A 72089-nucleotide genomic window follows, 5' to 3' on the forward strand; every position below is an offset into this window, starting at 1 on the left:
TAACAGATGTTTGTTCTTTCTAAATTTGTTTATAACTTCAGTGCACCCTAATAAAAATCTTGTGGATTGTGTGTGTGTGTGTGTGTGTGTGTGTGTAAATTGATCAGCTGAATCTAAAATTCATTTAGAAATGTAAACGGCTAACAATAGCCAAGGTGATTTTTTTTTATTCTTAAGGACTTTATTTATTTACTTGAGAGAGAGAGAGAGGGAGAGAGAGAGAGAGAGAGAGAGAGAGAGAGAGAGAGAGAGAGAACAAGCAAGGGGAGAGAGAGGGAGAAGCAGACTCTGCACTGAATGTGGAGCCCAACAAGGGGCTCTGTTTCACCACCCTGAGATCACAACCTGAGCTGAAATAAAGAGTCAGATGCTTAACTGATTGAGCCACTCGGGTGCCCCAATAGCCAAGGTGATCTTAAAAGAAAGGAACCAAGCTAGAGACCTACACTAATAAATAAAAGGACTAGTATAAAATTGTGGTAATTAAGATAGTATGTCATTGGTACAAGGATATGCATCATCTCATTTCTAACAAAGTGAATGTACAAGGCAGCATGGAAATAGTCTTTTCAATACATTGTTCTGAGTCATTTAAAGATTTATGTTAAAAATAAAAAACACTGATTCTACTTAATACCACACACACGCGTGCATGCACACACACACACAGTCAAGCAGACTGCAGGAATAAGTGACAAAGATAAAGAATAAACCTCTTTTATTTGAAAACATCTTTACACTTTAGGAGTGGACAAGTAATTCTCAGTAGGGCAATAAATGTGCTAATCATAATTGAAAATGAGAACTTAAATTCTTTTAAGATTAAGAACTTTTATTCATCACATACAGCATTAGGAATGTGAAACTATAAACCACAAAAAAGGCAAAGAACTGCTGCAACTTACTAATAGTAGACAAACAACCAAAAAATATTTACAAAAGACTCAAAGAAGGGCTTAACAAAAAGTAGGTACCCAAATGGTTGATACACATATAAAAGGTACATAAAACATTATGAGTTATCAGGGAAATTAAAATTAAAACCACAATGGCCTACACAGACATCCAAATGACTAAGATGAAAAAGGGAGAGAATATCAAATGTTGGAGATGATGTAGAACATCCAGAACTCTTTTAAAATGCCAAATGGGAAGGTAAATTGTAAGATCACTTTGGGAAACTATTTATTGATACATACTGAAGAATTCCATTCCAGGTAGCACTCATCAGAACTACTTACATAATAATCACCAAAATGCACATAAGAATGTAGATAAGAGCTTTATTCATAATAGTCCCAAACTGATAACAACACAAGTGTACAAATATTAGGGTGGATAACTAATATTTGTATATTCACATATTGGAATGCTATGCAGAAATAAGAATGACAAACTATAATTACATCCAACGACACAAATGAAACTCAGAAACACAATGCTGAATCATAAAAACCAGAAACAAAAGAGTACATACTGCGATTGCACTTAGAGATCAATAAAAGGCACAATTAGAGTATGCTGCTAAAAGTCAAAATAGTGGTTATCTTTGGGAGGACTGTGATGTGAGGAGGCTGTCTGCAGTGATGGTAATGCTCTGCTCACTGACATGGGCTAGAGTTCTAGAGGAGAAAGAGAAAGAAAAAAGCCAATAATATTTAATCATACAGGGAATGTTTCGCAACAGGTGATAAAATAGTATAGACTGAAAATATGATGCGGTTCCTTTTTCATAGTTTCCTACACTGATAAAACTTTACATTATCACTGCATGCTCTAAATTATCTGCTTATTTTAGCTTTTGTTGTTCACTAGTCATTCAATAACATCATATACTCATCTGGTCTTTAATCTTAGTTTATTATCCAAGTTGTGTCTGTGCTGGGTTTGGCATTATCATTTTGTGTAATTCTTTCAAAATAAACCTCATTAGATGATATAAAGCCCTAATTCCCAACTGGGGAAATTTCATTTTTTAATAATAAATTTATTTCACGATTTAATAGTAAAGTTTTGAATATTCTTCCCCTTGGGAAAATATGCAGATGGATTTGTGTCAAAAATCATCTTTTGTACCGGAACACAAAGACTCAAGTCCTTAAATGAAACCTCAGAGCACTTGGCTCAAGGACACTATCTTTCCCAGATTATCAAACAAGCAGTACATTTATAGGAGTTGGGATGGTAGCTGCAGAAGTGATTGATGGCATTGTGTTTTATGGCTCCTTTGATAAAAAAATGACCCCATAATTTGGAGACCGGTTAGTTGCATCAAACATTGAAATAATTATTATTTTATTTTCCTTGTAAATTTATCATTAAGGAATAAAAAGCTATCTGAATTGAAGCAGGGCTGATTTTGAGGCACTGGGCAGAAGAAAGTGCACTTGCAACTTTATAAGCAAAGCATATATGAATAAATATGAATATGTATAACATTCATAACATAAATATACATATGAATAAATCCATCCATCCATCCATCCATCCATCCATCCATCTGAATCTCCCATCTGTCTATGACAAAGAATGACCCGTCTGTATTAGAGAATTACTACTCCTGGTATTGTGAGATTTTGGATAAATGACACATGCTCCTAGTTATGAATTTGTTCACCCATTGATTAGAATAGCACATAGTAGGTGCTCAATAAAAGTTGGTGAGCAAATAAATTGTTTATACTTCAGTCCCTTCCATGAAACAGTTCTAGCTCTCAGACAGTTCCCAAATTATGGGAACTGTTCCCAGATTATGAATTCCAAAGCTGCACTGACAGTAGCTTCCTTTCATCAGCTCCACTTCTTACTATCACTGGGGAGACAAGATTTGGAAGTTCTCTTTGTATGGTCAGTCAGGTTAATTTTATATATTGAGCATTTAAACACCAAATGTACTACCTGAATGCTAAACATCACTGTGGCTTCTTTTGTCTTTTTCATGGGGATCAAGAATAATAACAGTATTTGTCATGAAATCTCCAATGCACATACTTATCCCTGCTTTACTTTTCCTGACTCTATCAGTGCACTGAATATGCCTTTTGAAGGTCTTTGTACTAGTGCAGGTAATCTAGTGGTTGTAATTTATGATGCCCAAATCTCAGTAGTTTAACAGAAATTAATTTTGTTCTCATAAAGTCTAATTGGAGGCTTGGGGGGAAAGAGAGAATATTGAAGGGGAATTAAACTCTGCAAAAGTGATTTAAGGACATGGACTCCTTACATCTCATTCTTCCTTCTTTCTCTAGGATCTTAGAGTTCTCTGCTAGATCTATTGAATGTCACTGGCAGGCAAGGGGAGTAAGGGTTATACATAATACTTTTTATAGGTCAGACAGGACATGGCATTTATCGTATTTGCCCATCCTCTTGGCCAGAGTTCATTCAGATAACAACACCTAATGGCAAATGATGCAGAAAACTATCTGCTAGTGTGTCCAAGAGAAGGAAGGAGGTTCCTGAGCAGCTAACCAGTTCCTGTTACTGGAATTGTTGGTCTCTAAAGTACCAAAGAAATGGAATTTTTATTTTATTATAACACCAAACACTCCAATGCACATTTCTTATTAACCACTTCTTGAAACTGTCTCCTCTTTGATTTTCACAATCTAAATTTTCATTTTTCCCTCTTCTATTCTTTTTTTTAAAGTTTTAATTTAAATTCCAGTTAGTTAACATTCAGTATAATATTGTTTCAGTTGTACAACTTAGTGATTCAAGACTTACATACAACACCCAGTGTGTATCACAACAACTATGCTCCTTAATCCCCATCACCTGTTTAACCCATCTTCCCACCTATCTCTCCTCCAGTAATCATCAGTTTGTCCTCTATAGTTAAGAGTCTGTTTCTTGGTTTGCCTTTTTTTTCTCCTATGATTGTTTTGTTTCTTAACTTCCACAAATGAGTGAAATCATATGGTGTTCGTCTTTCTCTGACTGATTTCATTTAGCATAATACTCTCTAGTACCATCCATGTTGTTGCAAATGGCAAGATTTCATTGTTTTTTTATGACTGAGTAATATTCCATTATATATATTGGAATATATATAATATATATATATTGAATACATATATAATATATTGGAATATATAATATATATTAGAATATATATTGGAATATATAATATGTATATTTTATATATAATGGAATATTGGAATATATATAATATGTATATTATATTTAATGGAATATATATATAAAGAAAATGTGGTGTATATATATATATATACATATATATACATACCATATATATCCTCCTCCTTGGAGCTGTTGGCCTCCCTAACTCCCGAGGCCTTCTCTCTGGACAGCTCCTTGCAAGGGAAGCTGTGCATGAGTAAGCAGAACTTTCTGCAGGCCCATAATGGGCAGGGCCTACGGGCTGCAGCCTCTCAGCCTTCTAGATCCACTCTGGACACTCAACAAGACCTGAAGAGGCTTTGCCTGCCCGGTCCTTACACTACATCATCTCCCTCGCCAGTCTGCCCACCCTAGCAGGGCCTCTCCAGCGGGCCTGGTCTCTTACTCCCATTCCTGCTGCCTTCAGCCCTGCCTGGCCCAGCCTGCACCCCTGTGGGGTGGAGATGCCTTGCGGGCCTTGGGTCAGGTTCTCCTTTGTGGGACCTGACATTTTTCAGCTCTTTGCTATTAAACTAATAAACCAACCTGTTCTGTGAAAAAAAAATGTATATATATGTGGTATATGTCATATATACATATGTGGTGTATATATATATGTATATATATATACCACATCTTCTTTATCCATTTATCAGCCAGTGGATATTTGGGCTCTTTCCATAATGTGGCTGTTTAGATAATGCTGCTAAGGGAAACAAAAACAAAACAACAACAACAAACTACTGGGACTTCATTAAAATAAAAAGCTTCTGCACAGCAAAGGAAACAATCAAGAAAACTAAAAGACAACCTACAAAATGGGAGAAGATATTTGCAAATGACTTACCTGATAGAGGGTTAGTACCCAAAATATATAAAGAACTTATAAAATTCAACACCCAAAATACAAGTAGTGTCTTCTACTTTTTTTAGCCACTATCTTCAGTCCTTTTTGAGGACTTATTTCTCTGATCAGTCTTTAAAAGTCAGTCATAATTACAAAAGACTCTCTTGTCTCTCTGAACTTTCACTTCAAATATAATTTCTATAATAACTTTTAAAAAGTTTTCATTATTTTTTTAGTGTAGTTGACACAAAACATTATATTAGTTTCAGTTGCAAAATGTAGTGATTTAACAAGTTTTTACTTTATGCTATGCTTACTCAAGTGCAGCTACCATCTGTCAACATGCAATGCTTTTAGAGTATTGTTGACTATATTCTTTGTATGATTTCTATAATATCTTACAAAAAGCTTATCCGAATGTTTCCTTTACATTTGGGTGATTCTTAAATGTAATCAAGAATTCTTCTAAATTCCAGACCCATATTTCCAACAGCCTAATAAATATTTCAATTTGGAAGCCCACAGGCACCATGAATCAATCACATTGAAAAATTAATCATTAGTTTCTGCCAAACTCCTTCTGTATCATCTATCTTGGTGAATGGTAATACCCTTTGCCTTGTAATTTCATATTCTTTATTCTCACATACACACTCAGTGAATATCATCAATCCAGTCACCAAATTCTACACTTTCTAGCTTTTAATCTTGTTTGTATCTATCCTCTATTTTTCACTGCCTGAATTCAGGCTGTCATCAGATTTTTGCCTAGCTTTTATTTATTTTATTTTTATTTTAGAAATTTATTTTATTTTTATTTATTTATGATAGAGAGAGAGAGAGAGAGAGAGAGAGAGAGAGAGGCAGAGACACAGGCAGAGGGAGAAGCAGGCTCCATGTACCGGGAGCCTGATGTGAGATTCAATACCAGGTCTCCAGGATCGCGCCCTGGGCCAAAGGCAGGCGCCAAACCGCTACGCCACCCAAGGATCCCTATTTTTTTATTTTTATAAATTTATTTTTTATTGGTGTTCAATTTGCCAACATATAGAATAACACCCAGTGCTCATCCCGTCAAGTGTCCACCTCAGTGCCCGTCACCCAGTCACCCCCACCCTCTGCCCACCTCCCCTTCCACCACCCCTAGTTCATTTCCCAGTGTTAGGAGTCTTTCATGTTCTGTCTCCCTTTCTGATATTTCCTACTCATTTTTCTCCTTTCCCCTTTATTCCCTTTCACTATTTTTTATATTCTCCAAATGAATGAGACCATATAATGTTTGTCCTTCTCCTATTGACTTATTTCGCTCAGCATAATACCCTCCAGTTCCATCCTTTTAAACCTTTGCTTACTAACTGCTCTTCCAGAATTGGATAGTCTTCCTTCAACTCATTATCCACATTGAGAGTCAGAAGGAAGTAAGGGAGAGCTTTCATGATGGAGTAGTTAGGAAGAAATAATTGGAATGCACAATTGGCAGGGTGGATTAGAGGACTCTGGAGAGAGGCTAGGAGTTGGGCAGGGCAGAGCCTAGGAAGAGAAGATGGATATCAGAGTCAAGTATTAAACCCCTGCACAGGGTTTATTATCTAAACAGAGATATGGTCAAGTTGATGGACTGGCCGACCAAACTTGCTAGACAGAGACCTGTGGTCTAGCAAAGCAAAGTCAGGAACATGGCCAAGAATAGCAATTTTTGGGCCAGATGGATGCTGATCAGAGTCACGAACAAATCGGTATAATTCAAAGTGCAAGAATCAGAGTGGGCTGGGGTGTAAACTATGAAGCCGATTTCTCAGATAAGCTCTCAGCCAGTTCTGTTAAATGGCCAGAAGGAGAACTAGCAGGTGGAAGTTTTGGAGAGACAGATTTCTGCTCATTCCAAGAAAAATCTTTTAGTCATCACAAGGTTGATTGTTAAGAAGACAGACTATCTTGTGGGTTAGTGAGCTCCCAGTGACTGAGATGATTCAGAGAGACTTCAGGAAGGCCTGTGAAGCTATTGTTGAGGCTATTTCTGAACACTTTGATGAGGGCATAAGATAGTTGCTGAGCTCATTTATCATTCTCAAATATTATAAATTTTTATCTTAACTCTCAATTTGAAAGCTATGATTTGGTTCCAACTGGGCTTTGTGGCAATCTTTCACATTCCCCTCCTCTATAGCAGATAATCAAGTTACAGAAAATCTCCTGTGTTACTCTGCTTATGTTTCACTTCCTGTCCTTAGAAAAGTGGTTTTCACCTTAGTCCCATCAATAGTCAACAAATATACTGTTTAGTTTGCTCTCCCCCAACTCCTCCTGGTTGAATTGAGGTACCAGTGAACCAGTTAATACTTTGAGATTTGGGGTTTGGCTGACTTTTTTTTGAACAGGAAAGATGAAGGCAATCCTGAGCACAGCGTCTAAATCATGGGATCCAGCTTTGGCAAACAGATGCCTAAAAGTGATGGGCCCTTCATGTAGAGACCAAAGCCAAGTAGTGGTGACACAAGATCTAACTTGGGAAGCTTCTCACTGAGAAGGCTGAGTTTCTTAGATTTGTTGTCAAACGTAACATTTGGAAGTGGTAAATCATTGCAGGAGCCAGTGTGCTTGGCAACCATGTTCCTGCCTGGGTTGCTGGCAGTAGAAGCTGTGTATGGCTCCATAGTCTCATATAGTTCTGATGGGGACATGTGAGCCATCAGTGACTGATCATTTTGGGAAAACCTGACAGAGAACAGAAATTTTCCTTACTTTCTCTTGCCATAATGAAGTGAGCATAAGCTGAATGAAATAAAGTTGTCTCATTTATTATACAGATGACTCACATGCTTTCTGACTCATGCCAGTAAAATCACTCTGCCACTAGCAGAAATATGCCAGGGCCTAAGAAAAATTGTGCTCTGTATGCCCCCCTCACCCCTTCCTGAGGACTTGGGTATCATGATGCTGTTGAGATCTGCCCTCTGCTTGGACCTGGGGCAATAAGTCATTTGGTTGCAGGATGACTTTTCTGGCTATAGATATACCCTTCAGGATAGGAGCTGTTAACACTGTCTATGACATCATTAAATTAACAGCTCCTGCAAATAAGTAACATATTACAGCTTTGTCATTCTCACAATTTAAAGTGCTTCTGTTCTTTCATCTGCCAGGTAAAACAAAAATGCAGTGGAAACCTGTGCTTTCAGAACAGATGCTTTAATAATCGTGCTGTTCAAAAGAATGTACTGTCATGCTCTGTACTATGTCTCCTTTCCATCTGCTTTTTGTCTGGTTGTGTTTGAGCAGAAGACATTTTTCCCCCATCAACTTACTTTCAAAACTTGATGTGATAGAGATATTGCCAAGAGTCTGAATAAAAGCAGAATGTAGTTGTATGATGTCATTGTAATACTTTGGCCAGTTAAACATTCTGAGAATTTTCTATACTAGTCAAGAATAAAATGCATTTGGATTATCTTTCCAGAATATACATTATGTGAGCTCTATGTCACACTAAAATCCTAAACTAATTTTGCAGTTTAATGATAAAAGTTAACTTTCTGGAAAAATGATATTTGATTTGAATCTATTGTGATTTCTTGAAGGGCAAAATTTTCCACTTATCTAGGAGCAGGTCATCTCTTTTACAGTTGGTTTTTAGTAAAAATGTTATGGAAATAATAAAACCTAGGGCTTCAAACACTTCTACTTTGTCTTACCCATCCATCTTCTATGTGAGAAGGTCTATGCTTTTCTCTAGTGCAGAGATCTAGGCACAGGAAAATGAAGTGACCTATCTGAGATTCTAGGGAAAAAAAAAACAAAAACCTGACACTGAAACTCCTGGGCCTTAGGGCCTCTATTCTTGTATTCTTTAAGCAGTGAATTCTGTGTCACTTTATTTTCACATATGACATTCATATATTTATTCTTATAAAATGGTTGTTCATTGAGAAGAATATTATAGCTCCTTACTGTGGGTTTTATAAGAAATTGAAATTGAAATAATTTCTGTATAAATATTTGACAAAGCATTCCCCTTTCTTCATTCACTGACCTTTTATCTACACATAACATTTTATCCTCACTGGTAAAGGGCCTTGGACAGGAATTCTGAAAGGGAGAGAAGAGTAGGAAGACATTTATGTAAACTGATATATATTTTTAAAATTTAAACTGATATTGATTCTCTTATAAGCTCCAATTGTGTGTGAAGGGTCACTTTTAAATATAAATTGAGCTAAAAATTTCTAGGGAAAATTCTAAGACAGACTGAAAAATGTGGATTGGTCAATAGGGTAATTTAAATATGACTATTTCTTGACCCATTCTGAACTAATTAAATTGTATCTTATCTAGAATTTTAAAAATATGTTCTATTAGACTTGATTTTTGTATTTTACTCATGAAATAAAATTTTACTGTAAAATAAACTCAGGAAATGCCAGATGATATATTTTCCTGAGAAATTTAGAATGCATATTTGCATGATAGAACCCCCAGGATGTCACATAATCAGTAAGCTCTCTTGAATATGTTTAATTTTGTTAAATACAGCATTTTTCAACCCCTTGCCATACCTGTTGGTATGATGAAAAGTTGGTGTTTTATAAACTTTTTTTTAAAGATTTTACTTATGTATTCATGGGAAACACACACATAGAAAGAGAGAGAGAGAGAGAGAGAGAGAGAGAGAGAGAGAGAAAGAGAGGCTCCACACAGGGAGCCCAATGTGGGACTCGATCCCGGGACTCCAGGATCATGCCTGAGCCAAAGGCAGGCGCTAAATCACTGAGCTCACCCAGGAATCCCCAAAAGTTGGTGTTTTATAGGATATTTACTAGGAATCTTTGAACTAAAATTTTCTTCTGGTAGATAATATAGAATCATTTTTTAAAATACTTACTACCATTCAAAGTATGGAAGTTTTGGTGAAACAAATTATATTTTCTGTTAGATGACATTATTTGAACAATTAATTGCCACCTTCAAGAAGAAACTGCGAGCTTAATAATAGTAGATACTATTCATTTATTTTTATTCTTGTTACCTAGAACAATGCCATTAGTCAAAGCTCAATCTTTGTTGAGTTAGTAACGGTAAATAAAAAGACCTCTGGGGTGGGGGGGGGGGAAAGACATCTGAAGATTTTAGATTCCTTGCACACAAAAATGCACATTTGAATGTTAGAAAATTAAAATCTGTTTGAAGCATCCAAAATTGTACATTTTCCTAAAACAGCCTATGTTTTCCTTTATAAAACAGTTTTAGTCTCCAGTGGCTTTTCACTGAGAATGGATACATTCTATTTATATTTTTAAGCTAAATAAGAAATGCAGAACCAATGGGTAGATGTTATAGCTACCCATAAGAGACTAGTCAGTTTTTAAAAAAAATTTTTTAAACATGACTGTTTTTTAAAAGATAATAAGAAACAATATTCATTAAACCTGTATCATTTTTTCTTTTCTTTCTTTCTCTTTCTTTCTTTCTTTCTTTCTTTCTTTCTTTCTTTCTTTCTTTCTCCTTCTTTCTTTCTTTCTTTCTCTTTCTTTCTTTCTTCTTTTTCTTACTTTCTCTCTTTTTCTTTCTATCTCTTTTTAAAGATTATTTATTTTAAAGAAAGAAAAAGGGACAGAAGGAGAAAGAGAATCCCAAGCAGACTCCCCACTGAGCGTGGAGCCTGACACAGGGCCTGATCTGAGGACCCTGAGATTATGACCCAAGCTGAAATCAAGACTTAGATGCTTAACTGACTAAGCCACCCAGGCACTCTACTTTTCTGGTACTTTCAATACAAGTCATAGGTTTATTGGAAGTTCGATTACTCAAATGGCAAGTATAAAATATTTTTCCATGGAGTTTTTGTTGTTTTATTTTTGTTTTTGTTTGAAGGCACTGGAAACACTGTGTAATTATTTTCATGGTGTTGGATATCTGGTCTAGCAAGACAGCAACACGAAGTGACAAGAGTCCAATGTAATAGTAGTTTGACATTAGTAATAATTTAGTGTTTTTAGTAATCCCAATCTAATTATCCCAATTCTTTCTGTGGTTTTCTTTCTTAAGACTTTTTGCTTATTTTTTTATGTTTTAACTTTAGGTAAATAAAATCACATCAAAAGAAGCATGGAGAAGGATTATGAACAGACTAGTGAGCACAGATATTGAAACGATATAGAAGTATGGTCTGACAACACTCTCACTAGATTTGTAGGTCTTATATATATGTGTGTGTATATATCTATATATACCTATATATCTATATCTATCTCCTGGCATTATTCTGGTGGATTGGAGCCATGGTCCTGACATAAGGAATATCACTATGTCTCAATATCAGGGAGAGAGAGCTCCAGGATGATGCAAACTATTAAATGTACTATATAGATTATTGTGCCATGTAAATCAGAGAAGGATTTTTGACCCTTTGGACCTATGCTCTTTACTTGGCCTCACTGAATTATTTACTCTTCAGTGTTGACCTACTTATTATTTTTTTTTTGGTAGTCTATAATGTCTAATCGTCCCTCTGCTGAAGCCTTCTGGATTGTTTCATTCTATTCCTACAATGTTTTATTCTTCTCACTAAAACTTACCTCTTTCATTATCATCTAGTATCTAGAAATTATCTTTCTTAAAAAGATTAGGAAAATTAACACTCTAATGGTTTCCTCATTCACTATTTCATTAAATATTTTAAATATCTTGGTTCTATTATTTGTTTTATATTCTGAATACACACACATACACACACACACACAATTTTATTTTAAACTCCTCAGAAGACAGACTCTTTATTTAGCCTGTATTTTGGAGAGTTTAATATGATGTCAGGTATACCAGATGATGCATAATTTTATGAAAAACACCTAAGTACTATCTTTATATTGTAACTGTTTTTAATGATTGTTCATTCATTGTTAATTATCTATATGATATTAAGCCAGTTTATCTTGTTATCTTATTTTCCAAAAGCCACAGGGAAGTTAAATGTAGGGACCCATGATGATGTTGTATCTGTTTATCGTATGATTAAGTCACATTATCTAGTGAAGCTAAACTGATATGCTTTCCAGCATATGGCATATTAAATCAATAGTGTGAGAAGGAAAAAAGAATAATGGAAAGAGTGCATTCAACTTAGTATAAAATCTTAATGCTTTATGCTACATGATTTTAATTATTAAAGAATTAAGTGAGCATTGATTGTCTATGCTGTGCCAGGTATTAAAGACCTACTGTGAATATATCATGAGCACAAGATAGACATGATTACTTCCCTTATGGGACTTACTGTACATTTGCAATTTGTAAAGGATATGTGGTGAAATAACTAGAATATATATCCTATAGAACAGTGGAGGATTGAGCATTCCAGGCAAAAATAGTATCAGCAGCAAAAGCCATGAGTTAGGAAAAATCATATTCTAGAAATCAGGAAAGAAGGCCAATACAGTTAGAAGATAACAAGTGGGGGGAAAATGACATGGGATGAGGCAGGCGCTCAACCATGCAAAATCTCAGTCAGTGATAAGGAGTTGGAATTTTATCCTAGGTGTATGGAAAACAAAAGTTTACACAGGAATGACATGATCAGATTTATGATTTTAAGGTTTATATTTCTGTGCAGAAAAAAATAAGTTGAAGTGGGTAACTCAAGCTTCATTCATTTGTTTTTCCTCTAAGTTCAAGCCTGACACATTGATCATTTAGTTAGGGTGGTAACAATGGAAAAAGAAGTGCATGAAGTAGAGAGTTATCTTTGGAGATAATATGATAGGATTCATTGTTGACAAGATAAAAAAATAAAGGAAAGGAAATAAATAAAAATGACAGTTTTCTGGATTAAATGACTATATGATCAGCAGTGCTATTGAGAGAGAAACAGGTTTGGAGATTTGGATGGTGTGAGCAAATTCCATTTTGGACTTGCTACTTTGGACTTTCTAGATTTGATATGTCTGTTAGATATCTAAGTGGACATATGAATTTGTCTGTCTCTATTATCTATCTATCTATCTATCATCTGTCTATCATTTACCTACTTATATATCTATGTATGAGTCAGAGACTCCAGGATAAATGTAGGGTGGAGATATAATCTGGAGTCAGTGTATAGATGGTTCTGGAAGCAACCTGAATAGGCTTGTGAAAGACTGCCTAGACACTCCTCTCTATGGAATCGTGGTAAAGGATGAGAAGCCAACTAAGGAACCTGGGAAAGAGTGGCCAGAGGGATAGGATGAAAGCCAGGAAGTGTGATAGCACTGCCTCCAAGAGCAGAGAATGTTCCAAGGAGGAATAAAGGTCCATCTTTGCCAAATGTTGCTAATGTCAAATAGTGTGAGGGCAGATGTATTCTCCAATTTAGCAAATGGGTCATCAGTAATCTTGGGAAAAACTGTTTCAGTGTAGTTGTGGGGATGCAGACAGGAAAGTATGTGCTGAAAAGTGAGAGCAAGATGAAGAGGAGACATAGTGTGTGGACATTTTTTTTTTGTAGAGTGAAGCAGAGATATAAGATGGATATAAGATGGATATAAGATGTTTCATTACATGAAGCAATTCATATATTTTTAAATACTTCATAAGAACAAAGAATTTCAAGAAATAGCTAGACTTTAACTATTAGTTGAATAGTAGTCAAATACCTTTACTGTTATAGGCCATCACCTATCTTCCTTTATCACTTCCATACCTGATTATAAAAGTATGTGACTGACAATAATGTTTCAGTGAACAACTAGTTTGAAATAGCTTTCTTATTTTATATAACTACAATGTCTGGAACAGTCCTGGAAAACAGAAACACATCCTTTTCCCTGAAGGTGACATTGTTGAATAGCAAATTTTTAAAAAAGACTGTAATGGCAGTTCAAGGGCTCTAGCTGCAGCAGAAATGGAGTATTTTTGCCATCTAAATTTCAACTTGTTTTTTCTTTTGCTAGTATTTATAGGGATGCTTCTGGAACCTTAATATCACTATTGCCTTTTCAAGTCATTCCAAGATTGCCTTGTTAAAGCAAGAGGCAAACTCAAATCTAAAATCAGTTTCTATCTTGGTGACAAACAGAGGTCTATAGTTTTCAAACATTTCAACATCAGGACAAAAGTGGTAAGAAGGACCTTTTTTCAGAGGCTCTCTTTTCTGTCCAAGCCAAGGGCACCACCAACCACCACACACGCATTCTGTGACTGTCTCAGAGCAGAGTTGCCGCTGGTGTGGTTGGACTCTTCTGAAGAGGAGAAGTCATCTAGGGCATCTGTTGTTCTAGTATTCAGCATATTATATTGCCTTTACCAGTGGACATGTCTACACAGAGTTTTGGGGTAGAACCTTTAAAAACATTTCTTGTCTTTTCAAGTTCTCTGAACTCAGAGCTAAAAGAATAAATTTGTCTTTTTTTCTCTTAATAATTATTGTTTTGAGAGCTTCCACTTGGGAATAGTAGTTAAAGTAAGGTCAAAACTTGTGTATCAGGGTGCAGAACTCAAAGAACTGTTAAACACAGAGTGTCCTCTTGTGGATTGCGTTTTATCTAATGCTCAGGATATTTGGCTGGAAGAATTTTCAGGTGACACATAATTTGATATGCTTTGATAGATGAGGATGTAGTTCTTGGCCAGGACACCAGGTGCAGGAACCAACTCAGCCATGCCCAGTGGAGTTTCTTCTGTTGATGTTCTGAAGCACTGTCTCTTCAGCCAGAGAATTCCTGAGTGGCAATAATATAAAAATTGCTACTTGAGCTTTGCTGGGAAGTGTCTACCCATTCCCCTTTGGCCCATTCAAATATGTTTGTCTATCTATAGGGAAGCCCAAGAGAAGCAGGCATAACATGCTACATAGAGAATTGCTTCCTCCAGGTGGTTGCTGTAAAACCTTTAATGTAAAATTGTAGCATGTGCGTATTTGTCTCTGAACTCCAAGAAACTGTCAAATGGGGCATTTGGGAATGACAGACATCTAATCAACATGTTTGGTGCTGTTTTAGGAATCGCTGATTGTTAATACAACGGTGCCTCTGCTGTTTCATAAAGGTCATGCTGTCACATAAATCTTGTTTGCAGAGACTCATTCACCTAAAGGTGAGTGCTTGAGAATAACAGGGTAATATGACAGTTTCTGGGAGATACATTTATATGTATGCATTTAATGGGGAGTTGGAATGAAACTTGTAAAGCATCAATTCCATTGCTTTCCTTTTTCTTTCATACAGCTCTGTTTTATGAGCTGAACTTACAGAAATAGGAAACAAATAAATATAATTAAGTGATGTAATTAAAAATTATGGATTTTACGTTGATTCTTGCATTTACCCTGATGCAAAAATTCTAAACTTTTGGAATGTTAGCCATCATTCATTCTGTGTGTGTGTGTGTGTGTCTCTGTGTGTGTGTGTGTCTGAACTGATTAAAAACAAAAAGACAACACAATTTTAAAATGAAAGGTTTTTTTTTTGTTCTTTGATAGCCCTACATGTACATGCTTTAAAAGTGAAAAAAATATTGTTATTTTTAATTGTAAGTGGCAAAATGATTTGGTCGAAGTAGGAAGTACTCATTGAATCAGGGCTCTTTGTTTTGTTTGTTTTTTGTTGTTTTTTTTTTGTTGTTGTTGTTTTTATAAATTAATTTTTATTGGTGTTCAATTTACCAACATACAGAATAACACCCAGTGCTCATCCCGTCAAGTGTCCCCCTCCGTGCCCGTCACCCATTCACCCCCACCCCCCCGCCCTCCTCCCCTTCCATCACCCCTAGTTCATTTCCCAGAGTTAGAAGTCTTTATGTTCTGTGTTGTTTAAGAGCAAAATGAGAGCTTAGCATTCACCTAAGGCAGTCACTCACTATGGACATCATGAAACAAACCTTGCCCTTTAAACCATGCATAGACCCATTAGCTAATAAAAGTCATCCAAGGATGCACTATAGTTATTTGTAGCCATCACTCTGGATCCTCCTCATTTTTCCTAGACCTACCTTTGCTGACCTTATTTCTGAATAAATTAAGCCCTTGCTTTCTGTTGTCAGGTCTAATGGTTACCTGAAGATCACCTCTTAGACTTGAAGAGACGAGGCGCTTCAAGTCTGCCTCCATAGCATCTGGTTCTCAATCTTTTTGGTCAATTGGCAATTTGCTCTTGCTATCCCTGACTTCATTGATAGGATTCGGCATGAACACATCTCCTTTGGGGGCCTCTGAATCCAACCCGCTTCAAATATAAACCTGGTGTTTACAGAGGACATGCTGCGAGAGATCAGTATTGATTCCATTTCACCTCACTATTTCAATATGATCAATTAAACCCTTTTGTTAATAGTCACTTGAGTACAGCTACAGGTGTCAGTGCACTCACTGTGGTTTGATGGTAAACTAATATACTTCATTCCGAACTAGCCACTATGGTCAGGCATTTGTATCTTGAAAGAATGACCAAAAGATATCAGAAGATCAACTTCAACCCCTCACCCACATAATAATCTTGTAGAATATCTTCCTTTTTTTGATCAGTAAGTTAAAAGCATTTATCAAGGCAAATAGCCAGGATAAGAACCATGCCTTTTTGATTAGCCATTCTCACATTGTCCTTTCAGAGGATTTAGGAGATCAAAATCTTTTCAGAATAATCCTAAAATGTTACTTTCCCTTGTTACTCTCATTCTCTCACAAGTACATGATGGAGTTTTCCAGTGGCTGCCTAATGTGATGATGTCATTGCTCTGCCGCTAATGGAATATATGCTTGTGTATTCTTGAGTTTTAAACTTCTCTCAGTTCTGATTTCTGATATGCTAAATAATATGGCTTGTGTAAATAAATGTCCTTTGGAATCTTCAATGATTTTTAAGAATGTAAAGGAATACTGAGACCAGAAATTTTGAGAACTTCAGATCTGGGTTATAGAAATTCATGCTTTGTAACTTTCATTGTTAACATCTACAAGATGAATTATTTCTCAGTGTCTCTGCCCTCAAGGTTATGCTATTTGAATCAATTAAAAGCTGCTTTGTTGTTTAGGAATTTATCAAGGAAACAGTAAGAATTCTCAAGGAGGCAAAATTGGATGAATTCTCTGATTTTTTATAAATATATAACTTAAAATAATTTGGTTGTAGCTTCAAAAGTCAGACTGCTCAAAAATAACCAATTGTGTAAACCACTAGTATCTGACTTAATCTCTCTGTGCCTCAATATCCTCATCTGTAAGTGGAGATGATAACTACAGCTATATCACATGGCTGTTAAGGCTCTAAGACACTGGTTAGCATATGGCAGCACTCCACAAATATTAGCAACTAGCTATGTCTATTATTTCATCCTGCTTGACTGAAATTGAATGAGAACTTAAATTTAGAATTCGGGTCAACATTTCTTCTGAGGCTAATTATTTTAGAAATAACAATGGAAAATCAAGAAGTTTAATTTCATTTTTGTGTATTTCCTTTACACACCAATTTAGGGAATATTTTTTGTTTACTACATGGTTAGAATGAAACTCTGGTCCTCATCATTGTTCTCTAGTTATTTAGTTGGTGATAGTAGAGCATAGAAGGGGACAATATTCAAAAGAGAAGGGGCAGCAATAATAAAGACTTGATAGTCTTATTAGAATATGGACATAAGAATCTGACCTATAACTTTAGGTTCCTCACTGGTTGGAATGTTTATTATAACTCAAGTAAAAGAACTTGACACTGGAATTCTTACCATGTACCATGTGTAATTATTTGGAGTTTTTTTAAGGCCAAAATGTGCTTCCAAATTCAGAACATTCACTTTTAGTTCAATTTATTATAGTCCTAGGGTTGAGTGTTAAAATCAACAATGTGACATGTGACTTTCTGTTTTTAAGTCAAGGCTAGTTTGCTGAAGATAATGATTTATGACATGAACCTGAAGAAGCTGCTATAATTGACATAGTCCAAAGTAGCAATCTGATTATAGTACTCTCAATTGCAGCTTTGTTTTAAACTAATTCTATCTTGAACTTGGGAATGATGTAATGGTGTCTCACTATATACATCTTACATGTGTACAAATAAAAAGCAATATCCACTGAAATTTTACATGTAAAGATCTTGCTGGACAATTTGGATGGTTTTCATGTTCAGATAATCCACAATTCCATTGGGGAAGGGTACATTAACGTTATACTAGGTTGAAATTGGTTCACAGCCTTGGGACTATCTGAATTTCTTTTTCAATTGTTCCCATAGAAGAAAAACAGGTCAAAGTACATGGTATTATTTACTAGGCATTGTCCAATTCAAGGGAATTTGGCAGTACCTATGGATTACTTCTTTGCTTAGTCTATATAGGCTCCGCACCAGAATGAAAGTCAGGCACTAGAATGAAAGTCAGCAAAATAGGTATCTATTTTGCTTAATCCCAGCCTGATCTCAAACTAAAATCTTCAGTCTCATAGAATTTATGTAAGGAATTCCCAATCCAGATTGCACTTATTATTTGCAAGCAGAAGGGAGTTTAGAAGGGAGAAAGGGAGTAGCTCTGGCAACCATCCCATGCCATTTTCTTTGATACATCTTGCACAAGGCTCTGCCTTCAGCTCAGTCGGTTGGATGGGAGAATAGAGCACCACCCAAGGAGAAAAGAGCCATAGAGAACAAGATCTACTCTGTGTCCAGCCCTATTAGTGCTTTGAATGGTAGGAGGACCAGCCAACCACGTTTCTTGACTGGTACTTTAAAAACATTGGCTAGGGATCCCTGGGTGGTGCAGCGGTTTAGCGCCTGCCTTTGGCCCAGGGCGCGATCCTGGAGACCCGGGATCGAATCCCACATCGGGCTCCCGGTGCATGGAGCCTGCTTCTCCCTCTGCCTGTGTCTCTGCCTCTCTCTCTCTCTCTCTCTCTCTGTGACTATCATAAATAAATAAAAAATTAAAAAAAATTAAATAAAAAAAATAAAAACATTGGCTAATAAAATGTTCTCAAGGCAACAAATATACAGCAGCATTTCTCCTTGGGGATAGATGAGGGGTGGCATAGATGTGGGCAGGAAGGGGCTACAGGAAGTTGTGAGTAGACTTCTCTTTAGCCAACTAGTCAACCCATTTTGTTAAATAAGTGTTTCAAGTTTATAATACATCCAACTAAAACCATAGCATAAATTCAACATAATTAGGCATAAGGAGAATACTGTTTCACCTGTGGGAGTTGGAAAATACAGTTGACCTTTGAACAATGTGAGGGTTGGGCACTGACCCTCCAGAGTCTAAAATCCATGTATAACTTTTGAATTCCTCAAAACCTAACTAGTAATAACTATTATTGATCTAAAGCCTACTGATAACATAAGTGGCTGATTAACACATATTTTGTATGACATATGTATTACCGACTCTATTCTTAGAATACCGTAAGCTAAAGATAAGCAAATGTTATTTAAAAATTATAAGGAAGATAAAATACACTTGAGTACTCTATTATAAAAAAATCCATGTAGAAGTGGACCCATGCACTTCAAATCCATGCTGTTCAAGGGTCAACTGTAATGAAAACATCCCCTAGATGATCCTATCTATCTATGCTTTAGACTCTTACTTTTACCTAATAATTGGAGATCTAAGTATCTTTTTTTTTTGTCACTCTAGATATCTATTGGTCACATTTGTATTCAACCCATATGGATATCCCATGGACACCTGAAACTCAACTTTCCCAGGGTTGACCTCATAATATCTGTCTTCTAAATCCATTGTCCTTATTTTCTACCAACAATTCATTTTTCTAAGTATCCAGCTTTGATATTTCTCTGGATCCCATAGCTCTTTTATTTTCCCGAAGAAGTTGATTGCTATTTGGGATCCTGCCATTCTGCCTCTTGAATATCTGCAGGCTCCACATCTTCCTCACCATTTCTAGTTTGAGTTCAAATATTCATATTCTTTCATGCAAACAATCTCCTCCTAAATACTGCTTCCTACAAGATCATCCTCAAAAATGCTACCTTCTAGTTGGATGCCATGTCATTATGATAAAAATCCTACAATGATTTCCTTAGTGTTAGGAAAGAAAGATAAATGAATGAACATTTACTGCACACTTACTATATTTTAGGTACTATGCTTGAAACTGGAAATATTGTGTTTTACTTAACATCACAACAATCATGTGAACAGGCATAATAATCCCAGCTTTGCAGGCAAAGAGGGTGAGTTTTAGAGAGGTAAAGTAACTTGGACAATTTGTAAATGCAAATGTCAGAATTTGAGCCTGTTTGGCCGACTTTTCTTATCTGATTCTCTTTCATATTCCTTTTGCATTCACAAAGCCTGTCAAGTTCTCTAATGACTCCAGCTTTTAGAATCTGCCATTCCCTTTGTTTTCAGGCTCCCCACTCACTCCTCACCTCCATTTTCCTTGCATGTACTCTACAAATATTCCTTTAAAACAAACCTCTTCTTCAAATTTCATTTAACTTCTCACGTTTCTACAATACCTTATGTATAGCTTCATTATGGCAGATAAATGGGTTCTTGTAATCATTTTTGTTTCATGTACCATAACTGCTTTCCCAACAGCCTGTGACCTTTCTAAGCATAGGGTCTGTCTCCTTTCAGCCAAGAAAGGCTGCATTGCACAGTGCCTGCAGCAGTGCACAGTGTCTAACACAAAGCAGTCACAGTGCATACTTGCCTGGATGAATACATAACTGGATGAATGACTGTTGAATGGAGAAAAGCAATCACAGTCATTCATGATCCTACCAATTCTGCTAAACTTTAACATGAACAAATATTTATCTTTTATCTCCCTCCCACTAAAATGTAAGCTTTAAATGGCAAGGGTTTACATAGAATTTGTTCATTGCTGTGTCCCCTGTAGCTAGAACTATTCCAGATTCCTAAAAACCATTCAGTAATTATGTGTTGAATAAGTTGCTTTTACCATATTACTAATTCCTAGCATCTCATATAAGATGACAATATTTTCTCTAAAGTCCATTTGATCCCATTAGGTCATTTTGTTTATTAACATTTTTGAGCATCAAATGTGTGCCCAGTACCATGCTAAGTATTGGAAACATAAAGATGAATAAACCTTAGAGAACTTACATTTTAATTGGTAATTTCTGAAATTGCCAATATAGTTATTTTTCTGAGATCTATGGATGACTGAAATAAATAGTTTTCTGGTATCATGTAATATTTAGGCTTACCAAATTCCTTCTGTATTGTATTGATCAAAATGTGGTCCTCCTCAGGGGTTATTTATGTGACAGAATAATAATTAGACAGGAGGTTGCAATTGTATTGTGCCAATATTTGCCCCATAACTTTTGTCATATCTGAATTCTTAACTTCTGAAGACCTGAAGTTTTGAAAAAGAACTTCAAAGGGTTTTTCTGTTACATGTGGATTATTGGGATTCCCATTTCCTGGGAGATAACCATTATTATGGTGGCTATCTCTCACTATAAGATAACTTTTTAGAACAAAATTTTAAAATAAATAATCCATAAACATCAATATTTTTCTTTAGTCTCTAACAGTCCTCTGTTGCAATTTATAAAAAACCTGAGCAAGGTGCCACTGTTAGCTTCAAGGTATTTTATCTTAAACATAACTTTTATAAATCAGGAAAAGAGAATTATGTGGCATTAGTTAAAAGCTTCGGTAACAAAGATATTATTAAGAATTATTAAGAAAATTCAGTGACTGAGATGCCTGGATGGCTCAATCGGTTAAACGTCTGACTTTTGGTTTCAGCTCAGGTGGTGATTTCAGGGTCAAGGGATCAAGCCCCACATTGAGCTCTGTGCTCAGTGCTGAGTCTGCTGGCTATTCCCTCTCTCTCTTTCTCCCTCTCTTTCTGCTCCTACCCCTGCTCTCTCTCTCTCTCTCTCTCAAATAAATAAATAAAATCTTTTTTTTTTTTAAAAAAAAAAAAAGAATATTCAGTGATTTTTCACAAAGGGACCAGCTTTAAGGGATAGAATAGTCCTTCCTAACCTCCCCCTCTCTCTTCTCTTTCTTCCTTTCTTCCTTTTCCTTCTTTCGTTCCTTCTTTCGTTCCTTCTTTCCTTCCTTCCTTCCTTCCTTCCTTCCTTCCTTCCTTCCTTCCTTCCTTCATTTCTTTCTTCCTTTCTTTCTTGTCTTGTGAACTCTGGTACCTGGGGCAGATAGTTGGCTCCACTATAACAGTGGTAAGTGTTGGATTTCAGAGAATTCTTCTGATTTTACAGCATTTTAGTCTTGATATTTGGGCTGTGTAAACTGGAACTAATGACCAATACTTGGGAATTTAATGTAAGGATCTCAGTCTCAGTGTTGTTTATGATTTAACTGGTAGTACTTGAGAATTTATTTTTTTAATCATATTTTATAATCAGCACTACACACACAAGTAGTTGTAAACTACTTCTGGGCAAGAGATCTGGCAGTTTGTGGGTGCTCAGAAAATGTTGGTTGAATGCTGATTTAATATCAAGATTAAAGTCAGATTTTCAAGCACTTTAAACAAAATAGCACATTTCCAGAGTGCCAACTTAATTTGCAAAGTATGAATCTTAAACTTTCTTTTGTTCATTTTTCTAGCCCTGGAATAGCCAGGATAAAAAGATTGGAATGTACATTCTCAACCATAAAGCTGACAGTGATACCAGTTAACATGTATTAGCCTAACTTGTGAAAGTTCCAAATTGCTGGCAGTATTATAGCGTTTACAATGAAAATCAATGAGTTAAATTGACTAGAACAAATAAGGTGACAAAGGGTAATGATGAATGGCAGACAGAGAGAGAAACCCATAATTTAGCAACCAATAAAGTCATTGCTTAGCTCAGCACAGCGACTTGATAAGACATATTAGATAGTTAATTATATGTTTCAAAAGTGGTAGCCAATGATTTTATTGTTTTCTCTTGTGAAGTTAAAATGAGGGTTTCTTATTGATTATTTTGTATGGATGAAAAATCGGAATCTCATTCAAATGAGAATTATAGAGGAAGCCATTTGCCAAGGGCATCAGGAGATTGAGCTGGATAATTGGAGCACTTCCAGGAGTTAGTTTCATTTTCACCAGGTTGAAAAAACAAATCAATTGCTTATTAGCAGTGTAGCTCTGTGAACAAGGTGTTCTTGTTGATGCTTATATCAGGAGTGTTTATGGATCTGATTTGATAAATAAAACCAAATATGATTCTTCACCATTGAGCCCTTGCAGGAAGGAGCAAATTGTACCAGTCTTCACCTCTGAGTCAATCTTTTAGTTAGAGATTATAAAAGAGTATAGGGGAATGGCAGTAAAGTTTGGGGAGATAGGATTTTTCAGGACTTCTACAAGAAGTCCCCCATCCCAAACCCCTGTGATATTGGAGATGTAAAACTTGATTGGACTTGAAGGGAGTGAAATTTAGTGATTGATATTTTCTGAGGCAAACCATCAGTTTCTCAGAGTTATGCTCACTGCTGCCTCTGAGTTTCAGTGTCAAATGTCAAAAAGTCCTATGACAAACAACTTAGTGGTAAGAAAAGCTTATACTAACTCTAATTCTGAAGGCCTGTGAAAATATTTCAGGCTGCAATATATGTAATCAATGACACCCAACCACATAGTTGCATTTCATCAACTGACCATAACATTAGCATCCAGTCAACTGCAATGATGGTTGGATGCAAATTAGATTTCCAGAGAGAATCTGGAAGTGATGAAATGGAGAAGCTTTCCTCAGAATGTTGACTTGATATCTCAGTTTTTCATCTGGCTCCCAAAAGAAGAGTGAATAGAAACCTAACTTACTGGTTCGTCAGGCAGCAACACGGAAAGAATAGTGGCCCCAGAATGGGCAGTAAGAAAACCCCTTCTGTTGTGGAAACACCCATATTCATTGGAATCTTGATATGTGGCAATGCCCAAAGCTCACAATCAGATTAGATTTACAACAAAGCTACAAGATTTTGCCTCAGTGTTCTTCACTTTTGAAACCCAGACTAAGCTGCGAGAGGCTCAAGAAATATCTTATATAATCATGTGTTCTGGTAAATTTGCAAATGTAAGGTGTTTATGCTGAATTTTAAACAGAATTTGTTTAAGACTCCTTTATCTCTCCATTCTAACTTTCCCTTCCTCACACTTTCCTTCATGTCAGGGTACACCAGAGTGACAGTGGGTATTTTAGGGATCTGGCTCCAGATACATTAACATGAGGAGATATTTAGTTGCATTTAGGTGGGATATACTTATGTGGCTCAGAGTGTCTTTTCTGTGATATTGAACAACAGTCAGGCAGGTGAATCACAATGTTGCTGTTATGAAAGGTAAGCATGAAGGACTGCAAGCAGGACCAGCTTCATTGGTATGTGGTCAGTGGGATTAGAAGGGTCCTGCATTGGTTTAATCATCTGCCATCACTTTCTTGAATTCTTTTTAAATAAGAGGACCTGCAAATTACTTAGCCAGTTTTGGCAACAAGTACCCTGTACAAACACTAATAAGCATACAGAATGTGTGGCACATTCAGCTCATCTTTAAAATTGTTTGACACATTTTATCATTGAAGACAGAAGGTGACTTTACAAGTGGTTAATGAATTCAGCACTTTCCAATAGTTGCATGTTTTCTTTTCAAGTTTATCATGTAGATGGAATTCTTGGAATACTTGCTGTCCCTCTGCTTTTCCTTACAATTTCTACTCCACTTACAAGTCCACACACCTGCCTCCCACACCCTTAGTTTCTGGCACTGCATCCTTCTCATCGTAGTGGGTCATCTATATGCAGGGCCTTCCCTAAAAAACTTACTTAAAATAGGTCCATGGTTATCACAGCCCCTTGTTTATTTCTTCCATAGCATTTGTAAAATATGTATTTTGAAACATATTTATTTGTACTCTTCTTTTGTTTATTCATTTAATAAATATGTATTGAGTGCCCATTATGTGCCTGGTACTTCTAGACATTGTTGTCAAAGTGAAAAAATTGGTAAAATTCCTCATGAAGCTTACATTCTATTGTGAGGAGATAATAAAACTAAAACTAAATGAGTAAGTTGTATTAGAATGTTATTAAATTTGGTTTAATTTTTTTATTTAAAAAAAGAGAAATAAAAATCAAGGTAAAAGAATTGAGAGTTCCACTCTGTAGAAAAGTATTCCAGACAGAGGAAATATCCAGTCAGTGGTTCTGATGCACTAGAGGGTCTGGTGGGTTTGAGGATGAACCAGGGGTCAGGATCTGGGGCAAAATGAATGATGGGGAGGGTAACGCATGAGATCAGAGATGATGTGGACTTTTATGAGATTTTAGCGTTTTGATGGTCTTCTGTGGACTTTGGCTTTTACTTTGAAGCAAATAGGGAACCACTATAAGGCCTTGAGCACAGAGGAGACACGATCAATCGTACTTACAGTGTAAGAGAGATACTGTGGTGACTTTTTGAGAAAAAGAGGTGGGAGTTCCAGGGAGAAGTACTGAACCCAGGTAGAAGGCTGTTGTAGTAATTGAAGTTTGATTGGATGAATACTTGGAACAGGTGGTTAGCAGTGAAAGTACTGAGAATTAGTGGTATTCTAGATACATTTTGAAGGTGCGGGCAGCAGAATTTCTCAATGATTGGAAGCAATGCATGAATTAAAGAAACAAGTAAAAAAATGTTTGTGGTCTGAGCAAAGATATTTTTGCCATCAACAGAAATGGAGAAGGTGATTTTAGGGGCATGTTTAAAGGGGAGGGTCAGCTTTTTGGTTTTGGACATAATGGGTTTGAGAAGTTCTTTGACTATCCAAGTAGAGATGTCAAGTTGACTTTGGAAATGAGTCTGGAATTTGGAGGAGTGATCTGGCCTGGAAGTAGGACTATGGGAGCCATAGTTCTACAAGTGGCATTTCAAGCTGTGAGACTTAATAACATCAAGAAAGTGATGGTACATGGAGGAAAGGAGAGGAAGGAAGAGCAAAACTTGGGGCTTTCCTCATACCAAGGCGATGGAGAGAAGAGCTGGGGACTAGCAAAGGGGACTGAAAAAGAGGTTGAGATAAGATGAAAACTTAAAGCTGATGGCAAAGTGAAGAAACTGTATTGCGGAGGAAGAAGTGGTGATTTGTGTCAAAAGTGTCTATTTTATCTCCTTTTTTTCCTCATTAGACTATCAGTTACAAGAAGGTAAGTATCTTGTTTCTCTTATAGTTATCAGATCCCTGATTTCCAGGAAGTCCCCAGAACATAGAAAGTAATCAATAAATATTTGGTGAATGAATTTAAAGATGGTTAAACAAGAATCAAGCACAGAACAATAAACAGAGACTCTCTGCTAAAAGCAAGTGCTACAAGTTGAAAATAAAATAAAAAATACATACATAAAGAAAAATGCATAGATTTGGGATGTGAGTGTAGGGATGTTTGGTAAAAATAAGAAAATTAATATAGTGATGTTGTTTCCTAAAACTGGCAATTCCCAAAATATATTTCAAATAAGATGTATCTCCTAAACTAGGAGGATGCATTTAGTTGTCTACAAGATCTCTCAGCTTGGATGTCTAAATGATTTTTCAAAGTCATCCCCAGCCGTTCACACATTTCCCTCAGAGTAAAAGCTGCCAAAACTCTCACAACTACCTAAAAGGTCTTGAATCTGAGATCTGCTCTCTCTCACCTGATCTCCTACCATTCTCGTCCTTCTTCACTTCCCTCTAGTCATACTGGTATCCTGTTCCTTGAGAACTAGCACTTCCTTCATACCGTGGCTTACATTGTAACTTTCTCAAGGAAGGCTCCTCTGATCATGCTATGTAAAAATGCAACTCACCCCACATCATTTATTATTCTCAGCTGCTCTTGTTGTTGTTCCTAATCCTACCTTATAGCATTCTGTATAATTTATTGTTTTATTCTTTATATTTATTGTTTATTGTCTGTCGCTTCTCACAAGAATGAAAACTCTACTGAGGTGAAAAGGATTTTCTCCTTATTTTTATATCTGACCTATCTCAAGCACCTAGCATAGTGTCTGGCACATATATTTGTAGAATTTTGGATGCTTATAAAATTGGAATCAAGTCTACTTTTGTTGTGGAGGGCCTCTGTTCCATATTAAAGAGAGGAAGCCTAATTAAAGAGATAGTGGTACTACGCTGAGATTTTGAAAGATGTCACATGAAGAAGCAGTGCTGTAGGAAGTCAAATCTATTAGAGTTTAATTCATGTTGCCCTGGAAAGACATGAGACACAGAAACAAGCCAAAGCCTATGTAAATAATATGTGGTGATAGATCTGAAGTAGGATATGTTAGTAGGAAGAAAGAAGCACAGATGCAACAGATTTCTTTTTTAAAAAAGAACAGGTAGGACTTGACATCTGATTACCACTAAAAATAGTCAATTTTATATGATTGGGAGGTTATCAGGCATGAAAGAACAGCTATGATTTTTTTGAGAGGAAGATGCAGTATTTCAGTATAGTATCTATTCATGATAAAAACCCTCAACAAAGTAGGATAAAGGGAAACATACCTCAACATAATAAAAGCCATATATGAAAAATCATAGCAAAAATTATACTCAATGGTGGAAAAACGGAGGACATTTCTCCTAAGTCAGAAACAGGAGAGAGTTGTTATTCTCACTACTGTTATTTAACAGTACTGGACAAGTCCTAGACCCAGCAATTAGACAAGATGAAGAATAAAAGTCACTCAAATTGATAAGGAAGAAGTAAAACTTTCACAGTTTGAGTGACATGATACTATATATAGAAAACCCTAAAAACTTCACCAAAAAAACTACTAGAACTGATAAATCAGTAAGGTTAAAGCATAAAAAATCAATTTACAGGAATCTGTGGCCTTTCTACTACTAATGAAGCAACAAAAAGAGAAATTAGGAAAGCAATCCTATTTAAAATTGCACCAAAGATAATAAAATACCTAGCAATAAACTTAACCAAGGAGGTGAAAGATCCAAAAACTGTAAAATACTTATGAAAAATATTGAAGATGACACAAACAAGTGGAAAGATATTTCATGCTCATGGATTGGAAGAGCAAATATTATTCAAATATTCCTACTACTCAAAGCAAAACTAGAGTGCTATGTGCAACAAAATGAAACCGACCACTTTCTTATATGATACACAAAGATAAATTCAAAATGGATTAAGATAAATTCAAAATGGATTAAGGACATAAATGTGAAACCTGAAACTATAAAAATCCTGGAAGAGAATACAGGCAGTAATTTCTCCAACATTGGACATAGGAACTTTTTTCCTAGTTATGGTTCCTGAAGCCAGAGAAACAAAACAAAAATAAACTACTGGGATTACATCAAAATACAAAGCTTCTGCACAGCAAAGGAAACAAAACTAAAAGGCAACCTACAGAATGGTATTTGCAAATGACATATTTCATAAGGGTTAGAATCTAAAATCTATAAAGAAATTATACAATTTAACACCCAAAAAACAAATAATCCAATTAAAAATGGACAGAATGGAATATTACTCAGCCATTAGAAACGACAAATACCCACCATTTGCTTCGAAGTGGATGGAACTGGAGGGTATTATGCTGAGTGAAATAAGTCAATCGGAGAAGGACAAACATTATATGGTCTCATTCATTTGGGGAATATAAAAAATACTGAAAAGGAATAAAGGGGAAAGGAGAAAGAATAAGTGGGAAATATCAGAAAGGGAGACAGAACATGAAAGACTCCTAACACTGGGAAAAGAACTAGGGGTGGTGGAAGGGGAGGTGGGCGGGGGGTGGGGGTGACGGGCACTGAGGTGGGCACTTGCTGGAATGAGCACTGGGTGTTATTCTGTATGTTGACAAATTGAACACCAATAAAAAATAAATTTATTTTAAAAAATGGACAGAAGATATGAACACACATTTTTCCAAAGAAGACATCCAGATGTCCAACAGACACATGAAAAGATGCTTAACATCACTCATCATCAGGAAATGCAAATTAAATAAAAACTACAATGAGATATCATCTCATACCTGTCAGAATGGCTAAATTAAAAATACAAGAGAGGCACCTGGGTGGCTTAGTGGTTGGGCATCTGCCTTTGGTTCAGGTTGTGATGCTGGGGTCCTGGGATTGAGTCCTGCATCAGGCTTCCTGTAGGGAGCCTGCTTCTCCCTCTGTCTATGTCTCTGCTTCTCTCTGTCTCTCATGAATTTATAAATAAAATCTTAAAAATAAACCCCATGAGAAACAACAAGTTTGGTGAGGATGTGGAGAAAGGGGATCCTCTTGCACTGTCAGTGGGCCACTCTGGAGAACAGTTTAGAACTTCCTCCAAAAGTTAAAAACAGAACTACACTACAATCCAGCAATTGCACTACTAGGTATTTACCTAAAGGATACAAAAATACAGATTTCAAGGGGTACATGTACCCTGATGTTCACGGCAGCATTATCAACAATAGCCAAACTATGGAGAGATCCCAAATGTCCACTGACTGATGAACGGATAAAGAAGATGTGTCACATGTGGATATATGTATAAGTATATATATATGTATCCATCCATCCATCCACATATATATATCTCCACTATCGGTGAGCATTTGGCCTACTTCCATAGTTTGGCTATTGTAAGTAATGCTATAATAAACATGCTGCATATATTCTTTTGAATTAGTGTTTTTTTTTTTTGGTAAATACTTAGTAGTATGATTAGTGGATTGTAGCGTAGTTCTATTTTTAGGTAGCTTTACTTGTGTGTTTGTGTGTGTGCATATAGTCAGATATATATTAATCAAATATATATAATATATAAAAAATGAAATCTTTCCATTTACAATGACGTGGGTGGAGGTATAGAGTATAATGCTAAGGCAAATACCCAGGACCCCGGCATCACAACCTGAACCAAAGGCAGATGCTCAACCACTAAGCCACCCAGGTGCCTCTCTTGTATGATGCTTGTATAGTGCTAAGGCAAATACCATATGATTTCACTCATATGTGGAATTTAAGAAACAAAACAAATGAGCAAAGGTAATAAAAAAGGAGAGAGAGAGCAGACTCTGAACTATAGAGAACAAACGGATAGTTACCAGAGGGGAGGTGGGTAGAGGATGGGTGAAATAGGTAATGGGGATTAAAAAGTATACTCAGCGTCTTTAGAACTGAATAATGTCTAGAAGTACTGAATCACTATATTCTGAAACTAATATAACACTCTATATTAACTATACTGGAATTAAAATAAAAAACTTAATTAAAAATGCAATATTGTATTTTAGGAAAGGTAGATTTGAGGTAACACTGGAAAACCTAAGAAAATAACTCAGTGTTCAGTAATGCTGTGGATGATTGCAGACACTTGTGGGATCTGAATCACCTGCAGAGGGAAGAGTGCTGCATCAATGGAGGTAAGTGAGGTCCACAAGAAAGACACTGGAGGGTAAGAAAAGCAGCGAAACAGTGAAAATGGAACTTGGGGGCTGTTCAGAATTACAGAAAAAGTGAAATCAGTGAATTGTAAAGAAAAGGAGAAGTCAGAAGGATGGGAGGAGAATCAGAGAGATAGAATCTGGTTAAGGAGAATGAATATGCAAAGAACGATACTGAATTTTAAAGAAAGCAATTTTAAAAGAATGTTATCATAATATGATTTCAATAAAGTTAATTTTAAGGAATTGAAGATTATACGCTAAAAAATGTAGACATTTGTAGAAATGGAAATTACAAAAGGATCGTTTCTTTTAAATCCTCTAAGAACTCTGCACATTTGTATAAAAGATAAAGAGCTCACGGAAAGCAAGAGACTGATGCTCATAAGGCAAAATTCCCTCGTTTAAAACAAGTAAAATATCCAAAATGGAAAGGAAAACATTCTTAATGGGGTTCTTGCCGCCTTCTGTTGCCAGTCTTGGTTTCAGCTAGAGATTGAGATTGGTGGGGACAGGGAGCCAGTGGGAGTTTCATTCCTCTCCTTCCCTTTAGAGGGAGCTCTGTGTATGGGAAAGCTCTAAGTAGATTGGTCCAGTGAGTAACGGGAACCGGATCCTGAGTGGGGATAAATCATGGTAAATCATGCTGTAAATCAAGAAAATTAAAAGGCTCAGAAGACACTTGAAATAGCAGAATATCTGGAATTATCCTTCATTGAAACTGCCTGGAAACTAATTTCTGTTGGCACAACTGAATCCATTTGTGTGGGGAAAATGATTTGTGCTAAAAGCAATTTCATCAGAAGATCTCAAAGTATTTCATAAACATTTAAAAAAATTCTCAGGGGCAGCCAGGATGGCTCAGCAGTTTAGCACCGCCTTCAGCCCAGGGCGTGACCCTGAAGACCTGGAATCGAGTCCCACATCGGGCTCCCTGCATGGAGCCTGCTTCTCCCTTTGCCTGTGTCTCTGCCTCTCTCTCTCTCTCTGTCTCTCATGAATAAATGAATAAAATCTTAAAAAAAAAATAAATAAATTCTCAGCAGATTGTTTATGCAAATTCAGAAACTTTAACCATGAAGAACATAGGTATTTTCCTTTCTCCTAGAATTCTTTTCCAACCTTTAAGAACAATATGTTGGAGAGATTATTCACTTGGGACAAAAACTGGACTATATTTTAATACTACTTGGAGATGATGCTTCATTGACTCATCTGCTTTATTTCTCCACTCATAAAAATACAGATGATAATAATATATATAAAACACCAACTCTGGTTCTGGACACACAGTAAGACCTACATGGACACATGCTGACATCCTATCATTCTATTCTTTACAGGAAGGATTACTTTAAAATATAAAGATCTATAATTTGTCCTACATTAACTCAACCTAAAGTTTATGGTCAAAATGCCTCCATAAAATCATAGTTTAGTGCCTCCATCTGTTCCAGAGACATATCAGTAATGGATAATACATTAAAAAATAGAAATGCTTCATAGAGGTCCAAAGCTAAGCCCATGACTGAAGCCAGGGTTTGAAGTGTGATGAAGTTCCCTCAAAAACAAGAGAAAATTGAGTATCAAAAATGTCTTGACCCCTTTCTGGAATAGTGCTTTCAGCAAGCTGTGGACTTTGGGAGGCAGGAAGACATAGGCTCACCCTTGTAATCAGGAAATGCATCAAGTGTTTGCTTGCCCGCTCTGTAATTTTCCAAAAACCACCACAGAGAAGAAACTAAAAATTTTCATTGAAAGATCTGGAGTTGGAGGAACAGCTGGGTAGAGGCAAATTCTAAACTACTAGACTTATATATGGGAAAGTTTGTTGGGGACAGGAGAAACAAGCATATAAATCATAAAACCCTTTATATTCACAGCTCTTTACTAAAATCCCAGACTACATAATGGATTAAAGTTGAGAAAAACAATCAATAAAGCAATAGACTTACTACATATGAATTTATTATTATTTTTGGAAATTCTGATAAAACTTTACAATAAGCCATCCCAGGACATGTTAGAAGGTAAAATAAAGATAGCCATGTAGGTCTGGGTATCCTATCACCTCCTTCAGAAAAATCACATGGGGAAGAAAGAGAGCAAATGAATATTACCAAAGCCTATATCTATAGTATTCTTAGGAAGACTATAAATTCCAGTTTATCAATAAGTGGGAAATAAAGCCTGGAGGTGGACCCAGAGTCCACAAGGGTGAAGGGAATATGATGAAAAGACCGAGAAAATCAAGGAGAATGAATAGCACCAGCAGCTTAAACAAACAAGAGGAACAGGAGGAGAGGGCATCACTGTGCATGGGAAATCAAGAACAGGTTTGAAACCTGGCCAATCAGAACACTGGCAAAAAAGATGACAGAAAGGGTTTTTGATGTTTATGGGATGGGAAGGGGCAGTCTCCAGAAGTCATTGCTTTGAAACATTGTCACTTGGCAAAAGTCGCTGAATGGTAAAGGAAAGGAACACACTTCAGATGATAAAGGCCTTAGTGAAACAAGACAGGATCAGAGATTGAGTGTGGAGTGGGGTAAACTAGAAAATAATGCAGAACAAAAAATAAGAACACTTTCTAGCAGATAAAACAAATCAGAAAAATCACACCAGAAAATTAAAAAGAATTCTATGTAATTAAAAAAATTCAGATATTAATACAAGGGAACAGAAATGCAAAATCCTGGATAAAAAAAAGAAAAGGAGCTGGGACCGACAAAATGCAGAAAGCAAAGTGAGGAAAAGACAAAATTATCTTAGAAATGAAAATTATGTTAGAGAATGCGCAAGGGAGGATGGTTACTGTTAAAAGTCCAGTAAGTACTATTGAGGGTAAATGAGAAAATCCTGGAAAATGAAAGATAAAGAGATTGTTACTCCTAAAGAAGGATATCTCTCAAATCATACATACTTGATATATACACATTACTGGATAAAAATTAAAGGATGAGAAAAGATTAGCCAGCAATGAAAATAAAAACAATAGTAGCAGTATTAAGATAAGACAACACAAAACTAAGGCAAAATTTGTTAAGATGGGTATAAAGGGATAGCTTAATATATTTTTTAAAATATTTTATTTATTTATCCATGAGAGACACAGAGCGAGAGGCAGAGACATAGGCAGAAGGAGAAGCAGGTTCCTCGCGGGGAATCCGATGCAGGATTTGATCCCAGGTTCCTGGGATCAGCCCTGAGCTGCAGGTAGATGCTCAACCGCTGAACCACCCAGGAGCCACCACATCCTGAATGTCAAGAGTCTGCCTGATAAAACACCTCCACCCGAGCAGCTTCATACAGGCGGGCATCCTCCTTACTCCACCCAGGGAGAGGTATGGTATGGAACTCATGAACTAGTATGCTTCTGGACTTGCAAAATTTAGAAAGATAATTGCAAACCACAGGCTCTTTTTCAACTGGTATTTTAGATTTGATTAGGTTCATTTAATCAGATACCTTTGTGTAAGTTGTAGAAGTAAAGAAGATGAGTGGAGGCTAAATTTTGTTAACCCAGTATTTGTGATGGCATGCATCATTATAGCCCATTTGAAGAAAATTCAACAAGATAGTAAAGCTGAAGATACATTTTTGTTTGTATAGTCTACTACAGCAATTCTTAAATATTTTGATATCAAGATTCCTTTACACTTGAAAAAATTAGTGAGGACTCCAAGGAACCATAATTATGTGGGTTATAGTCTATTGATCTTAACTGCATTGCCATTTACATTTGAGAAAAATTTAAAACATAAGAATATGCAAGAACACATTTTATTAGCTGTCATAGAGGTGACATGACCACTTAGCACTTAGTGTCTGGAAAACTCCCCTCTACACTCAGGAGAGGATGAAAATGCAAAAGGCAAATCATGTCCTAGTATTAAGGAAATGATTTTGTTCCTGTAGAGCCTATAAATGGTTTCAGCACCCCAGGTACCTGCTCAAATCATCATTTGAAAGATTTTGCCATAAAGATACTCTTTCATATATGTATAGTATTTAAAAAGTGTTTATTCCAACACTTTTTTTCATAATACCAAAACTTGCAAGTCAATAGAACACAAGAATAGTGTGTGTGGTGTATTTACACAGTGTGATGACATACACCAATAAAAGTGAGTAAGTTAGAGGTACATCTATCAACATGGACAAATGTAAAAAAAAAAACAAGTACCAAAAAACAAACTACCAAACAACATATAAAGTTTGTTTAAATTTGCATAAATTAAAAAAGCAGCCTATCATACTACATAAATTACCTATAGTCTCATCATCTAGTAAGCACCAAATTCAGAACAATGGAAGGGAAGAAAGGGAAACAGAATTACTGACGGTTAACAGGGTTTTTGAGCAATACCTGTAAGGTTTATCACACAAAAAAATTGAGGCTAATATGTTAAAATGCACAAGTGAGTGATGCATACATAGATTGCCATTAGGTTATTTTTTCTATATTTTTGACTGTGTATCTGTGGGTCTGGACTCTATTCCTTTCCATTAACCTGTTTCTCTTTCCTGACATGGAAACATTACTGTTTTGATTATAATAGTGTTATAATTAATCCTGAAATCAGGTAATGGAATTCTTCCAAGTTTCTTGGTTTCTTTCAAGATTGTTTTTGACTAAAGAACTATTGAGATTTTGACTGCAATGTTGAATCTATAGATAAATTTAGAGAAAGTTATCATCTTAACATTATCAAGTATTCTAGCCCATGACAATGAGATGTATGTGTGTGTGTATCTTTTAAGAGTTCTCTTAGCAATGTATGTTAGTTTTCAGTTTAAAGATTTATTCAAGTGTCATTCATATATTTTTTTGTATGTAATGTGCCTTTTTTTCCTATTTTTAAAAATAGTTTACTCTTTATTTTTGTCATTTTGACTATGACATACCTTCTTTTTTTAAGGTTTTATTTATTTATTCATAAGAGACACAGAGAGAGGCAGAGACCTAGGCAGAGGGAGAAGCAGGCTCCCTGAGGGGAGCCCAATGCGGGACTTGATCCCAGGACTCTGGGATGATGAACTGAATCAAAAGCAGATGCTCAATCCCTGAGCCACCCAGGCGCCTCCGTAACATACCTTCTTAATACTTATTTTTCTGTGTTTCTTGAACTTTCTGAGTCAATGGGCTGCCTTTTAAAAAATCAGATTCAGGAAAAAATTTAAGTGTTCTTTTGCTTTTTAAAAAATCTCTTATTTTGAATTCTAACAGATCTTATCACTTTTAGACCATTAGACCTCATGGCTTTAAGAACAATGTTCTGTGAAGCTGAAGACTTGGATAATAAGAGATTTAGACTCCCTGCCTGTGAGACACAGAAACTGAGATTATGGGAGTATTTCTGTAGGAGTTCAAGATGTCTTTGCATTAAATTTCCTCTAGGTTCTAATCTGACATGTGCTCATAAATTTGTCAAAATTTTAGCTTTTACTCCTTCTCTGAGCAAAAGCTACACTTTTTTTTGCAAGACTTCAATAAGTGGCTCCAAGTATTCAAACATTATTTGTTTTTGCTTGCTTCTGGCTCATTCTTCTGAAGTGTATATATATATATATTTTACGATTTTATTTATTTATTCATGAGAGACAGAGAGAAAGAGAGAGAGAGAGGCAGAGACACAGGCAGAGGGAGAAGCAGGCTCCATGCAGGGAGCCTGATGTGGGACTCCATCCCGGGTCTTCAGGATCGCCCTGGCCTGAAGGCAGGAGCTAAACTACTGAGCCACCTGGGCTGTCCCTGAAGTATATTTCTTTTTTGATTTCTTACTGTCCATATTTCTTCACTGACTTTTTTAAAAAAATTTTATTTATTTATGATAGTCACAGAGAGAGAGAGAGAGGGGCAGAGGGAAAAGCAGGCTCCATGCACCGGGAGCCCGATGTGGGATTCGATCCCGGGTCTCCAGGATCGCGCTCTGGGCCAAAGGCAGGCACCAAACCACTGCGCCACCCAGGGATCCCCTCTTCAATGACTTTTAAAAAGTGGGGTTTTTTTTGTTTGTTTCTCTGGTAATATTGTTTTTTTTTTTTAATTTTATTTATTTATGATAGTCACACAGAGAGAGAGAGAGGGGGGCAGAGACATAGGCAGAGGGAGAAGCAGGCTCCATGTACCGGGAGCCCGCCGTGGGATTCGATCCCGAGTCTCCAGGATCACGCCCTGGGCCAAAGGCAGGCGCCAAACCGCTGTGCCACCCAGGGATCCCGGTAATATTGTTTTGATGGGAATTAAGGTTTTTAAAAATCTTCTATGGTATATGAATTATTAATCATTTTAACTATATATTTCCATGTTTCACAAGCATATTAAAAAAGGGAAGTTGTTAGAAACTCAGGCAATACATAATGGGGCATCATGGCTTGATTGAAGTTGGGAATCCTTTGCTGAAATGCTAGTAGAGTGGAAACTTTATTAATGGAGATGGCAAGTCACCAAATATTCAGGTAGTAGAGTTTAGTAAAACATTAGCAAAGTATTAGAGAATTTCCAGAACTCCTTAAGGATAAGCAATTAGAGAAGATAAATATCAAAAAGAAAAAAGTCATAGAGAACTATATCTGTCTGCTAGATAGTATCATAGGTTTCATGATCATAATTTTTGGTGTATTGGCAGTTACAGACAAATATTAGAAGGTTAGCTGAGGACAGCAGAACGTGACAATTGACAACAGTTGATAGATAATGGAGGTAGCCCCTCTCCACAGAAATCGAACTAGTTGCACTAAAAAATTATTGGAGGATAGAAGTTGAAGCAGAGAGGGAACATATCTGGGATAGACTGGTGAAGTGGGTATCAAACTAATAAATTATATTGGCCCATTTGAATTACTGTGAGGCATATGGAAAGTAGATCAAAATCTGAAGTGATGGGGACCAAGAAAAGGGTATAATGTAGAAAGGAGATGGAAGTGTAGACTCTTCGCAAAAACTTGAGGTACTGAGAAGAATCTGAGCAGGAAGCAAGTAAGGTAGATTGGCCAGAAGATTGGGGAATAGAGAGGGCTGCAATGATCTCATATCAGCATGAGTATTCCTGGAGTTAAATCCAGTTCTTCTACATAAAAGTAGGTGCAGCTTACTAATTGCAGGACTTTATTAGCCTATGGAAAGGTACTATCCCATATACCATCTGGTTTATCTTTCAATAACAATAATACTGAATGAAATGGAAATTGTAGATTTTACTGTTATTGGCAGTTGCATGGGAGTGAAAAGAACTGAGCAATAGACTAGAAATCCTGGGTAGGACATTACACAGGTGCTCAAGTTCTCTTTTGGACAACCTTCTAAAGAAAGGAGTATCATTGTCACCATAAATTAATGTACTAAATCACAAAGCCAAACCAAACCAAAATTTTCTTTTAAACCAATAAATGCTTTATATTTACTTTTATATGTTATATATAGCTATATAGATCCTTCTTTCCACTAAATGAACAGAAAACAATATGGAGGCATTATTTTATGGCTTAGATATTTTAAATTAATTTTCAAGTTTCTGAAAATCAATGGTGTTTTGAAATTTCTCTATACCATCAATTTCATATACCATTAATTTGATATATTATTGATATGATTATATATAATTGATATTTTATACCATTAATTTGATACATTAGTAATAAATTAAATTAAATTATTCCTGTAAAACTGACATATTGTGCAAATACTTGAAAGTCACATAAATTGGTCACTGTAAAATTATTTAGAGTCTACTTTATCTTTACTTTTTTTGTCTGTGAGGGAACATTTAATGTGACTCAGTAATATTAAAAATTTAATGGAGGCACACCTGGCTCAGCGGTTGGGCATCTGCTTTGGCTCAGGGTGTGATCCCGGAGTCCCAGGATCAACTTCCACATCGGGCTCTTTCTGTGGAGCCTGCTTCTCCCTCTGCCTGTGTCTCTGCCTCTCTTTCTCTCTGTCTGTCATGAATAAATAAATAAAATCTTAAAAAAAATTTAATGGAAATGTCTGGTGTTGTTGTGTATGTTATTTTCCATTGCTTTTTCTTTAAGGAGTTTCCTTTAAGTAAGCAATATAAAAAGCAAATCTTTTTTTTTTTCTGGGCACTGGGTTTCATTTTGGTAAAATGTATTCAAGTGATTTATTATGCATAGGTGAAAGTATTTGGTGATGGGCCAAGGACAAAAATAGAACACGAGAATATATCTTGCATGGCATCTTCTTTCTAAAGCTTTTTACTGACATGATTGCAGAAATTCTCCTTGTGAACTTATGAGATAGGCTACTACCATGGAATATCAATTCTTTCCTATGTACAATGCAAATATAGCATAGAATGGTTTAAGCTATTTTTAAATTAGAGCAGAAGGTTCTGGAATTTACAAATATGAGTCCAAATCCAAATTCTTGGGCTTAGCTCTATAATCTTGGATGAGTTACTTAATTGCTCCAAATATGGTGGCCATTCTATAACATGAGGATAATACACATATTCATCTTATACAGTATTATTTGAGTATTAATTGGAATAATATCAGAGTTTCTGATATATAGAAAGTGACATGTATATAACATTATTATTATTATATCATAATCATCAACAAATATTAGGTCTTTTTTCTGATTCCAAGTACTAGTCATAAAATAATTAATTCCCAATTTGATGTTTGTATATATTTTCAAATATTCACTTTCACATTCTATCAAATTCCTTAGTGATTAAAATAAGAAGAAATGTCAATACATTACAGAGTAGGCCAGATTAAAAAAGATTTTTAGACCACAAAGTTTTATTAAATAAATATGTCTTTGATGATAATCAAAGATATCAGAGAAAGATTTAGACTTTTGCTCTAATATGTGCCTCTGTTTCAAGTGTGGGGTCACATAATGCACATCATAGTATCTGACCTCAATTATACTCCTTATCTGGTTAGCATGATAATTGAACTTTTCTCCATGCATTATGTTTGCTCTTTGCTCCAATGTCATACCAGTCTTATATGATTGAAATGGAACCTTATTCCTCTTTGATTCCTCTTTGTAGTCTTTTAAGTAGTTCTTCAAAAAAAATATGCACTTAAAAGGCATAGTGTAATAATTTGTGAAAAATTCTAGTCACCTACAGGAGTTAATTAACTTTTCAAAGTATCCTTGGAGAAATCTCCATGGGTTTATCATGGCTGTCATTGATATGGGTTTATTGTAGATATATTTACTAGAATTTAAACTTTTTGAGAATGAAGACATCTTACTCTTGCTTTGTGCCTTCTTTTTCTCTTTCTGAGAGAGAGAGAGAATACATGAGCTGGGAGGATGGGCAGAAGGACAGACAGAGAGATAGAATCTTAAGGAGGCTTCACGTTTAGTGCAGAGCTGGACATGGGACTCAGTCTCATAACCCTGAGATCATGACCTGAGCTGAAATCAAGAGTTGGACACTTAACAGAATGAGCCACTCAGGCACTCCTTATTTTGTGCCTTCTGTTATAAATAGCATGGGCCATATGTACACAGCTTGCTTATTACTCCTAGTTAGAGGTAAATTGGACACTAGAGACATTATGGAGGACACAAAAAAGCCACAATTCCCTAACATCCCCATCACACATCACCCTCCCCTACCCCACACACTCCCAAGCTGTGACCAAGAGACATTATGGAAGACACAAAAAAGCCACAATTCCCTAACATCCCCATCACACATCACCCTCCCCTACCCCACACACTCCCAAGCTGTGACCAAACAGGGAATGAATGAGGGAAATAAATCCCCCTCTCTTCTGCCCTCTGACCTGCTGGCATCTCCTATTGGCTGAATTCCACCTGAAGCCAGACAACCAAGGGACCAGGTGATGCACTCCACTGAGGGCATTTCCTCAGGGTGCAGAGCATCGTAGACAAAAGAGAAAAATGAACATGAATGTTCCAATGGATAATAATCAATACATAATATGAGAGCCAGCATGATTCTGATTCTTCTGTTTTCACAGGGAATAGGATTTTAATATCCTGCCTGAATTATTTAATTAAATTACTTAATTAATTTTTTAATTTAAATTTTGTTAGTTAACATGTAGTGCAATGTTGGTTTCTGGAGTAAAGTTCAGTGATTTATTACTTACATACAACACCTAGTGCTCATCACAAGTGCCCTCTTTAATATCCATCCACCATCTAGCCCATCTTCCATCCACCTCCCTCCATCAACTCTCAGTTTGTTCTGTTGTTAAGAGTTTCTTATGGTTTGTTTCCTTCTTTCCTTTTTTTCTTTTTCCCGTTCCCATATGTTCATCTGTTTTCTTTCTTAAATTCCACATATGAGTGAGATCATATAGTATTTGTCTTTCTCTGACTTGGACTTGTTTCACTTAGCATAATATACTATGGCTGTATCCATGCCATTGCAAATACCAATATTTCATTCTTTTTATGGCTGAGTAATATTCCATTATATATAATATTATATATATATATATATATATATATATATATATATCTCAACTCTTCTTTATCCATTCATCATTTGACATTAAATAGACATAGTCAGACTATAGTTTGGCTATGGTTGATAATGCCACTATAATAGTGGGGTACAGGTGCCTCTTTAAATTTGTATTTTGTATCTTTGGGTAATATCTAGTAGTGTAATTGCTGGATCATAAGGTAGTTCTATTTTTTTATTTTTCCAAGAACCTCCAAATTGTCCTCCAGAGTAGTTGCACCAGTTTGCATTCCTACCAACAGGGCAAGAGCATTCCCCTTTCTCCACATACCAACACCTATTGTTTCTTGTGTTGTTAATTTTAGCCATTCTGACAGGTGTGAAGTGGTATCTCATTGTGGTTTTGATTTATATTTCCCTGATGATGAGTGATGTTGAGCATCTTTTCATGTGTCTGTTAGCCACCTGGATTTCTTCTTTGGGAAAGTGTCTATTCATGTCTTCTGCCCATTTCTTAACTGGATTATTTGGTTTTTAGGTGTTGAGTTTGGTATGGTTTTTATAGACTTTGGATACTAACCTTTTATCAGATATGTCATTTGAGAATATCTTCCCCCATTTCATAGGCTGCCTTTTAGTTTTGTTGATTGTTTCCTTTGTTGGGTGAAAGATTTGTATCTTGATGAAGTCCCAATAGTTCATTTTTGCTTGTGTTTCCCTTGCCTCCAGTGACATGTCTAATAAGAAGTTGCTACTGCCAAGGTCAAAGAGGTTGCTGCCTGTGTTCTCTAGGTTTTCTATGATTTCCTGTCTCACATTTAGGCCTTTCATCCATTTTGAATTCATTTTTTTGTATGGTTCAAGAAAGGGTTCCAGTTTCATTCTTCTGCATGTTTCTGTCCAGTTTTCCCAAAATCATTTGTTAAAGAAACTCTTTTTCTCTATTGGATATTGTTTCCTGCTTTGTCAAAGATTAGCTGACTATACGGTTGTGGGTCCTTTTCTGGGTTCTCTATTCTGTTCCCTTGATCTATGTGTCTTTTTGTGTGTGTGTGCTGGTATCACACTGTTTTGATGACTACAGCTTTGTAATATAGCTTAAAATACGGAATCATGATGTCTCCAGTTTCATTTTTCTTTTTCAGAATTGCTTTAGCTATTTGAGATCTTTTCTGGCTTCATACAAATTTTAGGATTTGTTTGTTCTAGCTCTGTGAAACATGCTAGAGGTATTTTGATAGGGATTGCATTAAATGTGTAGATTACTTTGGGTAGTATAGACATTTTAACATTTGTTCTTCCAATTCATGAGCATGGAATGTTTTCCACTTCTTTGTGTCCTCTTCAATTTATTTCCTAAGTGTTCTATAGTTTTATGTGTACTGATACTGCTGTATTATTTTAATTCTAACACCTGAAGTGTCCTTGACTTCTCTCTCTCTCTCTCTTTTATCATACTCTTCATTGTACTAGAATCATATGTCCATGGGGGCTGAGAAAGGATAACTGACTTTTGATATGATGAACATTATAGTTTCTTGAGGGTTCTAACATTTCCTATTATCCTATCATGCTGCTTTATTTTTCTTAATTCAGCAAATTGATTTTAAGTGGAACAGTTACTCATTCAACAAATATTTTTGAGCACTTATAAAGATCAGTCACAATTCTTGATACTAGATATCCATGGTGAATAAAACAAATAATGTCCCTTAGCTCATGGAACTTACATGTTAGTAGGGAAGACACATTTTATCAGCATTTACACAAAAAATTGTTTAGTTACAATAGACAGTGCTAGGGATCTAAACAAAAGGAATCTGTGAGATTATATAAGAAGAGGTTTTGATCTAGCCTGAGTGTTTAGGAACATTTCCTAGAAATGGGGATATTTGAGATGATCCTTCAAGGGTGAGTGGAAATTGAGTAGAGTAAGGGCAGAAGAGAGTAAGGAAAGAACATTCATGACTAATGTGAATGCACTAGGTTTGGATGAGGAAGACTCATTGAAAGCTCTGAATACAAATGCAATATCATGAATCAAAGAATGTGAAAACTGAGAAAGATTTTTAGAATTTTTTGGATTCATTCCCAATGTTTTATAGGTGATCATTAAGAGTACCTGCTAAATACTGATGAAATTAATGTCAACAACCAGATGATTTTTATGGTTATAATCAATTGGATATTGACACATGTCTACTTAGACTTGAAGATGTCTCTCTGAATCAGTTGAAGGACTTGCACTGAAAGTTCTTATCAAGAACCATGAGACATTACCTCAATATATTTATGTTCATTTAAGTTTTCTTTGATATCTTTATTTTTCCCACTTTTTCCAATTTCCTAAAATTATTGTTATAAAATCCACATATTTCAATTTTTATAAGTTTAACTTCTAGATTAGCTTGTGAAGTCACTTTAAGAGAAACAGTTTTCATTTTCTTTAAGTTGAGGTTATCACTGAAGTGATCTTATGAATAATAGTTGAACATGGCACAATGCTGATTAACAGTGCTTGGATACTTGATGAACAAGCCAAACACATATTCTTGAGGATAGCTTGTTTTCTGCATTTTATGTACTTTCTTCTTTTCTTGTCCATTCTCTTGTTACTGCCTAATATGTACTATTGAACAAGTGCCATGTAAGTTTTCTTAAGCATGCAGATTTTGTTACTCTTTTGTCTCAGCTTTCAAAAAATTTACTTTATTGTTCCATGTTATCACTCTTTGTCCCCGTATTAGGGACTTTGTTTAAACATAGATCTTTTGGCAAGGGTTTCTTTTCTTCTTTAGAAGGTAGAAATGAAATATATATATATATATATATATATATATATATATATATATATATATATAAAAGGTAGAAACTGTCAGCATATTGATGCTTACCAAGAGATGGGAGGGAGGGGAGGGCCAGCAGTAGCATGGGAATCCCAAACTGGGAAATCTATACTATTTCCATTTGACCTTTGGTTGTATTTTTAGGAAATCTTGCCATTAACTTCAATATCAGTTGGAAAGGATCACAGATTCATCGACTGGGGCTCTACTTCTGGTAACCAGGATTATATTCCACATCTCAAGGAGTAAAGCATCTTTTAGATGGCCTTCTCATCAATTCAGGGATATTTTCACCTTGAGTTTTCCCTCTTCTTTATGTTTTCTCTCTCTTCCCTGCAGCTCAGTCTGACCTTTCAGTTAATTCCTGTGTATTATGGATTGCCACATTCTGCACAATGGAGGATCTACTTTTTAAGACCATTTGTCTTTCACAGCAACAGTCTGATAAATTTATTATGCCAGCATGTCTCTTCCCCATAAATAATAAGGATGCCATGAGTAAAAAGGAGAAAAGGGGCAAGACACTATCCTGCCATATGTTGTTTCATTTGAATATAAATATGTATGATATTTAGATTTTAAAATGTTCTCATTCTTGTTACCGTGTTACCTGTTATATGTAAGAGATTCGTGGTTGAACTGAGCACTTAAAAAACATTTCTTATCCCCAATTCATAAAATAGCAATTGTTTCTTATTTACAAGTATACTTTTATTAATCCTCTTTAGAACAGGAAGGCAATAAACATGTATTGATTGCCTACTAATTGCCAAGCACTGTAGGTACTTTATCTCAATTATAGAGGTAAGACTAGTATTGGTTCAGATATATTAATTAACTTGTTTAAGATAACGTAAGTAGAAAGGATAGATTCAACTTGAATTCATACCCATTAACCCCCTCTCATCAGGACCCACAGCTTCCTACATGTATTTCTTTGTTTGGAATATACTTCCTTTCCTTCTTATTTACATATAGTGCATTCCTCCTTATTACGTAAGACCTTCACAACTATCAGGAGTTTTAGTACTCTTTCCCCTTTCTAAAATCCTGTAGCACTTATCATGTGTACCACAAATTCTTGTTATTATTTCTTTATTGGTAGATATTCATGATTTCATCTCTGCAGCTGGATTTTATGTCCCTTGAAGTTAGTGACCTTATGAAGAATCTGTAGCACATACAAAAGTAAATAAAGTACTCATTAGGTTTGTGGTTTTCAGGACTAGTCCAAGGATGTAGAGTGGAGACAGGATGCTTACAGACTTTTGCCAAAGTATGTGAGCTACTGTAGGAGGCATAGGGATCCTTCAGAATAAATAAATATGAAGCTCTGAGACATGAAATTTTAGTTTGAAGAAAACATAGCAAGGTAATATCTAGATATAACAAACACGGAGTTTTAAGAATGGGGTTAGTATTTGCAGAGAGATGACCACCAAGCTCAAAAGTGGGATTTAAACAAAGGCCACTCCTTTTAAAGCCCTTTGTATAATATTTTTTGCCAAGTGTTTCTATGAACAATTTCTCTGGAACTATCCCTGAAGGAGAGAATTTCTGATACTTGGGGCATGTGACTTGTAATGTGTAAATGTTCTCTGGTCCTTTGAAAAACTCTGTCTCTGTCTCTCTATTCTGTCTATCTGTCTGTCTCTCACACATAGAGTGTTTTCTTAGAGAAATAAATTCAATTGCCATATGTAGAATAAATTTAGAAGTACCTATGCCCAATGTTGCTCTAGCCCTACACCAAAGAAAGAAGTGATTGTCAAATTCAATATATGTTATTATTTCCCCCAGTATGAATTACTTATCTAAAGGCTGGATATATCATTTAAAAATGGACACAGAAATGATCATCATCATCATAGGTGGGTATGAAAATAAGAAAAATGAAAATCTGAGACCATGTTGTTTGGAAAGCCACCTTATTGCTGGGCGTGACTTATTTCGATTATAAAATTACTTGTGGTACACATTCATAGGATGTAATTGATGGCATTATGCAGTAAAAATAAGCTTTGTACCCATATATCTGCTTAAGTTGAAGTTGGCTTCACTATGTTTCCAATGTGCTCACTAATGTGAAAGGAAAACTATAAGAAAACATGGAGCAGAACACAAAGAGGCTTATTTAGATCATATAAACTCAGAATAGAGAAGGAAAGACAGAGTTACAGCTCAGAAACCATTACAAGAATAGTAAATAAAACAGTCAACCACCATTTAGTGGAGCATATTGGAGAGAAGAACAATTTTCCTGGCAATGCAACAGGGCATTTGGAATCAATTATCATTTTTTTTAAGTAGGAGAGTGAGGTTTTTCTGCAAAAAAAGCAGTATTTCCCTTGCATAAATAATTTACTTCCCTGTGTAGCTCATGATTAGAATATTCAAAAGAGTAGCAGAACCCTAACATTCAAAAAGAAGATGAAGAAAGCATATGGATAATGATTATAATATCTCACTACAGTAATTCAGGGTAAGATTATTCATTATTGCAAACTGACACATAAAGGGATACTTGTATTAAAATGTACAACATGAGATCCATTCATCTTGAACAGTCTTTTTCAAATTGTAGGTTGCCACTCATCAGAGTGTTATTAATTTAATATATCATGAAAACAATTAAAAATGAAATAGACTAGACTTAAATAAAATACATAAAAGATGAACTGCATATAGTAAAGATAAGTATTTGCTTTGTAAAAAATTAACTTATCTATCTATCATCTATCTATTCATCTATCCCTTCAGGGCTCATGAAGGGATATGAGCTATAGCTCATGGCCAAAAATGTTTCAAAGATATTTGCCTTTTATGATAGGAAATCTTGGAAGCATTACAGTGGTGGTGACATGTTGCTGATCATTAACAAAGTTTATAAGACTAAAAAGGTAAGTAATAGCAAAAAAAAAAATTGCAAAGGCAAAGATAGTACTTGCCAAAATTATCACTCTAGAGATGTTAGTGAAATTATATATAAAAAGTCTGAAAACTATTTTTTTGGTAACACCATTACTGAGATATAATTACATATAAAGATATTCACTTATTTTAAAATCATTGGTTTTTAGTATACTCACTAGAGTTATGCAACAACCACCGCAATCAATTTTAGAACATTTTCATTACCCAAAAAAGAACACCATACCCTGTAGCTGTCACCCTCCCTTATACCTGTTATTCTCCCCAGCCCGCCTCATCCTTCAGAAGCCACCAATCTGCATTCTATCTCTATAGATTTGCCTATTTTGGACATTTCATGTAAATAGATTGTATGATTACATTAATTGATTTCCAGGTGTTAAACTTACCTTGCATTCCTGGGACAAATCCCACTTCATCATGGTGTAGAATCCTTTTTGTATTTTGCTAGATTTCACTGAGGATTTTTTGCATCGATATTCATAAGAGATAATGGTCCATTTGTCTTTTCTTATGATATTTTGTTTTGTTTTAGTTTTGCTCTGGTAAAAACAGTTCTTTTAATTGCAGGACTTCTTGAATTTTTGACATGCCCATAGACACTGTGAGTCTTTATGTAAGTTCAAGCATTTCTTAAGTCATTTTAAAATGAAATATTTTGGGACGCCTGGTTGGCTCAGCGGTTGAGGGTCTGCCTTTGGCTCAGGGCATGATCCCGGGATCCGAGATCGAGTCCCCCATCGGGCTCCCTGCATGGAAACTACTTCTCCTTCTGCCTGTGTCTCTGTCTCTCATGGTAAATTAATAAAATCTTTAAAAAAACAAAATGAAATCATTTATTATTAGATATCAAGAGGGACAGGTGTTCCATGGAAAATGCTTTGGGAAACATTATAATTGAGTAACAAGCATGCTATATTTTGAGTCCTGGAGTAGTTTGGTATTTATAAGTTTTTTATGAATTTCTTAGCAAGAAGGGAAAGGGAAATTAAAATTAATATAAGGACCTCACTATCCAATTTCTGAAGTTTGTAGTAGGACTTAGGGTAATTATATAGAAACTGAATACATTCTCATTCCACAATTTGAATTCGGAAATTTTCAACTAGTTCTTTAGCTGTTTTCATGAATCTGGGAGGTAATGTCTCTTCTGCATGCTGTTATCTGGAATGGCTGGAATATCCATGGGGACTATGTAACATTTCAAAGCCAGCCAGAGAAAAGTCAGGTACAAACTGCCATTTTGAAATGCTCCTTTAAAAGTTTTATTTCAATCCGAATATGAAGTATAATCTTTCAGAGGATATCTTTGGTTTCCCAGTGACTAGTCCTAATAGGTTTCCGGTATGCAACCATCCTTTTCAACTCCCTCTACTCCAGACTACTAGAAACTTTTTGCTTTTTTTCCCTTGCCAGATTTATTTTGCATGTTACCTTTTTCCCTTCCCTGCTTCCATTTTCTCTGTGACTTCATGGCAGGGTGTATAGAGCTTTGATATATTGTCAGCCACCCACGTGTCCTCAAAGCATTTGTGGTGGTCATTAGGCTAACGAGCATATGTGCTGTGGTGCTGAGTGCTATAAAAATAATCAATGGAATGTCACCCATCTTGTTACTTTTCTAGCCCAGACACTAACTGCCTGAATGAAGGGTAGGCACAATTTGTTCCTCCTGAGTTATTACAGAGCCAACGGTGCTTCCTTTGCAAGCACACTGCAGGGAAGTGTGCATAAACACAACCATTGGGTTAGTGACAGATACTCTGTCATCTCATCAGATTGGTCTGAATGTTCTTCCTGTTTGGGACTCTCAGAAGTTAGAGATTTCATTTGATCTGTATCAGTAATTTTTTAAAGTCTGTAATTCCTTCACAATAACTTAACTCTCAGTTTGTAAGCAGAAGATGGCACTTAGTCTTTTCCATTATGTGCACTATTTTCTGATTTCCTCGTCCTGGAGCACTCTGCTCATATAAGCTTTCCAGTGGAACTTTGCAGAATGATAGTAACAATGAAGTTTGATGCTGTACATTATCCTTAGAGTCCTGTATTTGTCACCTCCCACCCACTGTGCATTTTTCAATGATAATTGTGGACCTCATCAAGAGAGATAGGTGCCCAGCTTAGACATGCCAATGTAGTACATTCCTTTGATAGATGTACTGAGTTCCACAACCTATTAGAGAATGAGCAATAAACCACTACCATTTTCATAAAGAAAGAAAAAAAAAGCAAGAGTGACAGAAAAAATGGAATTTTTTTCCTCCCATTCTACTTTGTGTCTTTTTTTGTGACTCACTTGCTATTATGCTCATTAGAAGAATCCCTCTCCTTACTGTCTTCCAGATTTGGTTTCAGGCCAACAAACTGAGAATCATTTGAGGCCAGGCTCTCTTGGTTTCAAATCTTTAGAAAATAATAACAAGGTAGCTCAAGTAGCATGGGTGCCTACTAACACCACCTTCAGGACCTAATGGACTAATGGACTATCTGATCCGAAGGCTTTCACTTTGTTCCCTCCAGAATTTGTAGCTCCCATTGCTAAAGAATCATGTGCATTTAATTTCTTTTGCTTGCAAAAATAGAGAAAAATATTAACCTGCTTTTCAGGATTTATGTCTTCATAAATAATAAACCTATGATCTCAGGGTTTTATAGCAATCCAAGTAGACGTTTTTTTCCTTTTTTTTCTCTCTCTGGCATATATTTGAATTGACATTAAAATTTCAAGAGGAAGAGTAGATTGGTCAGGTGGAAACTACCAACAGAAATGCAGATTTAAAAAAATGATGAATACTGATCCAATAAACTACCCTATTCGTACACCTCTTTTCTGCTTACCTCCATCTCCAGGAGTCTGCACCTGACTCACTGAGAAAACTGGCAAGGATTATTTGACTTCTGCATGAATTGTTTGCACAATTAGTGGGAAAGGGATAAATATATTCTTTCCTTTGCTTCTTGTCTTCTGTGTAAAAAGCACAATGAGGACACATAACATCTGTTTTCAAAATACCTGCTCTTTCTATAGAAACTTATAATTGCTACTCTATTATTATTAATATTATTATTATTAATTTTATTATTAGCTCATCCCATGAAGATTACTGGTTAGGTTAATTATCATTGAACAGCCATTTATCAACAAGCAAGAGAAATAGCTTAGCTATCAGACTAACCTACTTCTTAAAACCTTTTGTACCTCTTCAATTAAATAAATCTGAAGTTATATTAACAAGAAAAAATTTAGAATTTCATGGGCATTCTGAAAAGTGAAAAACGTAAAGTGGCAGTTTGGCAACTAGGGAATACCAAAAGAACAAGCCAGACAAATGCATCAGCAGATCCAGCTGCCCTTTCCTTTAGAACAGTTCTGGCTAAAGATGGAGACAAAAATTGCCAGTCAGTCACCACTTGAGATGTAATGGAGCTTCATTTGAAGATACTGAAACTGCCTGATTTGTTTGTAAATCTGAGTCCGATTCCTTCTTCTTGATTATGGTGAGACACTTTAAGATGTCAAGAATCTCTTACTTAAAAATATTTATTGATTTGGTATTGAATTGTTCAATAGGCTTGCTTGATTCTTACGTGTACTTGCTTTAGAATTTTGAAATGGATTTCATTTCTATTACCTTCTCTGGGGAAATAGCTCAAATATTTTAGTTACTACATTTTCCAAAAAGTTTCATTAATATGCAAATGCTAGTCACTAATTTAGATGAAACCCCCTCTCTCTTTAGTCAAACTAACCAACAAAATTAGAATTGGGAGCAGATGTCTTGGCTTCATCAAGATATTTCCTCTCACCCTTGTTTATTACAGAAGCTTCTGGCTAATCAGTCATGGGCAGCACCCCATTTCTTCACAATTCCTATCACATTTTTTAATTCATTTTTTCTAAATCGCCATTAGAAGATTATAAAGTAAGAAAAAAATTAGCTCACTACCCATAAGATAAAGATGATTTTGTTTTTCCTCTAGCAGTGTTTTTCATGGTTGTATTCTCCTATATGGTAGTTTCATTTTTAGCTATTATTTTAGTTACAATGCTACTTAACTTCTTGTTTCCTTCCTTTGCTCACCTAGTATTATGACTCCCCTAGATCCTTTATAGTCCCCTGTTTGTTCAGACCTGACTTGAGTTACCTAATAAAAAAGCTGCAGTGACATACTGGAGATGAGTGAGACATGTTTCCTTGGAGAATAGTTTTAATAACACATAGACATGGGGATAGAAATGGACAAGTCCCTCTTAAGGGCAAGAATCATGATATTTACTGCTTTTATTTTCTTACAGAATCTAGTGTATGAAAAAGACACAGCAGGAGCCTAACAAACATTTAATTGAACATTGAATTGAATTCAACATTCCTAGTAGTGTTGGCTAATATTTGAACTGACAATGGACTTTCTGCCTCTCCTAGATGTGATAGGGAGCCTCAAGACAGGCTTTGGATTTGCACAGCAATTACTGAGATAGTTTAATGGTTTATGACAAACAATAGTGCCGCGTATTTCAGGTAATGATACAAGGACAGCTCAATCAGCACAGCCATAGTTACTCTGCAGACACTTGCTAAACAGTGTATCAGATACAGTGATGACCAAGATACTACACCTTCCTCCAAGGAGCTCACAATCTAATGCACTTAGCCAGCAATAGCTGCACTCTTAGAGCTGAAGAGATGGTTGTTGAAAGAGGCCAAATTTCTGGAGACAATGTTTTTGATGTAGTTGAACATATATTTTTTTCACTTCAAAGTTTTGAGGCAATAAACAACGTTACATTGATTCTTCTCAAACTGTGAATGTTGATTTTTTTTTCTCCTAAAATTTACTTGTCAGTTTTTATTTCGTTGGTCAACTTCTTTATTTCCTATAATAATATGTATAAATGAAACCCTCATGTACCTTGACTATCTAAGTATTTGTTCTTATTTCATATAAAAAGTTTTTAATCTATCTAATATAACATCTTTTCTGTGAAAATACTTCTTAGCTTATGTTATTGCTGAAATATGCTGTGCCTTGGTATTTAAAAGTAATGTACATAAAGTGTTGTTGATTTGGCCTCTAGATTCTAGGGGTTTATGATCATCATTCAGATGATGATCATTACATTATTTTAATAAATAGACTTGCATCACCTTTAATGTATCTATTCATATTTTTAAAAATCTATTTTAATTTGTCCTAGCATTACGTAAAGACAGAAAAGAGATGTACATTGCCATAGCAAACACATTTTCTTTTTCTTTTTTTTTACATTTTTAAAATTTAAATTCAATTTTCCAACATATAGTATAACACCCAGTGCTCATTCCATCAAGTACCCTCCTCAGTGCCCGTCACCCAGTTATCCCATCCCTCCACCAACCTCCCCTTTTGCAAGCCTTTGTTTTTTCCCGGAGTTAGGCGTCTCTCATGGTTTGTCTCCTTCTCTAATTTTTCTCACTTAGTTCCCCTCCTTTCCCTTATAATCCCTTTCACTATTTCTTATATTCCCCATATGAGTGAAACTATATGATGATTGTCCTTCTCTGATTGACTTACTTCACTGAGCAGAATACCCTCCAGTTCCATCCACGTTGAAGCAAATGGTGGGTATTCGTCTTTTCTGATGGCTGAGTAATATTCCATTGTGTATATATATATATACACAATGGAATATACTATACACACACACACACACACACACACACACACACACTGCATCTTCTTTACCCATCATCTGTCAAAGGACATCATGACTCCTTCCACAGTTTGGCTATTGTGGACATTGCTGCCATGAACATGGGGGTGCAAGTGTCCTGACATTTCACTAATTGGTATCTTTGGGGTAAATACCCAGCAGTGCAATTGATGTGTCATAGGGTAGCTGTATTTTTAACTTTTTCAGGAACCTCCATACTGTTTTCCAGGGTGGCTGTACCAGTGTGCATTCCCAACAGTGTAAGAAAGTTCTCTGTAAGTTTAAATGACTTGCAATGATTATCCAAAGCCATAAACATTTAAAGTACAAATATGAGGGACTTGGTGAAGATTCCACACTTGATAATATTTGAAATATAAAGTAGAAGAATTAGGACCTGAACTAGAATTCACATATCCTTTTCTAGGGACACCAACTGATGGATACTGATGGGATCAGAGCCCCACTACTCATGATTTTATCTAACCCTAATTACCTCCCAAAGTACCCACCTTCCAATACCATCACTTTGGGGATTAGGGCTTTAACATATGAATTTTGGGGGACACAAACATTAACTCTATAACAGTGCGGAATATCAACAAAATCTCTGAATGCCAACACAATTTTTTGTAGAAATATAGATTTCTTTATTATCAGTCTCATTTATTTAAAGTGTCTAATTATAAAGTCAGTGAGTTATTTTTTTTTATATTGGAGAGATGATAATTAACTACCCAACTATCTTGTAGCTCACAGCTACAAGTCTATGGCTTGGTGAAAGTCATGGCTATGTTATTTGTTGTCAATTGCCCTACAGCTGCCCTTGCCAAACTATTCATCGGTTCTAGTTCCTGATTAACAAAGTAGAGGTCAAAGAGCCTTACTGGGATTTGGGAGGCAGTATCAGTTGTTGTTAGATCATTAGAAACTCTGTTTTAGTTCTAAGATATTTTTCCCAGCATTGCTAATATATAATTGGCAAATAACATTGTGTGAGGTTAAGGTGTATAACATGTTGATTTGGTACCCTTATCTATTGCAAAATGATGACCACCATGGTGCTAGCTAACAGCTCCATTGCATCATGTAGCTACCATTTCTTTCTTGTGGTGAGAACATTTAACACCTGTTCTCTTAGCCACTTTTAAGTATATACTAAAGAATTATTAACTATTATCACTGGGCTATACATTACATCTCCAGAACTTATTTATCTTAAAACTGGAAGTTTGTACTCTTGGACCAACTTGATACCAGCTAAACATTGAATTGGTTGTAGTATCATTTTAAAAAATATTTGGGCACTGTCATCAAGAAAAAAATACAGTCTACTTGGGAACAACTATCTCTTGTGACCTGTAAATTGTAAGCATTCAAATATACCCTAAAGTAGGATGAGTGATATAAAATTAAAGAAATTACTTACTATATTGACGGATTAAGCAATGGTTGTATTTTACCTGCCCTGAGAAAAAGACCTGTTTTTTCTTACTTCAAATCTCCTTGCAACATCAAACAACTTTAATCTTGTCTTGAGAAAATTAATCTTAGATCCTTTATTTTGAATTTTAGTCTATTTTCCTCTCCCTCCCTCCCCCTTGTCCCAGATACATCTGTAGTGCAAGTCTGTTTAATACAGCTACTTAAGGGCCTGTGGTAATACTGTGCTATTGCTCTTCAGGGTGGAAACACTATGGTGCAGAGCAGCTTAGGAGGACTTAGCCATATCTAAATGTGCCAGTTGTTAGAAACTTGCAGGGCTATCTAGGTTCACTCTCAAAGCTAACACAATCTGAGCACTTCTCACTGGCCAGTCCACAAGTCTTCAATTATAGTAACTCGATTCTTCTGTAAGAGTGGATGGTAGAAGATACAAAATAAAGTGATTTGTATTATTTGCTTTGTTGATTTACATTCTGAACCCATTCACTTGAGAATAATATGGATAAGTAAAATGTATTGCGGGTTTATTAAGCTGAATATTTTACTTTTAACACGGTCAATTCTTAAAAATGTTTTCATAAAGGATAAAGGATGTATTTGGACCATCCATAAGTCATTTTTGAAAACCTAGAGCACCAAATCAAGAAGTACTCTTCTTGATTTGAATGTACATGTGAATCACCCAGGGATCTTATTTTTTTTATAAATTTATTTTTTATTGGTGTTCAATTTGCCAACATATAGAATAACACCCAGTGCTCATCCTGTCAAGTGCCCACCTCAGTGCCCATCACCCAGTCACCTCCACCCCCCCCCCGCCCACCTCCCCTTCCATCACCCCTAGTTTGTTTCCCAGAGTTAGGAGTCTTTCATGTTCTGTCTCCCTTTCTGATATTTCCCACTCATTTTTTCTCCTTTCCCCTTTATTCACCCAGGGATCTTATTTTACTCTAAAGCCAATTAGGAGTCATTGGTCTGGGAATGGGCTTAAGAATGTGCATTTCTGTTGAGCTCCTAGAGGATGTTGACGTTGCTAGTCCGTGGGCTACATTTTGCGTAGCAAAGTACAATGATATATGTGCATATATATATAAAATCATCAACCAAACATTTTCCAAATCACCAATGGAATAAACGATTTAAGTAGTGTTTGTCCAGAAACTTTTCAGTATCTCCCCAGAAAGATGGCCTTTTCTACATTTATTAAAACTTTATTTATATATTTATTTTAAAGATTTTATTTATTTACTCATGAGAGACACACACACACAGAGAGAGAGAGAGAGAGAGAGAGAGAGAGAGGCAGAGACATAGGCAGAGGGAGAAGCAGACTCCATGCAGGGATCTCCAGGATCACTCCCTAGACCAAAGGCAGCGCTAAACCGCTGAGCCACTCAGGCTGCCCCATTTATTAAAACTTTAAAAAGGCTTCTTTTTTGTAAATGCTAAAGAGATGGATAAGGAGAGGTTGCTATTGTGTATGGCTTAAACCACGAGATAAATTTTTTAAAAAGATTTTATTTATTTATTCATGAGAGACACACAAAGAGAGGCAAAGACATGGGCAGAGGGACAAGCAGTCCCTCACAGGGACTAGATCCTGTGATCCGGGGATCATGATCAAGAGCTGAAGGCAGCCGCTCAACCACGGGAGCCACCCAAAGTGCCCCCATCAGATAAATCTAAAGTAATTGCCATTAGCTTGCTAACTCTGAGTGAAAGCAACATAAGGATTTTCAGGTAGCAGATTTTCTGCTTAACCTCCAATGAGATATTATAGATACCTCTTTCTCTTTTGTTCTCCTCTCCCTATCTTATTAACATGTTTGCTGGAGCTATTTTCAACCTTCTTCAGGTGACATTTTTGGAGACGATGATCATTCCAAGATTTCAGTAATGGAGAGAGGAGTCAGTAAAGAGGACAAAATTGGCAGAAGGCATTCCCCCTTCCTTCTGCCTACCTTAAGAAACTCTCATGTTCTTTCTTTGAATTGCATGCCTTGAGCATCTGTAAGATTTGAGGACTCCGTGTCATTTGAATTCTCCATGCATAAATAAAAATGTAGCATCTGGACTCATTCTCTTCAAGTTCTTCTGCCTGCAATTAATATGAATACATTCATTTCTTGGATAAAGGAGAAAGAAGCACAATTTCAGTGCCAGGGCTAATTTTCCCACTCAAACCTAACTACCACTTACTATACTTTGGGAAGTAAATCAATTGCCTTTTCTGTCCTTTGTCTACTTTATCAAATGGTTACAACAGTAGTTGGGGAGAAATTGTGCTAAATTTTATTATTCAAACTCCCCAAAACTTTTCCTCTTGGTATAGTTTCTGTATATTTCTCTTTTTTTTTCAGTTTTTCTATATTTCTTGCTCCTCATCATATACTGTTATCCCCTCAGCTTCACTTCTTTGGAACGGCACCAAATATCTTTTCCTTTTAAATTTTTAGAGTTCTGGGATGCCCAGGTGGCTCAGCAGTTGATTGTCTGCCTTCGGCTCAGGGTGTGATCCGGGTCTGGGGATGGAGTCCCGTGTCAGGCTCCCTGTGAGGAGCCTGCCTCTCTCTCTCTGTGTCTCATGAATAAATAAATAAAATCTTAAAACAGTAAATTGTTAGGTTCCTTTTGACTTACATATTGAGGTTACACATAAGAAAATATGTCTTTGTTTTTCAATGAAACTTAGAAACAATTAGGGAAAGAATTATCCTAGTTGAGTTAATCTAGAATCTAAGAATATATACAAGGAAAAAGATTGATTCATATAGTTGAAATAAAGCAATAATGTTGGGAGGAGGGTAGTGCAGGTTAGCTGTCTCTCAAATGATAAATGGTTCAGTCCTTAGTTAAGTCAATGATCACGTTCAGCTAAATACATGCTAATGACCACATGGTAAAGATCTCCAAGAAAAATAATAGTGATCTCAAAATTTCATAGTTCAACCGGGACATCCCCCTTTAAATAACCTGTTTTAGAAATTTTTCTGGAATTATTGCTAATCTCACCATTTTAATTTGTTTGACACCTGTGTTTTCTCTTGTTCAACCATCTAGAAACAGTCTGTTCTATTTCTGGGCCTCTCCTATTTTCTATGATTTCAGATATTTCTTATAACTATTTACTATGTTTATCTGCTATCTGGTAAGTTTGGAACATATTTTTTTAATTTTTATTTTTTAAGTTTTGGAACATATTTTGTTTACATCAGGAAGAAAACTAGTATTATAAGCATAGGATTTGAAACTAAATATAAAAGATCTTTATCATGGAACTATATTTAAATTAGCTACAGAGTTAACATATTGACTGTCATATAGAAATCCAATTAGTGAAAATATAGGAGGTTTTATTTTGTCTATATACTTCTATACTATATAATATCATATAATATAATAATATACTATATATACTATTTAAGACTTCACCAATTGAATCAACTGATGGTATCATGTGAGGTTTAATGTTGCACAGCTGACTTTGTTATCAGGTGCCAATAGAGACATACCAGGGTAATACATCTAGGGAAGCTTGGATCTAGAATTCTTTCTGTCTTCCTTCCTTCCTTCCTTTCTTCCTTCATTTCTTCTTTTCTTTCTTTCTTCTTTCTTTCTTTTCTTTCTTTCTTTCTTTCTTTCTTTCTTTCTTTCTTTCTTTTCTTCTTTCCTTCTTTCCTTCCTTCTTTCTTTTTTTAAGATTTCTTTATTTGAGAGAGAATGAGCATACAAGTGGGAGGGAGGGCAGAGGGGAAGAGAGAGAGAATCTCAAACAGACTACATGCAAAGTGTGGAGCCCAGGAGGGGGCTTGATCCCATGACCATGTGATCATGATCTGAGCCAAAACCAAGAGTGAACACTTAACTGGTTGAGCCACTCAGGCACCTCATTATTTTTCTAAGAAGTGATAAATTATGTAATTTAAAATTCAGCTTTAAGGTACAAAAAGTTAAAATAACAATGTATAAATTTATAAAAGCTGGATCTAACATTATAGTAAAGGTGAAATTCTATTAGTAATGCTATTTTTCCTGCCAACATATATATTACAAAATAAAATTGTTTGATACAGAAGGAATTTCAGAGCATGGAAAATTAAGAAAATGTGATATATATTGAAGTCGTAGGAATTTTGGAGACAATGTTGAATTTATGATAGAATTATAAATAAAACATTGTCAGTTTACTAAAAGGTTGGAGAATATAAAATGTATATGAAATTTATCATTGAATATATATGTGTATATTTACCATGTAGAGGGCGTGATAAATTTATTACTTCTATGGTTATGCATCTATGAGTTTTCCCATGTTATTGGAAATCTGAGATTAAGCAAAATGAAAGGACACATTTTAATTTATGAGCTCACAATTGATTCCTGTAAGTGTATGAAAATTCAGGCATCAATCATTGGAATAATAAGGATTTAAATGTTGCAGAATCCGGGCAGCCCCGGTGCCTCACCGGTTTAGTGCCGCCTTCAGCCCAGGGTGTGATCGGGATCGGATCCGCGTCGGGTTCCCTGCGTGGAGCCTGCTTCTCCCTCTGCCTGTGGCTCTCTCTGCCTGTGGCTCTGTCTCTCTCTCTCTGTGTCTATCCCTCTCTGTCTCTCATGAATGAATAAATAAAAATCTTTTAAAAAATACTAAATGTTGCAGAATCCAGTGATTATACCAATGTTTCCTCAACTTAATAATAAACAACTGGTCATGAAATTCATATTAAGAAGCCTTAAGAGGGGCACCTGGATAGCTCAATTGGTTAAGCCTCTGCCTTCAGCTCATGTCATGATCCTAGGGTCCTAGGATGGAGCCCCATGTCCCTCTCCCTGTGCCCTTCTTCCCAGCTTAAGCTCTCTCTCTCAAATAAATAAATCTTAAAAAGAAGCCTTTAGTATAAAGTCTATTTTAATAAAAAATATTTTTAAAATTTCATTGATGTTGAAGAGATGCTTAGGACCAATTTACAAAGGATTAAATTAAACTCATTGCCAGAAATTGAGTTTGATTTTAATAAAATACTACACTAAAATAGCACCACTGGAAGAAATGTAAAACTGAGTGGCATGACAGCAAAATTAGGTGAATTAGCCAGAGTTTTTGATATACATTGTCATGCATATCTTTTGGACATTGTGATAATGAGAATTAATGGTGAACAGTTAGAACACTAGCCACTTTCAATACTGTTAGTTCTTCATGAACTTCTAAACAGGTAGATTTAAAACACTTGGAAATGTTCCAGATGTTTTTAAATAAAAGGAAAGCTTAACAAGAGGAATGCTATGGTTTTTATCAAAAAGCATATTGAACTATCATTGTACACTATCAGTTGTGCTTGAGGGACTTCTGTGGAGCCTCAAAAGTTGGAATTTGCATTAAGTAATTCTTTAAATACATATGACAGTGAATGGAACATTTGTTGACAATGATTTTCTTACTTGGATATTTGCTTGGAATTTCTTTACTATTTTCCATTTGTAAGAGGAATTCTTTGTACAGACTTTTAATGTCAGAACTAAAAACTGTGGTTTTAACTTTTTAAGAAACAAAACCTTTATGGGAATCAGCTAAAAGTTAGAGATTTCTCCTCAAGAAGTGCGCTTAACCATATGTGAAAAACATTAAGCATATAATGAATTTTATTCTACCGAAAGCTCACTTATTTCACAAAGACAGTATTTACTGAAACTTTGTAACTCATAAAAAAATGGTTTCTTTTACTTTTTCAAGCAAAAAAAATTGGTTACCAAAAAGAAAAACATAAATAAATACAAATTATGGGGCAGCTCCAGTGGCGCAGCGGTTTAGCACTGCCTGCAGCCCAGGGCATGATCCTGGAGACCCTGGATGAGTCCCACGTCGGACTCTCTGCATGGAGCCTGCTTCTCCCTCTGCCTGTGTCTCTGCCTCTCACTCTCTCTCTGTGTCACTATGAATAAATAAATAAAATCTTTAAGAAAATAAATAAATACAAATTATGCAGATAAAGTAAAATCTAAATTCGCTTTTTGATGATTTTTAATAAGAAAATTGAGTTTTGGCTTGAATAGGTTAAAATTGAAAAGCCATCTTTGCATGGCAAAGTGCATGTGGTTTTCGACACTCAGATGATTTGGGATTTTTAATTTGGATCGTACTTAGCACAGTACCTGAAACATAAGAGTTTCATGAAAAATATTTGTCGAATGAATTAATCAGTAACTGTCAAAGACAGACACCATTGCACAGCTGAATTTATCATCAGGTGCCAATATGGGCATCTAGAATGATACAGGACAGCTGTGATCCAGGGTTCTTTCTACTTTATGGAAGTTCTGAGAAGTGATGGAACACGTAACTCAAAGTTTAACTTTAAGGAACAAAAACATTATGGTTAAATTGTGATGTTTTAGATAATTACCTGTTATTTTTTTTAAAGATTTATTTATTTATGATAGACACACACAGAGAGAGAATGAGAGGCAGAGACACAGGCAGAGGGAGAAGCAGGCTCCATGCCAGGAGCCCGACATGGGATTCGATCCCGGGACTCCAGGATCGCGCCCTGGGCCAAAGGCAGGCGCCAAACCGCTGAGCCACCCAGGGATCCCAATTACCTGTTCTTTTTACAGTATATAGTAGCAAACACAATCAGATTCTCATAGTTACCTTTGGCAAAGAAGTTGTCCCAGAGATGGGGGCACCATGAGAAGCAAATAAATCATTGCTTCCTCAAAGCAATATTACTTAAATATTTATCCAATAGCTAATCTGTGTGCATAGGAAGAGATGGATTTTCAGTAAATGCTATCTAACTTTATCTTCAAAATAGAACATGAGTTATATGAATTACAATTATAATTTTTATAAGAACCCAGGCAAGTTCTTGAGGAACATTAAATCCTTTAAAATTTATGATGGTGTAAATGTGGTTGATGTGAATCACTTGTTTTCACTGGACACTGTGGAATAATACCATGCACTATGACAATTCAGAACTTCTGCTGACTCAAGATCCGTTTCACAGGACTAGGTTCAGTATTGGAGACAAAGCGGATGTGCCATGTATCTTGAATCTGTGTGTTACAGGAATGCAATGGAGATATTCTAAAGAAAGATCAATAGAGATATTCTAAAAGGGTGATTTTCTTTTTAAAATTTAAAATCAGCATAAATGGGATAATTTTCTATTTAACCAAATACTTGAGGACAATACTTGGGAAACCTGAATAATTGGTAGCAGCTTTCTACCTTTTTTAAGTGTTGTTTTTGTTCTTAGAAATTGAGATAGAGACATCTGGGGCAGCTGTCACTTTTGGCCTGCCTCTTAATCTGGCTCTGCAAACACAGGCAGCTTGGGTCCAGGGAAAAACAGTTTTACAAGGTTTTTGGTACTGAATTCTCATGCAGTCTTTTCCTTTATTAAGTCAACAAGGCCATCTCCATCAAAGTCTGCACATTCAATTTTAAGCTCTGAGTAGTTTGCCTAGCAGAATTCAAGCAGTATTTCTAATAATCTATAGATCCCTGACTAGAAAAATTCAGAAGGCTTTGTCAAATTTGATTTTAGTTTGCAGAGACACTACTCTAACATTGTAAAGTTCAGAGTTTTCCTCCTGCAGTTTTCTTCTGCAGAAGGAGACACTTGGTGGGAAAAAAAAAGCTATTTAATTTTTTGGAACACTATAATCAAACTCTACAGACCTCAGTGGAAAGGTTTACTTTGTGAATAATGTCAAAAATATATACTAAAAGAGTTAAACTCTGAAAGAGCTCTGTCTTATCAAATATTTCTGTGACTGGAATTTATATTTTTTTTTTTTTCAAAACAAGAGAAATGCCTTTTAGGAGGTAAATCGTGAATGTGAGGAAATTCTCCAGTGATCCAGTGGATGTTAGCATAGTAGGGAAGGACTTCACATTCTGTTCCAATTTCTTGTCCAAACCTCTTGAAAGGCCTTCCTTACACTATCTTCTATAAGTCAAGAATTCTTTTGAGGCAAGAACTTCTGCAGACTCCTAAAAATGGTTCCGGAGCTATGTTAAGAACTTGGATAAGGATATTAGAAGTGTTAGCTTGTTCTGGAGCACCTGGGTAGCTCAGCTGGTTAAGCATCCAACTTTTGATTTCAGCTCATGTCATGATCTCAGGGTTGTGAGACGGAGCCCCATTGGGCTCCATGCTTGGCGTGGAGCCTGTTTAAAATTCTCTCTCCCTTTTCCTCTGTCCCTGCCCCACCTCCCTCTCTAAAAAAAGAAAAAGAAAGAAATAAGCAAAGCAAGAAAGAGAAAGGACGAGAAAAAAGAAACGTTTATCTTGTTCTAAATTGGGTCTGCACTGCAGATGCTATTATAATGGAGATAAACTATGAAATAATTGATGATGGACCAATACATTGGATATTATTATAGTATCATTTATTTTTTTGGATATTATTATAGTATCATTTAAAAATAATCTTTATTTTTCCTCAGTAATGTCTGCCAGCATGTTTATAATAAACTGAAAAATTTCAAATATGTATTCATATTTCTTAGCTTTTGACTCATTGATTGTTTTTCTGCTTCTTGTGCCAGGGTGCTACCACTTTTATTCTTGGGACTAATATTCATATTAATGATAAAAATTACTAACATTTATGAACACATACATATGCCAAGAGTTAAATAAAAAGCATTATATATGTTACCCAGTTCAGTACATGCAGGACACCTTTGAGGTGCTTACTATTCTCATTTGAAAGAACATGAAAGGGAATATTAGTGACATTAATCAATTTGCTCAATGGTGAGCAACTAGTTAGTCGTGGGACCTGGATTCAGATCTAGATTAACCTTCTTTGTTGACATATATGTACCTCCATGAAAGAATAAGTTTCTCTTATTTCTCTGATCTATAATTTTGGTGATTTATGGCTATTTTCCCACGTTAGTCCTCCGTAAAGTCTTAGTGTCACTTTGTCACATGCCTCTTGTCACAGAAACCGTCCCTCAAATACCATTGTTATTTTGTTAGTATTTCATTTTTGTCTATATGTTCAGAAAGGAGATTGTTTTGTGGGTTTGATTTTGTTCTATCTTTGTCAGGATTTATAGTGTAACTTATATAACCTTTGTAAAATAAATTGTGCAGTGTTCTTTTTATATGCTCTGAGAGAATTTATATGCTATGGGAATTATGAGCCCCTTTAACTTTGAAAGATCTTATCCATAAGTCATTTGGCCACTCAGCTCATTTTAGAGAAAATTGACCCATGGAGAGTATTTTGATTTCTCCCTCTATTATTATTAAATTATTCAGGTTTTCCCCTGCCTATTGAATCAGTCACAGAAACTTATCCATCTGAAGTTTTCAAGTTCATTAACATAACATTATAAATAATATTTGATTAAAATATAAAACCTGTCAAATTTCATTTTCATTAGTAATTTTGCCAATTAAATTAGTCTCTCTTTTATTGGATTTGTGTTTATTTTATTTTTACCCATAAACTAACGCTTTATATTAGCTCTACTCTTTAAAAATAAATGTTTTCTATTTCATTGGTTAAAAATATATAATTTTCTTAGGCTTGTAAAATGTATTTGCATTGATTTTTGTTTTTCAAATAATACATGAAATTATGATAATCAACACAACCCTGAGTACAGTTTTGCCACATATCACATTGTTAGATTTTTATAAATAGCATATAATTGAGGTTTGACTATGTACTTCATCCAATAATTACTATGTATGTTTAAAATAACAATTGATTGTAGATTTACTGATTAAACTTTTGTTCTTTTTTATTTTCTGTTTTTTATTGCAGATTTTCATAGAAGCTTTCTATTTTGGGGCACCTAATGTTTCTATAGAGACTCATTGAAAGTTTTTATTTCATCCCTTTAAAACTTTAAAACCATTCCATGGATGTCCAAGTAAATAGTGTATTTCCAATGTGTCTAGATAGCTTTAGAGGTAAATCACCTTGATTGTATAATTGTAGCATAATATCACACAATAATATATCACAATTTAATATATTCTCAATGTCATCATGTGCACTATATTCACACATTTGTGTGCATAATTAGTTCAACTATATATAATTTATATGTATTATTTAAATCCACACTATGATGATTTTTCTGTACTGGATGAGTGGGGATAAATGAGTCCAACTTTTCCCTCACTGCTGTTCTGTTCTTGCTTAATGGAAATTGCTCCTGGGGTCAGGAAAATCATATGTTACTTTCTTTTGTTCCCAGTACTATTAGCATTTTTCATCCCTGTGTTTTTCCCTACATATTTTATTGAGCATGTCTCAAGGATCAAATCAAGTTCTTTGAGCTAGTTTTCTATATATATTTTTTCTTACACTGTCCTCCATGTCGAGCACAGCACCTGACACAGAGTTGCTGCTCTAACACATTTGTGGAAGGAATATCTGGAGGATTACCCAAGTCTCTTTTCTATTCTTAACTTTACTATCAGTATTTACTGGTTCATTCTCCCTCAATTTCTTTTTTAAGCCATGGATTATCCAAATGCTAGTGGCACTTTTTTCCTAGCTTGGCCTAATAGCTTTAACTACCTATAGAAGTATTACTAAACAACATGCTTGAATTTACCCATATTTTGACCTTTATATAAATAATTTTCATTATCTGGATGACTATTTCTTTTATTCAACATTATTTTTGAAATTCCCTATGGATACCTCTAGCCATAATTCATTATTTTTTGTTGTTGTTCTCTTGTGCTTCATTTTATATTAAAATTTTTCTGCTGCTTCTTTCAGCAGCACATATACTAAAAGTTTTCTGCTCTACTACTGATGGACATTTGGTTATTTCTAAGTATTTTGGAAAACATTGCTATGCACATTTTTATTCAAATCTTCTGGTTATACAAATGAAAGCGTTTTTCTTTTTTTAAAATTTTACTTATTCATGAGAGACAGAGAGAGAGAAGCAGAGACACAGGCAGAGAGAGTGAAGCAGGTTCCATGCAGGGAGCCCGATGTGGGACTTGATCTCAGGTCTCTAGGATCATGGCCTGGGCTGAAGGCAGGCGCCAAACCGCTGAGCCACCCAGGTGACCCGAAAGCGTTTTTCTAGAACATATGGGTCAGAGTAGAATTACAGTGTTGAAGGTAGGCACAAGTTAAATGTAGTATGTATTACTAAATTGTTTCCCAAAATATTATTATTTTAGAATCAGATTCTGATATTTATGACTTCAACTGAGAAATTCAATATAACTACATTAAATAAATAGACATATTTGAAAGAGTTGATATCTATATGAATTTGAATCTTTCTTTTCCTGGACATTATGTGTCTCTGTATTATTTAAGACTTCAGTGATTTTTGATCAAGTTTTATCTTTCATCATTATTTCCATAAAACCTTGTGCAAATTCTAAAGATTATTATCTTTGGTGGCATAATTTTTTGCTTATTGAAAATAGTATCTTTTAACAAAATAAGTAATTTTTTTCCTGTTATGTGAAAATGTGATTCATTTTGCTTAGAGATTTTGTATCAAACTAAAAAGACAAACACTCTTTTTTTTTGGTTATTTCTTTTTTTTAATAAGCACTCTTTAAACCTATGAAAATATCTGAGAGTTTTTTTAGAGTTTTTTACATAGAGTTATACCATGTGTAAAAACAGCTTTGTTTCTTCCTCTCTAATCCTTATACTTTTCATTCCTTTCTCTTCTCTTATTATTGTGATTATTCTACTTCCAGTAGAATGTTGAATAGGAATTTTGGTATATTTGACTTGTTAGAGATTTTAAAAAGGCTTAAAAATATTTTCCATTTTATAGATGGGTAATCCACCTTAGGGATAGTGCTGTTTATTATTTGCTTAATGTTGATGGGCGCTTAGCTTATTTCTAGTATTTGAATTTTACAAATAAAATTCACATGGAAGTCTTCATGTGGACTATGTTTTCACTTTCCTTGAACAAATATCTAAGAATGGAATGTCTGATTTGTACAATTTTACATTTCTACCAGCAGCATATGCGTGTTCCAGTTGCTCCACAATGCTTGATGTTCTCAGTTATTTTAATTTTAGATATTCTAGTGAGTATGTGGTGGTACCTCATCAAGGTGTTAAGAACTTTTGCCTTGGTATTATTGAGCACCCCAGTTCACTAATTTCTCTTCATATGTGTTTCATATGCTATTAAAGTCATCTTTTGAGTCAATTCAATTATGTTATTTCAGATTTCTAACAGTTCTGTTTGGCTATTTTTCAAAGAAAACTTATGAAATCTTAAAGTCTTTTATTCCTTCAATCAAATTAATCATCTTTCTATTTCTTTTAATATATTAAATATTAAATTTTTAAATATATTTTAAAGTTATTTTACCTTGTTTTTCTATTAATTTTGTTATTTACAGATGTGAATCTCCTTTTTCCATTTGGTTTTTATGTTTCAACTTGCTCATGTTGGCTTGTTTCCTCATGTACTTAGTAATTTTGTCTTCAGTTTGAATTCTTACCTGTTGAACATCCTCTGTGAGAGTTCTAGACTTTGCTTTTGTTCTTGCAAGACTTCTAGAAACACAATGATCTGGAGTAATTTTAAGAAACATTATTTGCTGTAAGTGGGGATTATTTGAGATACACAAAGTTTTAGGGTCATATGAATGAGGGCTTGTGTTAAGAATTCTGAGTCACATTTTTTCCTAATTAACTCTACACAAAACCAAAATTGAGGGAAATACACATTTATTTTCTTCCTTTATAGGGTATAATTTTTCTAGTTCATTTCCTGAGGCTGTCTTGACTTAATCTGGATGTTTCTCATCTGTATTAGTCAGAGCTCTCCAGAGAAACACAATCAGTAGGGTGTAAATAAATTATAGGAATTGGTTTATGTGGTTATGAAGGCCAAGAACTACCATAATCTGCCATATGCAAGCTGGAGAATCATGAAAGCCAGTGGTATAACTCAGAGTCTGAAGGCCTGATAATTAGAGGGTTGATGGTTTAAATTCTGATCTGAGTCTGAGTGAAGCAGGAGCTTTGATGTCCAAGGGCAGCTCAAGCAGAGGGAGTAAATTAGCTCTTCCTCCACCTTTTTGTTCTATTGAGATCTTCAACAGATTGGATGATGCCCATCCACATTGGAGAGGGTCATCTGCTTTACTCAGTTCACCCATTCAAATGCTAATTTATTGCACAAACACCCTCACAGACATACTCACAAATAATGTTTTACCAGCTAACTGGGCATTCGTTAGCACAGTGAAGTTGACACATAAAATTAACCATCATCTACCTTCCAATCTGCTGGGATCCAGACTTGTTATTTTGTAAAACACCAAAGCTCCATATCAGTAAGGATTGGCAGATGTCCTCAAGGAAAATGGTATCATTTACTCTGAATTCGGTTAACTCTTTTGAAGATTCTTTCACTTTGATTGTAGCCTTTTATAGTTTTTCTCAATAGCCAACTAGGCTTTAAAGTATGCCATAGATGTATGTTTCCTGTGTGTTCTACATCAGTAGGTGATTCTCTGAACATTTTTGTCCCCCATATTGCTGGAAAATGAAATTTTAAATAATTTCTTTAGAAATTGTGAAGATAAAAATGTACACATATGATGAAGACTTTACATGCATTAAAGTTAAAATATTTGGTATTATAATTCTATATCTCTGTAGAGCCTGATAGATGAGACTGGTATGGTAGATATATAATATGTACTTGCTGAGTCAGTGGTCACATGGGATATCTGGGCTGTTTTTGCTTTGCTATAGCTATACATTCCTCCATTCACTTAACATACATTTATTGGATTTCTACAATATTTCCTACACAATATGAGTTAAATTGTATATTTATCTTGATATATTGAGTATACTTTTATTTTTGGGAAAGTCAAATGAGAGATTTACATTCAGTTAGTGTTTCTGGTTTCTTCCTGGCCATCCAATTGACTATTTCTGTGACCAAAGAAATAATTTTTAAAATCTTGCATGTCTTTGTTTTTAGTTTGTAATTCTCTAATATTTAAGGCTGCATCCTCTTTTATATTCACATTTATTAGAAGTTATTTAAAAGCAAACATAGTTGCTTAAGGGCATGATTTTTTTGTAATTATTCACTACTTGTTAGCATGTTGGTTTCAATTTTTAACATTTCTACAATGGCAGTATAAATCATTTTGTCAAATAAATTATGACTTTATTTTTCTTTATAAAATATATACCAAATCTTATGTATATTTAAAACTCAAACCATGCTGTATTTTGTACTGAAAACTAATAAATCAGCCATGTTTGGTGTTAAGTTGTGCGAAGTTTTTTGTAGCTATTGTAACAAAAAGAATTATAGAATCTGAGTCAGCGAGTCCATTAGTTCTTACTTGAATGCTTGTTAAGATGGTAGAAATTTACTATTGACCTCCACACTGAAGTCATACAACTACCAGCAATGACTTTACCGAAATACATTAAAAGTGAATAAAGGCTACATCACAAGGAATAATTCTTTGAATTAAAAATGGATGTGACAGCCACTCTGTGACAAATACAGAGTGAATGTTTTGTTGAGTAGATATGAGTCAATGGAGCTTAAATAATGGAGAATATCAGACTTCAGGTCACATTGATGAACAGAGGTCTGGGAGCAGTGAACCCACCAGACTCACAGTCCTACTCAGTGATAATGGTTGGGCTGCAAAGACCCTATAATTGACCTTCATATTTTCTGGGCTCTAAACCTGGTCATCATATGCCCTGTCCACTCAGTCACTCTGTCCAAAAGGCAGTGGCTGAGTCCCATTTCATTTTAATTACTGTCAAAGATAATCTTTATTATTATATTGCAGTATCTTTCTAATTTGGGGTTTTTCTGCCTCTTCAGGCAATTCTTCCCTACATCCAACATTCAGTAATCTTTTAAAAACATTCTAATTATAGTATTCAAAGGCCTTTGCTGTTGCTTACACGATAGATTTCACACTCCCCAGATGGATATTCAAGGTCTTCCATAGTCTTACTCCTCAAGACTCTTCTTATCTCTAACACACCCTCTATGTCCCTGGTGTTCTAGCTGAACACATTGCTCTCCCTGGCATATGCTTTGCACATGTTTGAGAAAGAAAACTATTACCTGCAGTGTAAAGAACTCTTGTTCTTAAAAAAAAATCTGCTTATGTCAAACTAGTTAATAAAAATCAAGCTCTCCTAAATGATAATCCAAAGAAGAAAAATCCATTTTTTCCATCTGTACAACTGGGCATGGAGATTGCTTTCTTTACCTTAGGGTAATATGTTCTCTTGTTTTTTAAATTACAAAGACATTAAATAAATTCACTGTTAGTTATTGTTGTGAATCATGCTAATACAACTGTCAGGCCAAAGAAAATAGACATGTATGTTAATCAATAAATGAATGAAAGTGCATAAATAAAATTCTGAATATTTTTGATGGTTTTACTTCCATATGCATTTAACCGTCTTCATGAAATAGAAGGGAATAGGCTTGTCTGGAGGAGAATGGGTTTCTAAAGACATTGATGCCATTCATAATGTTTTACAGTCTTTAATATATAACTTATTCCTGGTCATATTTCTTAAGTCAACTAAATTTAAAACATTTGAATCTAAAGAATAAAGGGGTAGAAAAAGGAGGACCCTGTATATTTGAAAAGATTTGAGATTTTATCATATAGTCTGTGGGGCCTATTAAAAGTTTAAAGTGGGATTTAAGATAATTGTTTCTATAGTTTAGATGAAGAACTGGTTCAAAGGTGAAGGAGGTGGATTGGAGACAAACAAGAGTGCAGATGCTCATTAGTCCAAAAGTAAATAGTTTGATATGAATAAAGAGCAGTGCAAACATAGAATGGGGGAGGCGGCTTAGAGCTATTTAGAAAGTAAAAGTGATGGGACTAGTTTCTTGGTTGAATGTGAAAGGGATTTGGGAAACTTAGTTGTTTGAATTTCTAGGTTGGGTGACTGGGTGGCTAGAGATGCCACCAAATTAGACAAACATGTGTTGATCACATACTGTATAGGGTGCTGTACAACACTGAGCAATGGTTAAAATAAACAAGGCATACTTTTTGTCCTGAAGTCATTTACTGGGCTATAGCATAAGACAGTATGTGAAAAGTTTGAGGAGGCACCTGGGCAGTTCAGAGGTTGAGTATCTACCTTTGGCTCAGGGCGTGATCCCAGGGTCCTGGGATTGAATCCTGCATCAAGCTCCCTGCGGGGAGCCTGCTTCTCCCTCTGCCTATGTCTCTGCCTCTCTTTCTGTGTCTCTCATGAATAAATAAATAAAATCTTTTTAAAAAAAGTTTCAGGGCAGGGTTTATGTCTTGTTCACTGTTAGTACCTGACACATAATAGGTGCTCAATAAATATTTGTTGGTTGAGGTAAGGCTGGGAAGGAATGGAGGCAGGGAGGAAGGGGTGAAAGATCAGGACCTTTGCATTTGTCATGCTCAATAACTGATTTTCTCTGTTATAATCCTCTTGATGTGAGGCACACTTTTGAGACAATGCCTCACTATTCACAGAGAATCTGTCAGATGACAGGCTTTATATATAATTTCCAGCAGTTCTTTTCAACTCCTTTATTGCCTGTTTCATGATTGACTTGAAGGTTTCTTTACACTTTTTCTTTAGACAAGTGAGCTCTATAACACAAAAGCTACCCGCAAGCACAAAGCAAATTCTTGATTTAACAATAAACCCTGAATCACCGCAGTTTTTCCAGCCACTGAATGCCAGTGGTTCTTTTGAAGTTTCTTGCCCCTCTTCTTGTAAGAATCACAAAAAGATCAAAGCTGCTTTTGTCTGTTCACACACGCATGTGCACACACATGCACACACACACACACCTGTGAGGCAGTAGCAAACAATGTTTAATTGATGATATTGAATGATATGAAAAGATATGTGTTCTTTCTTTGAATAAAATTCCCAAAGAAAATGAACCCACAGGCAATAAGAATTAGAGAATGTATCTAAATGTTGTGTAATTTACTCCAGTAAAATATTCTTTTAAAAATAAAAGTTTTATAAAGGTTGCATTTAATGAAGCACATCATTAGTCCTCTTCCATATTAAATTGGTTTATAACATTTTTTCTCATGAGTTTTAATGCCTCCAGCATTCTAAACTAAAATCAATCACTTACCAATTCAGGTAAGTGTTTGTATGTAGAGATGTGTATACATATGTGTCTGCCAATACTATTGGTAAAATAGTCTCATAAATCTCTTGTGAAGCAATGGAAAAACACTGAACAAATTGTATTCGTTGTCTAGAGAGTGAGATTTAACCACAAGTGTATGAGCAAAATGGAATACCAGTAGGGCAATAAGAGTATTTTGATTGCTTTTGCTAATAAACTTTTCCATTTCCTTAAAACAAAAGGATTTCTGGTTCACTTTAATGTGGCATTTCTGATGCTAACAAAATATTGTGTGCTTTTAGAAGAAAAAAATCTTAAAATATAGATGTGTGCAATGCCCCACTTTCTTTCATGCTTACAATTTCCAAATCTCAAAAAAAAATAGACTGACTCAAAATTGCATTATAACATCCTCTTGAAGGTATTAGACATATAGCAAATATATAACATTAACAATTAATAAATGAACTATATACATTAAAGTTCTAGTTTTATTTTATTTAGTACTGACTCTCACTAGGTTTTCTTCTAAATGGTTTCAGTTGTGTTTAGTATTATAAATTTCTCCATACTACGATGAAACAACAATAAGCATAAAGAATAGTTGAATTTTGAAGTAACTGAAACTGACAGGATAACAATAGGAAAATTACATTAGTTATTTGTTTTAGTATAAAAACTTTATAGGAAGTAGACTATAGATAAACTTATAGTGAGGTAACTATATGTAAGGTTTAGAATTATACCAGTTATAACTCTGAAATCTATTGCTATAATTAAACTTATTGACTGAGCACTCAACCAGGGATTGAATGCAGTAGTTCTTCACTGGAACTGAAAATATGCGTGTGTGTGTGTGTGTGTGTGTATGTGTGTGTGTGTGTGTGCTTTAATAACATCTTAGGAAATGTATGAGAACAGCCAGTTTGGGGAACATCTGTATTAGTTCATGTATCCATTCATCATGGTTTCTCAAGTTGTATTCCTTTCATCATGGGCTCTATGGAAACAGTATTTATTTACTGTGACATTTTCCAAAAGTATTTCACCACAAGATCCTTTGTGTATGTGAAGTTCTCAGCAACTCTGAATAAGTTATCAACACTGACAACTCATTGTTAAATGCTGGAGTCCATGGTTCTAGACTGTTGGAGATTTTTCATAGATTAAATAAAAAGTTCCTACTTAGTATACAGATTGCTTGGCTTCAACTACTGGCTCTACCATTTATTAGTTCGGTTATCTCTGGCAGTTTACCTAACTTCTCCTTGTTTTTGTTTTCTC

Source organism: Nyctereutes procyonoides, unplaced genomic scaffold, assembly GCF_905146905.1.
Source record: "Nyctereutes procyonoides isolate TBG_1078 unplaced genomic scaffold, NYPRO_anot_genome, whole genome shotgun sequence".
NCBI classification, from domain to species: domain Eukaryota; kingdom Metazoa; phylum Chordata; class Mammalia; order Carnivora; family Canidae; genus Nyctereutes; species Nyctereutes procyonoides.